Source organism: Heterodontus francisci, chromosome 9, assembly GCF_036365525.1.
Source record: "Heterodontus francisci isolate sHetFra1 chromosome 9, sHetFra1.hap1, whole genome shotgun sequence".
Taxonomy (NCBI): Eukaryota; Metazoa; Chordata; class Chondrichthyes; order Heterodontiformes; family Heterodontidae; genus Heterodontus; species Heterodontus francisci.
Window position 1 is genome coordinate 122835171 of NC_090379.1, and position 69275 is coordinate 122904445.

Here is a 69275-nt window from a genome sequence, read left to right on the forward strand (position 1 = left end):
TTCAGATTCAGTGCCTGTGGAAATGTACCCCAGTGAGAGTAAGTGCCTGTGGAATTTTACCCCATTCGGATTCAGTGCCAGTGGAAGTGTACCCCAGTGAGAGTCAATGCCTGTGGATGTTTACCCCATTCAGAGTCAGTGCACGTGGAAGTGTGCACCAAAGAGAGTCTTTGCCTGTGGAGGTTGACCCCATTCAGTGTCATTGCCAGTGGAAGTGCATCCCAGTGAGGGTCAGTGCCTGTGGAAGTTTACCCCATTCAGATTCAGTGCCTGTGGAAGTGTCCTCCAGTGAGATTCAGTGCCTGTGGAAGAGTACCCCAGTGAGAGTCATTGCCTCTGGAAGTTTACGCCATTCAGAGTCAGTGCCTGTGGAAGTTTACCCCATTCAGATTCAGTGCCTGTGGAAGTGTACCCCAGTGAGAGTCAGTGCCTGTGGACGTTTACCCCAGTGAGAGTCATGGCCTCTCGAAGTTTACGCCATTCAGAATCAGTGCCTGTGGAAGTTTACCCCATTCAGATTCAGTGCCTGTGGAAGTTTACCCCATTCAGAGTCAGTGCCTGTGGAAGTTTACCCCATTCAGATTCAGTGCCTGTGGAAGTGTCCCCCAGAGAGAGTCAGTGCCTGTGGAAGTTTACCCCATTCAGATTCAGTACCTGTAGAAGTTTACCCCATTCAGATGCAGTGCCTGTAGAAGTTTACCCCATTCAGAGTCAGTGCCTTTGGAAGTTTACCCCATTCAGAGTCAGTACCTGTGGAAGGGTACCCCAGTGAGAGTCAGTGCCTTTGGAAGTTTTCCCCACACAGAGTCAGTGCCTGTGTAAGTGTACCCCAGTGAGAGTCAGTGCCTGTGGAAGTGTACCCCAGTGAGAGTCATTGCCTGTAGAAGTTTACCCCATTCAGATTCAGTTACTGTAGAAGTTTACCCCATTCATATTCAGTGCCTGTCGACGATTACCCCATTCAGAGTCAGTGCCTTTGGAAGTGTACCCCATTCAGAGTCAGTGCCTGTGGATGTTTCCCCCATTCAGAGTCAGTGCCTGTGGAAATGTACCCCAGTGAGAGTCAGTGCCTGTAGAAGTGTACCCAAGTGAGAGACAGTGCCTGTAGAAGTGCACCCAAGTGAGAGTCAGTGCCTGTGGAAATTTACCCACGTGAGAGTCAGTGCCTGTGGAACTGTTCCTCAGAGAGAGTCAGTGCCAGTAGAAATTTGCCCCATTCAGAGTCAGTGCCTGTGGAAGTGTACTCCAGTGAGAGTCAGTGCCTGTGGAACTTTACCCCATTCAGATTCAGTGCCTCTGGAAGTGTACCCCAGTGAGAGTCAGTGCCTGTGGAAGTTTATCCCATTCAGATTCAGAAACTGTAGACGTTTTCCCCATTCATATTCCGTGCCTGGAGAAGTTTACCCCATTCAGAGTCAGTGCCTGTGTAAGTGTACCCCATTCAGAGTCAGTGCCTGTGGAAGTGTAACACAGTGAGAGTCAGTGGCTGTGGAAGTTTACCCCATTCAGAGTCAGTGCCTGTGGAAGTGTACCCCAGAGACAGTCAGTGCCTGTGGAAGTTTATCCCATTCAGAGTCAGTGCCTGTGGAAGTTTGCCCCAGTGAGAGTCAGTGCCTGTGGATGTTTACCCCATTCAGCTTCAGTACCTGTAGATGTTAACCCCATTCAGATTCAGTGCCTGGAGAAGTGTACCCCAGTGAGAGTCAGTGCCAGTGGAAATGTACCCCTGTGAGAGTCAGTGCCTGTAGAAGTGTACCACAGTGAGATTCAGTGGCTGGGGAGCGGCTCTCCATTAGGAGTCACTGCCTATGGAAGTGTATCCCATTCAGAGTCAGTGCATGTTGAAAGGTACACCAGTGAGAGTCAGTGCCTGCAGAAGTGTACCCAAGTGAGAGTCAGTGCCAATGGAAATGTACCCCACTCAGAGTCAGTGCATGTGGAAATGTACCCCAGTGAGAGTCAGTGCCTGTGGAAATGTACCCCAGTGAGAGTCAGTGCCTGAATAAGTGTACCCAAGTGAGAGTCAGTGCCTGTGGAAGTTTACCCCATTCAGAGTCAGTGTCTGTGGAAGTGTACCCCAGTGACAGTCAGTGCCTGTGGAAGTTTACCCCATTCAGAGTCAGTGCCTGTGGAAGTGCACCCAAGTGAGGGTCAGTGCCTGTGGATGTTTACCCCGTTCTTAGTCAGTGCATGTGGAAGTGTACCCCAGTGAGAGTCAGTGTCTGCGGAAGTGTACCCCGGTGAGAGTCATTGCCTCTGGAAGTTTACCCCATTCAGTGTCAGTACCTGTGGATGTTTACGCCATTCAGATTCAGTGCCTGTTGAAGTGCACCCCAGTGAGAGTCAGTGCCTGTGGAAGTTTACCCAAGTGAGAGTCAGTGCCTGTAGAAGTGTACCCCAGTTCGAGTCAGTGCCGAGGGAACGGTATCCAAGTGACAGCTGGAGCCTGTGGGACTGAACCCCAGTGAGAGACAGTGCCTGTGGAAGTGAACCCCAGTCAGAGTCAGTGCCTGTCGAAGTGCACCCCACTGAGAGTTATTGCCTGTGGAACTGTAACCAATTCAGAGTCAGTGCCTGTGGAAGTTTACACATTCAGAGTCAGTGTCTGGGGAAGTTTACCCCATTCAGATTCAGTGCCTGTGGAAATGTACCCCAGTGAGAGTAAGTGCCTGTGGAAGTTTACCCCATTCGGATTTAGTGCCAGTGGAAGTGTACCCCAGTGAGAGTCAATGCCTGTGGATGTTTACCCCATTCAGAGTCAGTGCACGTGGAAGTGTGCACCAAAGAGAGTCTTTGCCTGTGGAGGTTGACCCCATTCAGTGTCATTGCCAGTGGAAGTGCATCCCAGTGAGGGTCAGTGCCTGTGGAAGTTTACCCCATTCAGATTCAGTGCCTGTGGAAGTGTCCTCCAGTGAGATTCAGTGCCTGTGGAAGAGTACCCCAGTGAGAGTCATTGCCTCTGGAAGTTTACGCCATTCAGAGTCAGTGCCTGTGGAAGTTTACCCCATTCAGATTCAGTGCCTGTGGAAGTGTACCCCAGTGAGAGTCAGTGCCTGTGGACGTTTACCCCAGTGAGAGTCATGGCCTCTCGAAGTTTACGCCATTCAGAATCAGTGCCTGTGGAAGTTTACCCCATTCAGATTCAGTGCCTGTGGAAGTTTACCCCATTCAGAGTCAGTGCCTGTGGAAGTTTACCCCATTCAGATTCAGTGCCTGTGGAAGTGTACCCCAGTGAGAGTCAGTGCCTGTGGACGTTTACCCCAGTGAGAGTCATGGCCTCTCGAAGTTTACGCCATTCAGAATCAGTGCCTGTGGAAGTTTACCCCATTCAGATTCAGTGCCTGTGGAAGTTTACCCCATTCAGAGTCAGTGCCTGTGGAAGTTTACCCCATTCAGAGTCAGTGCCTGTGGAAGTTTACCCCATTCAGAGTCAGTGCCTGTGGAAGTTTACCCCATTCAGATTCAGTACCTGTAGAAGTTTACCCCATTCAGATGCAGTGCCTGTAGAAGTTTACCCCATTCAGAGTCAGTGCCTTTGGAAGTTTACCCCATTCAGAGTCAGTACCTGTGGAAGGGTACCCCAGTGAAAGTCAGTGCCTTTGGAAGTTTTCCCCACACAGAGTCAGTGCCTGTGTAAGTGTACCCCAGTGAGAGTCAGTGCCTGTGGAAGTGTACCCCAGTGAGAGTCAGTGCCTGCAGAAGTTTACCCCATTCAGATTCAGTTACTGTAGAAGTTTACCCCATTCATATTCAGTGCCTGTAGACGATTACCCCATTCAGAGTCAGTGCCTGTGGACGTGTACCCCATTCAGAGTCAGTGCCTGTGGAAGTTTCCCCCATTCAGAGTCAGTGCCTGTGGAAATGTACCCCAGTGAGAGTCAGTGCCTGTAGAAGTGTACCCAAGTGAGAGTCAGTGCCTGTAGAAGTGTACCCAAGTGAGAGTCAGTGCCTGTGGAAATTTACCCACGTGAGAGTCAGTGCCTGTGGAACTGTTCCTCAGAGAGAGTCAGTGCCAGTAGAAATTAGCCCCATTCAGAGACAGTGCCTGTGGAAGTGTACCCCAGTGAGAGTCAGTGCCTGTGGAAGTTGACCCCATTCAGAGTCAGTGCCTGTGGAAGTGCACCCCAGTGAGAGTCAGTGCCTGTGGAACTTTACCCCATTCAGATTCAGTGCCTCTGGAAGTGTACCCCAGTGAGAGTAAATGCCTGTGGAAGTTTACCCCATTCAGAATCAGTGCCTGTGGAAGTGTACTGCTGTGAGAGTCAGTGCCTGTGGAAGTTTACCCCATTCAGATTCAGTGCCTGTGGAAGTGTACTCCTGTGAGAGTCAATGCCTTTGGAATTTTACCACATTCAGAGTCAGTGCCTTTGGAAATGTAACCCTGTGAGAGTCAGTGCCTGTAGAAGTGTACCCCAGTAAGATTCAGTGGCTGGGAAGCGGCTCACCATTAGGAGACACTGCCTATGGAAGTGTACCCCACTCAGAGTCAGTGCATGTGGAGATGTACCCCAGTGAGAGTCAGTGCCTGTGGAAATGTACGCCAGTGAGAGTCAGTGCCTGTAGAAGTGTACCCAAGTGAGAGTCAGTGCCTGTGGAAATGCACCCCAGTGATAGTCAGTGCCTGTGGAAGTGTACCCCAGTGAGAGTCAGTGCCTGTGGATGTTTACCCCATTCTAAGTCAGTGCATGTGGAAGTGTACCCCAGTGAGAGTCAGTGTCTGCCGAAGTGTACCCGGTGAGAGTCATTGCCTCTGGAAGTTTACCCCATTCAGTGTCAGTACCTGTGGATGTTTACGCCATTCAGATTCAGTGCCTGTTGAAGTGCACCCCATTCAGAGTCAGTGCCTGTGGAAGTTTACCCCATTCAGAGTCATTGCCTGTTGAAGTGCACCCCAGTGAGAGTCAGTGCCTGTGGAAGTTTACCCAAGTGAGAGTCAGTGCCTGTAGAAGTGTACCCCAGTTCGAGTCAGTGCCGAGGGAACGGTATCCAAGTGACAGCTAGAGCCTGTGGGACTGAACCCCAGTGAGAGACAGTGCCTGTGGAAGTGAACCCCAGTCAGAGTCAGTGCCTGTCGAAGTGCAACCCACTGAGTGTTATTGCCTGTGGAACTGTAACCAATTCAGAGTCAGTGCCTGTGGAAGTTTACACATTCAGAGTCAGTGTCTGGGGAAGTTTACCCCATTCAGATTCAGTGCCTGTGGAAATGTACCCCAGTGAGAGTAAGTGCCTGTGGAAGTTTACCCCATTCGGATTCAGTGCCTGTGGAAGTGTACCCCAGTGAGAGTCAATGCCTGTGGATGTTTACCCCATTCAGAGTCAGTGCATGTGGAAGTGTGCACCAAAGAGAGTCTTTGCCTGTGGAGGTTGACCCCATTCAGTGTCATTGCCAGTGGAAGTGCATCCCAGTGAGGGTCAGTGCCTGTGGAAGTTTACCCCATTCAGATTCAGTGCCTGTGGAAGTGTCCCCCAGTGAGATTCAGTGCCTGTGGAAGAGTACCCCAGTGAGAGTCATTGCCTCTGGAAGTTTACGCCATTCAGAGTCAGTGCCTGTGGAAGTTTACCCCATTCAGATTCAGTGCCTGTGGAAGTGTACCCCAGTGAGAGTCAGTGCCTGTGGACGTTTACCCCAGTGAGAGTCATGGCCTCTCGAAGTTTACGCCATTCAGAATCATTGCCTGTGGAAGTTTACCCCATTCAGATTCAGTGCCTGTGGAAGTTTACCCCATTCAGAGTCAGTGCCTGTGGAAGTTTACCCCATTCAGATTCAGTGCCTGTGGAAGTGTCCCCCAGAGAGAGTCAGTGCCTGTGGAAGTTTACCCCATTCAGATTCAGTACCTGTAGAAGTTTACCCCATTCAGATGCAGTGCCTGTAGAAGTTTACCCCATTCAGAGTCAGTGCCTTTGGAAGTTTACCCCATTCAGAGTCAGTACCTGTGGAAGGGTACCCCAGTGAGAGTCAGTGCCTTTGGAAGTTTTCCCCATACAGAGTCAGTGCCTGTTTAAGTGTACCCCAGTGAGAGTCAGTGCCTGTGGAAGTGTACCCCAGTGAGAGTCAGTGCCTGTAGAAGTTTACCCCATTCAGATTCAGTTACTGTAGAAGTTTACCCCATTCATATTCAGTGCCTGTAGACGATTACCCCATTCAGAGTCAGTGCCTGTGGAAGTGTACCCCATTCAGAGTCAGTGCCTGTGGAAGTTTCCCCCATTCAGAGTCAGTGCCTGTGGAAATGTACCCCAGTGAGAGTCAGTGCCTGGAGAAGTGTACCCAAGTGAGAGTCAGTGTCTGTAGAAGTGTACCCAAGTGAGAGTCAGTGCCTGTGGAAATTTACCCACGTGAGAGTCAGTGCCTGTGGAACTGTTCCTCAGAGAGAGTCAGTGCCAGTAGAAATTTGCCCCATTCAGAGTCAGTGCCTGTGGAAGTGTACTCCAGTGAGAGTCAGTGCCTGTGGAAGTTGACCCCATTCAGAGTCAGTGCCTGTGGAAGTGTACCCCAGTGAGAGTCAGTGCCTGTGGAACTTTACCCCCTTCAGATTCAGTGCCTCTGGAAGTGTACCCCAGTGAGAGTAAATGCCTGTGGAAGTTTACCCCATTCAGATTCAGTGCCTGTGGAAGTGTCCCCCAGTGAGATTCAGTGCCTGTGGAAGAGTACCCCAGTGAGAGTCATTGCCTCTGGAAGTTTACGCCATTCAGAGTCAGTGCCTGTGGAAGTTTACCCCATTCAGATTCAGTGCCTGTGGAAGTGTACCCCAGTGAGAGTCAGTGCCTGTGGACGTTTACCCCAGTGAGAGTCATGGCCTCTCGAAGTTTACGCCATTCAGAATCAGTGCCTGTGGAAGTTTAACCCATTCAGATTCAGTGCCTGTGGAAGTTTACCCCATTCAGAGTCAGTGCCTGTGGAAGTTTACCCCATTCAGATTCAGTGCCTGTGGAAGTGTCCCCCAGAGAGAGTCAGTGACTGTGGAAGTTTACCCCATTCAGATTCAGTACCTGTAGAAGTTTACCCCATTCAGATGCAGTGCCTGTAGAAGTTTACCCCATTCAGAGTCAGTGCCTGTGGAAGTTGACCCCATTCAGAGTCAGTGCCTGTGGAAGTGTACCCCAGTGAGAGTCAGTGCCTGTGGAACTTTACCCCCTTCAGATTCAGTGCCTCTGGAAGTGTCCCCCAGTGAGAGTAAATGCCTGTGGAAGTTTACCCCATTCAGAATCAGTGCCTGTGGAAGTGTACTGCTGTGAGAGTCAGTGCCTGTGGAAGTTTACCCCATTCAGATTCAGTGCCTGTGGAAGTGTACCCCAGTGAGAGTCAGTGCCTGTGGAAGTTTACGCCATTCAGATTCAGTGCCTGTGGAAGTGTACTCCTGTGAGAGTCAATGCCTTTGGAATTTTACCACATTCAGAGTCAGTGCCTGTGGAAATGTAACCCTGTGAGAGTCAGTGCCTGTAGAAGTGTACCCCAGTAAGATTCAGTGGCTGGGAAGCGGCTCACCATTAGGAGTCACTGCCTATGGAAGTGTACCCCACTCAGAGTCAGTGCATGTGGAAATGTACCCCAGTGAGAGTCAGTGCCTGTGGAAATGTACGCCAGTGAGAGTCAGTGCCTGTAGAAGTGTACCCAAGTGAGAGTCAGTGCCTGTGGAAATGCACCCCAGTGAGAGTCAGTGCCTGTGAAAATGTACCCCAGTGAGAGTCAGTGCCACTGGAAGTGTACCCCAGTGAGAGTCAGTGCCTGTGGAAGTTTACCCCATTCAGAGTCAGTGCCTCTGGAAGTGTACCCCAATGAGAGTCAGTGCCTGTGGAAGTGCACCCAAGTGAGGGCCAATGCCTGTGGAAGTGTACCCCATTCAGAGTCAGTGGCTGTGGAAGTGTCCCCCTGTGAGAGTCAGTGCCTGTGGGAGTGTACCCCAGTTAGAGTCATTGCCTCTGGAAGATTTCCCCATTCAGAGTCAGTACCTGTGGGTGTTTACCCCATTCATAGTCAGTGCCTGTGGAAGTTTACCCCATTCAGATACAGTGCCTGTGGAAGTGTACCCCAGTGAGAGTCAGTGCCTGTGGAAGTTTACCCCATTCAGAGTCAGTGCCTGTGTAAGTGTACCCGAGTGAGATTCAGTGCCTGTGGAATTTTCCCCCATTCAGATTTAGCACCTGTAGAAGTTTACCCCATTCAGATTCAGAGCCTGTAGAAGTTAATCCCATTCAGAGTCAGTGGCTGTGGACGTTTACCCCATTCCGAGTCAGTGCCTGTGTAAGTGTGCCCCAGTGAGAGTCAGTGCCTGTGGAAGTGTACCCCAGTGAGAGTCAGTGCCTGTGGAAGTTTAACCCATTCCGAGTCAGCGCCTGTGGAAATGTACCCCAGTGAAAGTCAGAGCCTGTAGAAGTTAACCCCATTCAGAGTCAGTGCCTGTGGAAGTTTACCCCATTCAGAGTCAGTGCCTGTGGAAGTGTACCCCAGTGAGAGTCAGTGCCTTTGGAAGTTTTCCCCATTCCGAGTCAGTGCCTGTGTAAGTGTACCCCAGTGAGAGTCAGTGCCTGTGGAAGTGTACCCCAGTGAGAGTCAGTGCCTGTGGAAGTTTAACCCATTCAGAGTGAGTTCCTGTGGAAATGTACCCCAGTGAAAGTCAGTGCCTGTGGAAGTTTATCCCATTCAGATTCAGGACCTGTCGCAGTTTACCACATTCAGATTCAGTGCCTGTGGAAGTGTACCCCAGTGAGAGTCAATGCCTTTGGAAGTTTTCCCCATTCCGAGTCAGTGCCTGTGTAAGTGTGCCCCAGTGAGAGTCAGTGCCTGTGGAAGTGTACCCCAGTGAGAGTCAGTGCCTGTGGAAGTTTAACCCATTCAGAGTGAGTGCCTGTGGAAATGTACCCCAGTGAAAGTCAGTGCCTGTGGAAGTTTATCCCATTCAGATTCAGTACCTGTAGCAGTTTACCACATTCAGATTCGGTGCCTGTGGAAGTGTACCCCAGTGAGAGTCAATGCCTTTGGAAGTTTTCCCCATTCCGAGTCAGTGCCTGTGTAAGTGTGCCCCAGTGAGAGTCAGTGCCTGTGGAAGTGTACCCCAGTGAGAGTCAGTGCCTGTGGAAGTTTAACCCATTCAGAGTGAGTGCCTGTGTAAGTGTGCCCCAGTGAGAGTCAGTGCCTGTGGAAGTGTACCCCAGTGAGAGTCAGTGCCTGTGGAAGTTTAACCCATTCAGAGTGAGTGCCTGTGGAAATGTACCCCAGTGAAAGTCAGTGCCTGTGGAAGTTTAACCCATTCAGAGTCAGTGCATGTGTAAATGTACCCCAGTGAGAGTCAGTGCCTGTGGAAGTTAACCCCAGTGAGAGTCAGTGCCTGTGGAAGTTAACCCCATTCAGATTCAGTACCTCTAGAAGTTTACACCATTCAGATTCAGTGCCTATAGAAGTGTACCTTACTCAGAGTCAGTGCCTGTGGAAATGTACCCCAGTGAGAGTCAGTGCCTGAAGAAGTGTACCCAAGTGAGAATCAGTGCCTGTGGAAGTTTACCCCATTCAGATTCAGTGCCTGTGGAAGTGTACCCCAGTGAGAGTCAGTGCCTGTGGAAGTTTACCCCATTCAGAGTCAGTGCCTCTGGAAGTGTACCCCAGTGATAGTCAGTGTCTGTGGAAGTATACCCCATTCAGAGTCAGTGCCTCTGGAAGTGTACCCCAGTGAGAGTCAGTGCCTGTGGAAGTGCACCCAAGTGAGGGTCAATGCCTGTGGAAGTGTACCTAATTCAGAGTCAGTGGCAGTGGAAGTGTCACCCTGTGAGAGTCAGTGCCTGTGGGAGTGTACCCCAGTTAGTGCCATTGCCTCAGGGAGATTATCCCATTCAGAGTCAGTACCTGTGGATGTTTACCCCATTCAGTGTCAGTGCCTGTGGAAGTTTACCCCATTCAGAGTCAGTGCATGTGGAAGTGCACCCCAGTGAGAGTCAGTGCCTGTGGAAGTTTACCCCATTCAGAGTCAGTGCCTGTGTGAGTGTACCCCAGTGAGATTCAGTGCCTGTGGAAGTTTACCCCATTCACATTCAGTACCTGTCGAAGTTTACCCCATTCAGATTCAGAGCCTGTAGAAGTTCACCCCATTCAGAGTCAGTGCCTGTGGACGTTTACCCCATTCGTAGTCAGTGCCTGTGGAAATGTACCCCAGTGAGAGTCAGTGCCTTTGGAAGTTTTCCCCATTCCGAATCAGTGCCTGTGCAAGTGTACCCCAGTGAGATTCAGTGCCTGTGGAAGTGTACCCCAGTGAGAGTCAGTGCCTGTGGAAGTTTAACCCATTCCAAGTCAGCGCCTGTGGAAATGTACCCCAGTGAAAGTCAGAGCCTGTAGAAGTTAACCCCATTCAGAGTCAGTGCCTGTGGAAGTTTACCCCATTCAGAGTCAGTGCCTGTGGAAGTGTACCCCAGTGAGAGTCAGTGCCTTTGGAAGTTTACCCCATTCCGAGTCAGTGCCTGTGTAAGTGTACCCCAGTGAGAGTCAGTGCCTGTGGAAGTGTACCCCAGTGAGAGTCAGTGCCTGTGGAAGTTTAACCCATTCAGATTCAGTGCCTGTGGAAATGTACCCCAGTGAAAGTCAGTGCCTGTGGAAGTTTACCCCTTTCAGATTCAGTACCTGTCGAAGTTTACCACATTCAGATTCAGTGCCTGTCGAAGTGTACCCCAGTTACAGTCAGTGCCTGTGGATGTTTACCCCATTCAGAGTCAGTGCTTGTGTAAATGTACCCCAGTGAGAGTCAGTGCCTGTGGAAGTGTACCCCAGTGAGAGTCAGTGCCTGTGGAAGTTTACCCCATTCAGAGTCAGTGCCTGTGCAAGTTTACCCCATTCAGATTCAGTGCCTCTAGAAGTTTACACCATTCAGATTCAGTGCCTATAGAAGTGTACCCCACTCAGAGTCAGTGCATGTGGAAATGTACACCAGTGAGAGTCAGTGCCTGTGGAAATGTACCCCAGTGAGTGTCAGTGCCTGCAGAAGTGTACCCAAGTGAGAGTCAGTGCCTGTAGAAGAGGACCCAAGTGAGAGTCATTGCCTGTGGAAATGTACCCCAGTGAGAGTCAGTGCCTGTGGAAATGTACCCCAGTGAGAGTCAGTGCCTGTGGAAATGTACCCCAGTGAGTGTCAGTGCCTGCAGAAGTGTACCCAAGTGAGAGTCAGTGCCTGTAGAAGTGTACCCAAGTGAGAGTCATTGCCTGTGGAAATGTACCCCAGTGAGAGTCAGTGCCTGTGGAAATGTACCCCAGTGAGAGTCAGTGCCTGAAGAAGTGTCCCCAAGTGAGAGTCAGTGCCTGTGGAAGTTTAACCCATTCAGATTCAGTGCCTGTGGAAATGTACCCCAGTGAAAGTCAGTGCCTGTGGAAGTTTACCCCTTTCAGATTCAGTACCTGTCGAAGTTTACCACATTCAGATTCAGTGCCTGTCGAAGTGTACCCCAGTTACAGTCAGTGCCTGTGGATGTTTACCCCATTCAGAGTCAGTGCTTGTGTAAATGTACCCCAGTGAGAGTCAGTGCCTGTGGAAGTGTACCCCAGTGAGAGTCAGTGCCTGTGGAAGTTTACCCCATTCAGAGTCAGTGCCTGTGCAAGTTTACCCCATTCAGATTCAGTGCCTCTAGAAGTTTACACCATTCAGATTCAGTGCCTATAGAAGTGTACCCCACTCAGAGTCAGTGCATGTGGAAATGTACACCAGTGAGAGTCAGTGCCTGTGGAAATGTACCCCAGTGAGTGTCAGTGCCTGCAGAAGTGTACCCAAGTGAGAGTCAGTGCCTGTAGAAGAGGACCCAAGTGAGAGTCATTGCCTGTGGAAATGTACCCCAGTGAGAGTCAGTGCCTGTGGAAATGTACCCCAGTGAGAGTCAGTGCCTGTGGAAATGTACCCCAGTGAGTGTCAGTGCCTGCAGAAGTGTACCCAAGTGAGAGTCAGTGCCTGTAGAAGTGTACCCAAGTGAGAGTCATTGCCTGTGGAAATGTACCCCAGTGAGAGTCAGTGCCTGTGGAAATGTACCCCAGTGAGAGTCAGTGCCTGAAGAAGTGTCCCCAAGTGAGAGTCAGTGCCTGTGGAAGTTTACCCCAATCAGATTCAGTGCCTGTGGAAGCGGAGCCCAGTGAGAGTCAGTGCCTGTGGAATTTTACCCCATTCAGAGTCAGTGCCTGTGGAAGTGTGCCCCAGTGAGAGTCAGTGCCTGTGGAAGTTTACCCCATTCAGAGTCAGTGCCTGTGGAAGTGCACCCAAGTGAGGGTCAGTGCCTGTGGAACAAAAACAAGAAATGCTGGAATCACTCAGCAGGTCTGGCAGCATCTGTGGAAAGAGAAGCAGAGTTTACGTTTCGGGTCAGTGACCCTTCTTCGGAACGGACAAATATTGGAAAAGTCACAGATTATAAACAAGTGAGGTGGGGGTGGGGCAAGAGATAACAAAAGAGCAGGTGCATATTGGACCAGGCCTCATAGCTGACCAAAATTTCACGGAGAAAAGGCAAACAATATGTTAATAGTGTGTTGAAAGACAAAACAATATTGCTTGCCTTTTCTCCGTGACCTTGTGGTCTGCTCTGTGGCCTGGTCCAATCTGCACCTTCTCCTTTGTTATCTCTTGCCCCACCCCCACCTCACTTGTTTATAATCTGTGACTTTTCTAATATTTGTCAGTTCCGAAGATGGGTCACTGACCCGAAACGTTAACTCTGCTTCTCTTTCCACAGATGCTGCCAGACCTGCTGAGTGATTCCAGCATTTCTTGTTTTTGTTTCAGATTTCCAGCAACCGCAGTATTTTGCTTTTATTTCAGTGCCTGTGGAAGTTTACCCCATTCAGAGTCAGTGCCTGTGGAAGTGCACCCCAGTGAGAGTCAGTGCCTGTGGAAGTTTACCCAAGTGAGAGTCAGTGCCTGTGGAAGTGTACCCCATTTCGAGTCAGTGCCTAGGGAACGGTATCCAAGTGACAGCTAGAGCCTGTGGGACTGCACCCCAGTGAGAGACAGTGCCTGTGGAAGTGTACCCCAGTCAGAGTCAGTGCCTGTCGAAATGTACCCCACTGAGAGTTATTGCCTGTGGAACTGTAACCAATTCAGAGTCAGTGCCTGTGGAAGTTTACACATTCAGAGTCAGTGCCTGGGGAAGTTTACCCCATTCAGATTCAGTGCCTGTGGAAGTGTACCCCAGTGAGAGTAAGTGCCTGTGGAAGTTTACCCCATTCGGATTCAGTGCCAGTGGAAGTGTACCCCAGTGAGAGTCAATGCCTGTGGGAGTGTACCCCAGTTAGAGTCAGTGCATGTGGAAGTGTGCACCAAAGAGAGTCTTTGCCTGTGGAAGTTGACCCCATTCAGTGTCATTGCCTGTGGAAGAGCATCCCAGTGAGGGTCAGTGCCTGTGGAAGATTACCCCATTCAGAGTCAGTGCCCGTGGAAGTGTACCCCAGTGAGATTCAGTGCCTGTGGAAGTTTACCCCATTCAGATTCAGTACCTGTAGAAGTTTACCACATTCAGATTCAGTGCCTGTCGAAGTTTACCCCATTCAGAGTCAGTGCCTGTGGAAGTTTACCCCATTCAGGATAAGTGCCTGTGGAAGTGTACCCCAGTGAGAGTCAGTGCCTGTGGTAGTTTACCCCATTCAGATTCAGTACCTGTAGAAGTTTACCCCATTCAGATGCAGTGCCTGTAGAAGTTTACCCCATTCAGAGTCAGTGCCTTTGGAAGTTTACCCCATTAAGAGTCAGTACCTATGGAAGGGTAGCCAGTGAGAGTCAGTGCCTGTGGAAGTTTACACCATACAGAGTCAGTGCTTGTGTCAGTGTACCCCAGTGAGAGTCAGTGCCTGTGGAAGTGTCCCCCAGTGAGAGTCAGTGCCTGTGGAAGTTTACCCCATTCAGATTCAGTATCTGTAGAAGTTTACCCCATTCATATTCAGTGCCTGCAGACGATTACCACAATCAGAGTCAGTGCCTGTGGAAGAGTACCCCAATCAGAGTCAGTGCCTGTGGAAGTTTACCCCATTCAGAGTCAGTGCCTGTGGAAATGTACCCCAGTGAGAGTCAGTGCCTGTGGAAATGTACGCCAGTGAGATTCAGTGCCTGTAGAAGTGTACCCAAGTGAGACTCAGTGCCTTTGGAAATGCACCCCAGTGAGAGTCAGTGCCTGTGAAAATGTACCCCAGTGTGAGTCAGTGCCTCTGGAAGTGTACCCCAGTGAGAGTCTTGGCCTGTGGAAGTTTACCCCATTCAGAGTCAGTGCCTGTGTAAGTGCACCCCAGTGAGATTCAGTGCCTGTGGAAGTTTACCCCATTCAGATTCAGTACCTGTAGAAGTTTGCCACATTCAGATTCAGTGCCTGTAGAAGTTTACCCCATTCAGAGTCAGTGCCTGTGGAAATGTACCCCAGTGAGAGTCAGTGCCTGTGGAAATGTACACCAGTGAGAGTCAGTGCCTGTAGAAGTGTACCCAAGTGAGACTCAGTGCCTTTGCAAATGGACCGCAGTGAGAGTCAGTGCCTGTGAAAATGTACCCCAGTGTGAGTCAGTGCCTCTGGAAGTGTACCCCAGTGAGAGTCTTGGCCTGTGGAAGTTTATCCCATTCAGAGTCAGTTCCTGTGGAATTTTACCCCTGTGAGAGTCAGTGCCTATGGATGTTTACCCCATTCAGCTTCAGTACCTGTCGATGTTAACCCCATTCAGATTCAGTGCCTGTCGAAGTGTTCCCCAGTGAGAGTCAGTGCCAGTGGAAATCTACCCCTGTGTGAGTCAGTGCCTGTAGAAGTGTACCCCAGTGAGATTCAGTGGCTGGGGAGCGGCTCTCCATTAGGAGTCACTGCCTATAGAAGTGTATCCCATTCAGAGTCAGTGCATGTGGAAAGGTACACCAGCGAGAGTCAGTGCCTGCAGAAGTGTACCCAAGTGAGAGTCAGTGCCTGTAGAAGTGTACACTGGTGAGAGTCAGTGCCAATGGAAATGTACCCCAGTGAGAGTCAGTGCCTGTGGAAATGTACCCCAGTGAGAGTCAGTGCCTGAAGAAGTGTACCCAAGTGAGAGTCAGTGCCTGTGGAAGTTTCCCCCATTCAGATTCAGTGCCTGTAGAAGTGTACCCAAGTGAGAGTCAGAGCCAATGGAAATGTACCCCAGTGAGAGTCAGTGCCAGTGGAAATGTACCCCAGTGAGAGTCAGTGCCTGAAGAAGTGTACCCAAGTGAGAGTCAGTGCCTGTGGAAGTTTACCCCATTCAGATTCAGTGCCTGTGGAAGTTTACCCCATTCAGAGTCAGTGCCTGTGGAAGTGCACCCAAGTGAGGGTCAGTGCCTGTGGATGTTTACCCCATTCTAAGTCAGTGCCTGTGGAAGTGTACCCCAGTGAGAGTCAGTGCCTGTTGAAGTGTACCCCATTCAGAGTCAGTGCCTGTGGAAGTTTACCCCAGTGAGAGTCAGTGCCTGTGGAAGTTTACCGAAGTGAGAGTCAGTGCCTGTAGAAGTGTACCCCAGTTTGAGTCAGTGCCTAGGGAACGGTATCCAAGTGACAGCTAGAGCCTGTGGGACTGTACCCCAGTGAGAGTCAGTGCCTGTGGAAGTGTACCCCAGTGAGAGTAAGTGCCTGTGGAAGTTTACCCCATTCGGATTCAGTGCCAGTGGAAGTGTCCCCCAGTGAGAGTCAATGCCTGTGGATGTTTACCCCATTCTGAGTCAGTGCATGTGGAAGTGTGCACCAAAGAGAGTCTTTGCCTGTGGAAGTTGACCCCATTCAGTGTCATTGCTTGTGGAAATGCATCCCAGTGAGGGTCAGTGCCTGCGGAAGTTTACCCCAGTCAGAGTCAGTGCCTGTGGAAGAGTACCCCAGTGAGATTCATTGCCTCTAGAAGTTTGCGCCATTCAGAATCAGTGCCTGTGGAAGTTTACCCCATTCAGATTCAGTGCCTGTGGAAGTTTACCCCATTCAGAGTCAGTGCCTGTGGAGGTTTACCCCATTCAGATTCAGTGCCTGTGGAAGTGTCCCCCAGTGAGAGTCAGTGCCTGTGGAAGTTTACCCCATTCAGATTCAGTACCTGTCGAAGTTTACCACTTTCAGATGCAGTGCCTGTAGAAGTTTACCCCATTCAGAGACAGTGCCTTTGGAAGTTTACCCAATTCAGAGTCAGTAACTGTGGAAGGGTATCCCAGTGAGAGTCAGTGCCTGTGGAAGTTTACCCCATTCAGATTCAGTAACTGTAGAAGTTTACCCCATTCATATTCAGTGCCTGTAGACGTTTACCCCATTCAGAGTCAGTGCCTGTGGAAGAGTACCCCATTCAGAGTCAGTGCCTGTGGAAGTTTACCCCATTCACAGTCAGTGCCTCTGGAAATGTACCCCAGTGAGAGTCAGTGCCTGCAGAAGTGTACCCAAGTGAGAGTCTGTGCCTGTGGAAATTTACCCAAGTGAGAGTCAGTGCCTGTGGAACTGTTCCTCAGAGAGAGTCAGTGCCAGTAGAAATTTGCCCCATTCAGAATCAGTGCCTGTGGAAGTGTACTCCAGTGAGAGTCAGTGCGTGTGGAAGTTTACCCCATTCAGAGACAGTGCCTGTGGAAGTGTACCCCAGTGAGAGTCAGTGCCTGTGGAAGTTTACCCAGTGAGAGTCAGTGCCTGTCGAAGTGTACCCCACTGAGAGTCATTGCCTGTGGAACTGTAACCAATTCAGAGTCAGTGCCTGTGGAACTTTACCCCATTCAGATTCAGTGCCTGTGTAAGTGTACCCCAGTGAGAGTAAATGCCTGTGGAGGTTTACCCCATTCAGAATCAGTGCCTGTGGAAGTGTACTGCTGTGAGAGTCAGTGCCTGTGGAAGTTTACCCCATTCAGATTCAGTGCCTGTGGAAGTGTACCCCAGTGAGATTCAGTGGCTGGGAAGCGGCTCACCATTAGGAGTCACTGCCTATGGAAGTGCACCCCACTCAGAGTCAGTGCATGTGGAAATGTACCCCAGTGGGAGTCAGTGCCTGTGGAAATGTACGCCAGTGAGAGTCAGTGCCTGTAGAAGTGTACCCAAGTGAGAGTCAGTGCCTGTGGAAATGCACCCCAGTGAGAGTCAGTGCCTGTGAAAATGTACCCCAGTGAGAGTCAGTGCCTCTGGAAGTGTACCCCAGTGAGAGTCAGTGCCTGTGGATGTTTACCCCATTCAGAGTCAGTGCCTCTGGAAGTGTACCCCAGTGAGAGTCAGTGCCTGTGGAATTGCACCCAAGTGAGGGCCAATGCCTGTGGAAGTGTACCCCATTCAGAGTCAGTGGCTGTGGAAGTGTCCCCCTGTGAGAGTCAGTGCCTATGGGAGTGTACCGCAGTTAGAGGCATTGCCTCTGGAAGATTTCCCCATTCAGAGTCAGTACCTGTGGATGTTTACCCCATTCATAGTCAGTGCCTGTGGAAGTTTACCCCATTCAGATTCAGTGCCTGTGGAAGTGTACCCCAGTGAGAGTCAGTGCCTGTGGAAGTTTACCGCATTCAGAGTCAGTGCCTGTTTAAGTGTACCTAAGTGAGATTCAGTGCCTGTGGAAGTTTACCCCATTCAGATTCAGTACCTGTAGAATTTACCCCATTCAGATTCAGAGCCTGTAGAAGTTAACCCCATTCCTAGTCAGCGCCTGTGGAAGTTAACCCCATTCAGAGTCAATGCCTGTGGAAGTGTACCCCAGTGAGAGTCACTGCCTTTGGAAGTTTTCCCCATTCCGATTCAGTGCCTGTGTAAGTGTACCCCAGTGAGAGTCAGTGCCTATGGATGTTTAACCCATTCAGAGTCAGTGCCTGTGGAAATGTACCCCAGTGAAAGTCAGTGCCTGTGGAAGTTTACCCCATTCAGATTCAGTACCTGTAGAAGTTTACCACATTCAGATTCAGTGCCTGTCGAAGTGTACCCCAGTTAGAGTCAGTGCCTGTGGAAGTTTACCCCATTCAGAGTCAGTGCCTGTGTAAATGTACCCCAGTGGGATTCAGTGCCTGTGGAAGTGTACCCCATTGAGAGTCAGTGCCTGTGGAAGTTTACCCCATTCAGAGTCAGTGCCTGTGCAAGTTTACCCCTTTCAGATTCAGTACCTCTAGAAGTGTTCCCCATTCAGAGTCAGTGCATGTGGAAATGTGCACCAGTGAGAGTCAGTGCATGTGGAAATGTACAACAGTGAGAGTCAGTGCCTGCAGAAGTGTACCCAAGTGAGCGTCAGTGCCTGGAGAAGTGGACCCAAGTGAGAGTTAGTGCCTGTGGAAATGTACCCCAGTGAGAGTCAGTGCCTGTGGAAATGTACCCCAGTGAGAGTCAGTGCGTGAAGAAGTGTACCCAAGTGAGAATCAGTGCCTGTGGAAGTTTACCCCATTCTGAGTCAGTGCCTGTGGAAGTGCACCCCAGTGAGAGTCAGGGCCTGTGGAAGTTTACCCCTTTCAGAGTCAGTGCCTGTGGAAGTGTCCCCCAGTGTGTGTCAGTGCCTGTGGAAGTTTACCCCATGCAGATTCAGTACCTGTAGAAGTTTACCCCATTCAGATTCAGTGTCTGTAGAAGATTACCCCTTTCAGAGTCACTGCCTGTGGACGTTTATCCCATTCAGTGTCAGTACCTGTGGAAGTGTACCCCAGTGAGAGTCAGTGCCTGTGGAAGTTAACCCCATTCAGAGTCAGTGCCTGTGGAAGTTTACCCCATTCAGAGTCAGTGCCTGTGGAAGTGTACCCCAGTGAGAGTCAGTGCCTGCGGATGTTTTACCCATTCAGGGACAGTGCCTGTGGAAGTGTACCCCAGTGAGAGTCAGTGCCTGTGGAGGTTTACCCCATTCAGAGTCAGTGCCTGTGGAAGTGTACCCCAGTGAGAGTCAGTGCCTGTGGAGGTTTACCCCATTCAGATTCAGTACCTGTAGAAGTTGACCCCATTCAGATTCAGTGCGTGTGGAAGTGTACCCCATTCAGAGCCAGTGCCTGTGGAAGTTTTCCCCATTCAGAGTCATTGCCTGTGGAAGTGTACCCCTGTGAGAGTCAGTGCCTGTGGAAGTTTACCCCATTTAGAGTCTTTGCCTGTGGAAGTTTACCCCAGTGAGAGTCATTGCCTGTGGAAGTTTACCCCATTCAGATTCAGTGCCTGTAGAAGTGTACCCAGTGAGAGTCATTGCCAGTGGAAATGTACCCCTGTGAGAGTCAGTGCCTGTAGAAGTGTACCCCAGTGAGATTCAGTGGCTGGGGAGCGGCTCTCCATTACGAGTCACTGCCTATAAAAGTGTATCCCATTCAGAGTCAGTGCATGTGGAAAGGTACAGCAGTGAGAGTCAGTGCCTGCAGAAGTGTACCCAGGTGAGAGTCAGTGCCTGTAGAAGTGTACCCCAGTGAGAGTCATTGCCTGTGGAAGTGCACTCCAGTGAGAGACAGTGCCTGTGGAAGTTTACCCCATTCAGAGTCAGTGCCTGTAAAAGTTTACCCCTTTCAGATTCAGTACCTGTAGAAGTTTACACCATTCAGATTCAGTACCTGTAGAAGTTTACCCCATTCAGATTCTGTGCCTGTGGAAATGTACCCCATTCAGATTCAGAGACAGTAGAAGTTAACCCCATTCAGAGTCAGTGCCTGAGGAAGTTTACCCCATTCAGAGTCAGAACCTGTGGAAGTGTACCCCAGTGAGAGTCAGTGCCTGTGGATGTTTAACCCATTCAGAGACAGTGCCTGTGGAAGTGTACCCCAGTGAGAGTCAGTGCCTGTGGAAGTTTACCCCATTCAGAGTCAGTGCCTGTGGAAGTGTACCCCAGTGAGATTCAGTACCTGTAGAAGTTTACCCCATTCAGAGTCAGTGCCTGTGGAAGTTTACCCCATTTAGAGTCAGTGCCTGTGGAAGTTTACCCCATTCAGATTCAGTACCTGTAGAAGTTTACCCCATTCAGATTCAGTGCCTTTGGAAGTTTACCCCATTCAGAGTCAGTGCCTGTAGAAGTTTACCCCATTCAGATTCAGTGCCTTTGGAAGTTTACCCCATTCAGAGTCAGTGCCTGTGGAAGTGCACCCCAGTGACAGTCAGTGCCTGTGGAAGTTTACCCCATTCAGATTCAGTACCTGTAGAAGTTTACCCCATTCAGATTCAGTGCCTTTGGAAGTTTACCCCATTCAGAGTCAGTGCCTGTGGAAGTTTACCCCATTCAGAGTCAGTGCCTGTGGAAGTGTACCCCAGTGAGAGTCAGTGCCTATGGAATTTTACCCCATTTAGAGTCAGTGCCTGTGGAGGTTTACACCATTCAGATTCAGTGCCTGTAGAAGTGTACCCAGTGAGAGTCAGTGCCAGTCGAAATGTACCCCTGTGAGAGTCAGTGCCTGTAGAAGTGTACCCCAGTGAGATTCAGTGGCTGGGGAGCGACTCTCCATTAGGAGTCACTGCCTATAGAAGTGCACCCCATTCAGAGTCAGTGCATGTGGAAAGGTACACCAGTGAGAGTCAGTGCCTGCAGAAGTGTACCCGAGTGAGAGTCAGTGCCTGTGGAAGTGTACATAAGTGAGAGTCAGTGCCTGAAGAAGTGATCCCAAGTGAGAGTCGGTGCCTGTGGAAGTTTACCCCATTCAGATCCAGTGCCTGTGGAAGTGAACCCCAGTGAGAGTCAGTGCCTGTGGAAGTTTACCCCATTCAGAGTCAGTGCCTGTGGACTTTTAGACCAGTGAGAGTCATTGCCTCTAGAAGTTTACGCAATTCAGAATCAGTGCCTGCGGAAGTGTCCACCAGTGTGAGTCAGTGCCTGTGGAAGTTTACCCCATGCAGATTCAGTACCTGTAGATGTTTACCCCATTCAGATTCAGTGTCTGTAGAAGATTACCACTTTCAGAGTCACTGCCTGTGGAAGTTTACCCCATTCAGTGTCAGTACCTGTGGAAGTGTACCCCAGTGAGAGTCAGTGCCTGTGGAAGTTTACCCCAGTGAGAGTCAGTGCCTGTGGAAGTTTAACCCATTCAGAGTCAGTGCCTGTGGAAGTTTACCCCAGTGAGAGTCAGTGCCTGTGGAAGTTTAACCCATTCAGAGTCAGTGCCTGTGGAAGTTTACCCCATTCAGAGTCAGTGCCTGTGGAAGTGTACCCCATTCAGAGTCATTGCCTGTGGAACTGTACTCCAGTGAGAGTCAGTGCCTGTGGAAGTTTACCCCATTCAAACTCAGTGCCTGTGGAAGTGTACCCCAGTGAGAGTCAGAGCCTGTGGAAGATAACCCCATTCAGAGTCGGTGCCTGTGGAAGTGTACTCCAGTGAGAGTCAGTGCCTGTGGAAGTTTACCCCATTCAGAGTCCGTGCCTGTGGAAGTGTTCTCCAGAGAGAGTCAGTGCCTGTGGAAGTTTACCCCAGTAAGTGTCAGTGCCTATCTAAGTGAACCCCACTGAGAGTCATTGCCTGTGGAAGTTGACCCCATTCTGAGTCAGTGCCTGTGGAAGTGTACTCCAGTGAGAGTTAGTGCTTGTGGAAGTTTACCCCAGTAAGTGTCACTGCCTATCGAAGTGTACCCCACTGAGAGTCATTGCCTGTGGAAGTTTACCCCATTCAGAGTCAGTGCCTGTGGAAGTGTACCCCAGTGAGATTCAGTACCTGTAGAAGTTTACCCCATTCAGAGTCAGTGCCTGTGGAAGTTTACCCCATTCAGAGTCAGTGCCTGTGGAAGTTTACCCCATTCAGATTCAGTACCCGTAGAAGTTTACCCCATTCAGATTCAGTGCCTTTGGAAGTTTACCCCATTCAGAGTCAGTGCCTGTAGAAGTTTACCCCATTCAGATTCAGTGCCTTTGGAAGTTTACCCCATTCAGAGTCAGTGCCTGTGGAAGTGCACCCCAGTGACAGTCAGTGCCTGTGGAAGTTTACCCCATTCAGATTCAGTACCTGTAGAAGTTTACCCCATTCAGATTCAGTGCCTTTGGAAGTTTACCCCATTCAGAGTCAGTGCCTGTGGAAGTTTACCCCATTCAGAGTCAGTGCCTGTGGAAGTGTACCCCAGTGAGAGTCAGTGCCTATGGAATTTTACCCCATTTAGAGTCAGTGCCTGTGGAGGTTTACACCATTCAGATTCAGTGCCTGTAGAAGTGTACCCAGTGAGAGTCAGTGCCAGTCGAAATGTACCCCTGTGTGAGTCAGTGCCTGTAGAAGTGTACCCCAGTGAGATTCAGTGGCTGGGGAGCGACTCTCCATTAGGAGTCACTGCCTATAGAAGTGCACCCCATTCAGAGTCAGTGCATGTGGAAAGGTACACCAGTGAGAGTCAGTGCCTGCAGAAGTGTACCCGAGTGAGAGTCAGTGCCTGTGGAAGTGTACATAAGTGAGAGTCAGTGCCTGAAGAAGTGATCCCAAGTGAGAGTCGGTGCCTGTGGAAGTTTACCCCATTCAGATCCAGTGCCTGTGGAAGTGAACCCCAGTGAGAGTCAGTGCCTGTGGAAGTTTACCCCATTCAGAGTCAGTGCCTGTGGACTTTTAGACCAGTGAGAATCATTGCCTCTAGAAGTTTACGCAATTCAGAATCAGTACCTGTAGATGTTTACCCCATTCAGATTCAGTGTCTGTAGAAGATTACCACTTTCAGAGTCACTGCCTGTGGAAGTTTACCCCATTCAGTGTCAGTACCTGTGGAAGTGTACCCCAGTGAGAGTCAGTGCCTGTGGAAGTTTACCCCAGTGAGAGTCAGTGCCTGTGGAAGTTTAACCCATTCAGAGTCAGTGCCTGTGGAAGTTTACCCCAGTGAGAGTCAGTGCCTGTGGAAGTTTAACCCATTCAGAGTCAGTGCCTGTGGAAGTTTACCCCATTCAGAGTCAGTGCCTGTGGAAGTGTACCCCATTCAGAGTCATTGCCTGTGGAACTGTACTCCAGTGAGAGTCAGTGCCTGTGGAAGTTTACCCCATTCAAACTCAGTGCCTGTGGAAGTGTACCCCAGTGAGAGTCAGAGCCTGTGGAAGATAACCCCATTCAGAGTCGGTGCCTGTGGAAGTGTACTCCAGTGAGAGTCAGTGCCTGTGGAAGTTTACCCCATTCAGAGTCCGTGCCTGTGGAAGTGTTCTCCAGAGAGAGCCAGTGCCTGTGGAAGTTTACCCCAGTAAGTGTCAGTGCCTATCTAAGTGAACCCCACTGAGAGTCATTGCCTGTGGAAGTTGACCCCATTCTGAGTCAGTGCCTGTGGAAGTGTACTCCAGTGAGAGTCAGTGCTTGTGGAAGTTTACCCCAGTAAGTGTCACTGCCTATCGAAGTGTACCCCACTGAGAGTCATTGCCTGTGGAAGTTTACCCCATTCAGAGTCAGTGCCTTTGGAAGTTTACCCCAGGAAGTGTCAGTGCCTATCGAAGTGTACCCCACTGAGTGTCATTGCCTGTGGATGTTTACCCCATTCAGATTCAGTGCATGTGGAAGTGTACCCCAATCAGAGTCAGTGCGTGTGCAAGTTTACCCCATTCAGAGTCAGTACCTGTGGAAGTGTACCTCAGTGAGAGTCAGTGCCTGTGGAAGTTTAACCATTCAGAGTCAGTGCCTGTGGAAGTGTACCCCAGTGAGAGTCAGTGCCTGTGGAAGATTACCCCATTCAGAGTCTGTGCCTGTGGAAGTGTACCCCGGTGAGAGTCAGTACCTGTGGAAGTTTACCCCATTCAGAGTCAGTGCCTATGTAAGTGTACCCCAGTTAGAGTCAGTGCCAGTGGAAGTGTACCCCAGTGAGAGTCAGTGCCTGTGCAAGTTTACCCCATTCAGAGTCAGTACCTGTGGAAGTGTACCCCATTCAGAATCAGTGCCTGTGGAAGTTTACCCCATTCAGAGTCAGTGCCTGTGGAAGTTTACTCCATTCAGATTCAGTACCTGTAGAAGTTTAAACCATTCAGATTCAGTGCCTGAATAAGTGTACCCCAGTGAGAGTCAGTGCCTGTGGAAATGTACCCCAGTGAGAGTCAGTGCCTGTAGAAGTGTACCCAAGTGAGAGTCAGTGCCTGTGGAAATGTACCCAAGTGAGAGTCAGTGCCTATAGAAGTGTACGCAAGTGAGAGTCAGTGCCTGTAGAAAAGTACCCAAGTGAGAGTCAGTGCCTGTGGAACTGTACCTCAGGGAGAGTCAGTGCCAGTAGAAATTTGCCCTAGTTCGAGTGATTGCCTCGGGAACGGTACACAAGTGATAGTTAGAGCCTGTGGGACTGCACCCCAGTGCGAGTCAGTGTGGGTGGAATTTTAACCCAGAGAGAGTCAGTGCCTATAGAAGTGTACCCCAGTGAGATTCTGTACCTGTAGAAGTGTACCCCAGTGAGAGTCAGTCCCTGTAGAAGCGTACCCCTGTGAGAGTCTGTACCTGTAGAAGTGTACCCCAGTGAGAGTCAGTCCCTGTAGAAGTGTCCCCCAGTGAGAGTCAGGGCCTGTGCAAGTTTAACCCATTCAGAGTCAGTGCCAGTGGAAGTGTACCCCAGTGAGAGTCATTGCCTCTGGAAGATTTCCCCATTCAGAGTCAGTACCTCTGGATGTTTACCCCATTCTCAGTCAGTCCCTGTGGAAGTTTACCCCATTCAGATTCAGTGCCTGTGGAAGTGTACTCCAGTGAGAGTCAGTGCCGTTGGAAGTTTACCCCATTCAGAGTCAGTGCCTGTGTAAGTGTACCCCAGTGAGATTCAGTGCCTGTGGAAGTTTACCCCATTCAGATTCAGTACCTGTAGAAGTTTACCACATTCAGATTCAGTGCCTGTCGAAGTTTACCCAATTCAGAGTCAGTGCCTGTGGAAGTTTACCCCATTCAGAGTCAGTGCCTGTGGAAGTGTATCCCAGTGAGATTCAGTGCCTTTGGAATGTTTCCCCATTCAAAGTCAGTGCCTGTGTAAGTGTACCCCAGTGAGAGTCAGTGCCTGTGGAAGTGTAACCCATTGAGAGCCAGTGCCTGTGGAAGTTTACCCCATTCAGATTCAGTGCCTGTAGAAGTGATCCCAGTGAGTGTCAGTGCCTGTGGAATTTACCCCATGCAGATTCAGTGCCTGTGGAAGTGTACCCCAGTCAGAGTCTGTGCCTGTGGAAGTTTACACAATTCAGAGTCAGTGCCTGTGGAAGTTTACACCATTCAGAGTCAGTGCCTGTGGAAGTGTACCCCAGTGAGAGTCATTGCCTCTGGAACTGTACCCCAGTGAGAGTCAGTGCCTGTGGAAGTTTACCCCATTCAGATTCAGTACCTGTAGAAGTTTACCACATTCAGATTCAGTGCCTGTCGAAGTTTACCCCATTCAGAGTCAGTGCCTGTGGAAGTTTACCCCATTCAGAGTCAGTGCCTGTGGAAGTGTACCCCAGTGAGAGTCTGTTCCTTTGGAAGTTTACCCCAGTGAGAGTCAGTGCCTGTCGAAGTGTACCCAAGTGAGAGTCAGTGCCTGTGGAAGTTTACCCCATTCAGAGTCAGTGCCTGTGGAAGTGTACCCCAGTGACAGTCAGTGCCTGTGGAAGTTTATCCCATTCAGAGTCAGTTCTTCTGGAATTTTACACCAGTGAGAGTCAGTGCCAATGGATGTTTACCCCATTCAGCTTCAGTACCTGTAGATGTTAACCCCATTCAGATTCAGTGCCTGTCGAAGTGTTCCCCAGTGAGAGTCAGTGCCAGTGGAAATCTACCCCTGTGTGAGTCAGTGCCTGTAGAAGTGTACCCCAGTGAGATTCAGTGGCTGGGGAGCGGCTCTCCATTAGGAGTCACTGCCTATAGAAGTGTATCCCATTCAGAGTCAGTGCATGTGGAAAGGTACACCAGCGAGAGTCAGTGCCTGCAGAAGTGTACCCAAGTGAGAGTCAGTGCCTGTAGAAGTGTACACTAGTGAGAGTCAGTGCCAATGGAAATGTACCCCAGTGAGAGTCAGTGCCTGTGGAAATGTAACCCAGTGAGAGTCAGTGCCTGAAGAAGTGTACCCAAGTGAGAGTCAGTCCCTGTGGAAGTTTCCCCCATTCAGATTCAGTGCCTGTAGAAGTGTACCCAAGTGAGAGTCAGTGCCAATGGAAATGTACCCCAGTGAGACTCAGTGCCTGTGGAAATGTACCCCAGTGAGAGTCAGTGCCTCTGGAACTGTACCCCAGTGAGAGTCAGTGCCTGTGGAAGTTTACCCCATTCAGATTCAGTACCTGTAGAAGTTTACCACATTCAGATTCAGTGCCTGTCGAAGTTTACCCCATTCAGAGTCAGTGTCTGTGGAAGTTTACCCCATTCAGAGTCAGTGCCTGTGGAAGTGTACCCCAGTGAGAGTCAGTGCCTGTCGAAGTGTACCCAAGTGAGAGTCAGTGCCTGTGGAAGTTTACCCCATTCAGAGTCAGTGCCTGTGGAAGTGTACCCCAGTGACAGTCAGTGCCTGTGGAAGTTTATCCCATTCAGAGTCAGTTCCTGTGGAATTTTACCCCAGTGAGAGTCAGTGCCTATGGATGTTTACCCCATTCAGCTTCAGTACCTGTAAATGTTAACCCCATTCAGATTCAGTGCCTGTCGAAGTGTTCCCCAGTGAGAGTCAGTGCCAGTGGAAATCTACCCCTGTGTGAGTCAGTGCCTGTAGAAGTGTACCCCAGTGAGATTCAGTGGCTGGGGAGCGGCTCTCCATTAGGAGTCACTGCCTATAGAAGTGTATCCCATTCAGAGTCAGTGCATGTGGAAAGGTACACCAGCGAGAGTCAGTGCCTGCAGAAGTGTACCCAAGTGAGAGTCAGTGCCTGTAGAAGTGTACACTAGTGAGAGTCAGTGCCAATGGAAATGTACCCCAGTGAGAGTCAGTGCCTGTGGAAATGTACCCCAGTGAGAGTCAGTGCCTGAAGAAGTGTACCCAAGTGAGAGTCAGTGCCTGTGGAAGTTTCCCCCATTCAGATTCAGTGCCTGTAGAAGTGTACCCAAGTGAGAGTCAGTGCCAATGGAAATGTACCCCAGTGAGAGTCAGTGCCTGTGGAAATGTACTCCAGTGAGAGTCAGTGCCTGAAGAAGTGTACCCAAGTGAGAGTCAGTGCCTGTGGAAGTTTACCCCATTCAGATTCAGTGCCTGTGGAAGTTTACCCCATTCAGAGTCAGTGCCTGTGGAAGTGTACCCCAGTGAGAGTCAGTGGCTGTGGAAGTGTACCCCGGTGAGAGTCATTGCCTCTGGAAGTTTACCCCATTCAGTGTCAGTAGCTGTGCATGTTTACGCCATTCAGATTCAGTGCTTGTTGAAGTGTACCCCATTCAGAGTCAGTGCCTGTGGAAGTTTACCCCATTCAGAGTCAGTGCCTGTTGAAGTGCACCCCAGTGAGAGTCAGTGCCTGTGGAAGTTTACCCAAGTGAGAGTCAGTGCCTGTAGAAGTGTACCCCAGTTTGAGTCAGTGCCTAGGGAACGCTTTCCAAGTGACAGCTAGAGCCTGTGGGACTGTACCCCAGTGAGAGTCAGTGCCTGTGGAAGTGTACTGCCGTGAGAGTAAGTGCCTGTGGAAGTTTACCCCATTCGGATTCAGTGCCAGTGGAAGTGTCCCCCAGTGAGAGTCAATGCCTGTGGATGTTTACCCCATTCTGAGTCAGTGCATGTGGAAGTGTGCACCAAAGAGAGTCTTTGCCTGTGGAAGTTGACCCCATTCAGTGTCATTGCTTGTGGAAGTGCATCCCAGTGAGGGTCAGTGCCTGCGGAAGTTTACCCCATTCAGAGTCAGTGCCTGTGGAAGAGTACCCCAGTGAGATTCATTGCCTCTGGATGTTGACGCCATTCAGAGTCAGTGCCTGTGGAAGTTTACCCCATTCAGATTCAGTGCCTTTGGAAGTGTACCCCAGTGAGAGTCAGTGCCTGTGGTCGTTTACCCCAGTGAGAGTCATTGCCTCTAGAAGTTTACGCCATTCAGAATCAGTGCCTGTGGAAGTTTACCCCATTCAGATTCAGTGCCTGTGGAAGTTTACCCCATTCAGAGTCAGTGCCTGTGGAGGTTTACCCCATTCAGATTCAGTACCTGTAGAAGTTTACCACTTTCAGATGCAGTGCCTGTCGATGTTTACCCCATTCAGAGTCAGTGCCTTTGGAAGTTTACCCAATTCAGAGTCAGTGACTGTGGAAGGGTATCCCAGTGAGAGTCAGTGCCTGTGGAAGTTTACCCCATTCAGATTCAGTAACTGTAGAAGTTTACCCCATTCATATTCAGTGCCTGTAGACGTTTACCCCATTCAGAGTCAGTGCCTGTGGAAGAGTACCCCATTCAGAGTCAGTGCCTGTGGAAGTTTACCCCATTCACAGGCAGTGCCTCTGGAAATGTACCCCAGTGAGAGTCAGTGCCTGCAGAAGTGTACCCAAGTGAGAGTCTGTGCCTGTGGAAATTTACCCAAGTGAGAGTCAGTGCCTGTGGAACTGTTCCTCAGAGAGCGTCAGTGCCAGTAGAAATTTGCCCCATTCAGAATCAGTGCCTGTGGAAGTGTACTCCAGTGAGAGTCAGTGCGTGTGGAAGTTTACCCCATTCAGAGACAGTGCCTGTGGAAGTGTACCCCAGTGAGAGTCAGTGCCTGTGGAAGTTTACCCAGTCAGAGTCAGTGCCTGTCGAAGTGTACCCCACTGAGAGTCATTGCCTGTGGAACTGTAACCAATTCAGAGTCAGTGCCTCTGGAACTTTACCCCATTCAGATTCAGTGCCTGTGTAAGTGTACCCCAGTGAGAGTAAATGCCTGTGGAGGTTTACCCCATTCAGAATCAGTGCCTGTGGAAGTGTACTGCCGTGAGAGTCAGTGCCTGTGGAAGTTTACCCCATTCAGATTCAGTGCCTGTGGAAGTGTACCCCAGTGAGATTCAGTGGCTGGGAAGCGGCTCACCATTTGGAGTCACTGCCTATGGAAGTGTACCCCACTCAGAGTCAGTGCATGTGGAAATGTACCCCAGTGAGAGTCAGTGCCTGTGGAAATGTACGCCAGTGAGAGTCAGTGCCTGTAGAAGTGTACCCAAGTGAGAGTCAGTGCCTGTGGAAATGCACCCCAGTGAGAGTCAGTGCCTGTGAAAATGTACCCCAGTGAGAGTCAGTGCCTCTGGAAGTGTACCCCAGTGAGAGTCAGTGCCTGTGGATGTTTACCCCATTCAGAGTCAGTGCCTCTGGAAGTGTACCCCAGTGAGAGTCAGTGCCTGTGGAAGTGCACCCAAGTGAGGGCCAATGCCTGTGGAAGTGTACCCCATTCAGAGTCAGTGGCTGTGGAAGTGTCCCCCTGTGAGAGTCAGTGCCTGTGGGAGTGTACCCCAGTTAGAGGCATTGCCTCTGGAAGATTTCCCCATTCAGAGTCAGTACCTGTGGATGTTTACCCCATTCATAGTCAGTGCCTGTGGAAGTTTCCCCCATTCAGATTCAGTGCCTGTGGAAGTGTACCCCAGTGAGAGTCAGTGCCTGTGGAAGTTTACCCCATTCAGATTCAGTAACTGTAGAAGTTTACCCCATTCATATTCAGTGCCTGTAGACGTTTACCCCATTCAGAGTCAGTGCCTGTGGAAGAGTACCCCATTCAGAGTCAGTGCCTGTGGAAGTTTACCCCATTCACAGGCAGTGCCTCTGGAAATGTACCCCAGTGAGAGTCAGTGCCTGCAGAAGTGTACCCAAGTGAGAGTCTGTGCCTGTGGAAATTTACCCAAGTGAGAGTCAGTGCCTGTGGAACTGTTCCTCAGAGAGCGTCAGTGCCAGTAGAAATTTGCCCCATTCAGAATCAGTGCCTGTGGAAGTGTACTCCAGTGAGAGTCAGTGCGTGTGGAAGTTTACCCCATTCAGAGACAGTGCCTGTGGAAGTGTACCCCAGTGAGAGTCAGTGCCTGTGGAAGTTTACCCAGTCAGAGTCAGTGCCTGTCGAAGTGTACCCCACTGAGAGTCATTGCCTGTGGAACTGTAACCAATTCAGAGTCAGTGCCTCTGGAACTTTACCCCATTCAGATTCAGTGCCTGTGTAAGTGTACCCCAGTGAGAGTAAATGCCTGTGGAGGTTTACCCCATTCAGAATCAGTGCCTGTGGAAGTGTACTGCCGTGAGAGTCAGTGCCTGTGGAAGTTTACCCCATTCAGATTCAGTGCCTGTGGAAGTGTACCCCAGTGAGATTCAGTGGCTGGGAAGCGGCTCACCATTTGGAGTCACTGCCTATGGAAGTGTACCCCACTCAGAGTCAGTGCATGTGGAAATGTACCCCAGTGAGAGTCAGTGCCTGTGGAAATGTACGCCAGTGAGAGTCAGTGCCTGTAGAAGTGTACCCAAGTGAGAGTCAGTGCCTGTGGAAATGCACCCCAGTGAGAGTCAGTGCCTGTGAAAATGTACCCCAGTGAGAGTCAGTGCCTCTGGAAGTGTACCCCAGTGAGAGTCAGTGCCTGTGGATGTTTACCCCATTCAGAGTCAGTGCGTCTGGAAGTGTACCCCAGTGAGAGTCAGTGCCTGTGGAAGTGCACCCAAGTGAGGGCCAATGCCTGTGGAAGTGTACCCCATTCAGAGTCAGTGGCTGTGGAAGTGTCCCCCTGTGAGAGTCAGTGCCTGTGGGAGTGTACCCCAGTTAGAGGCATTGCCTCTGGAAGATTTCCCCATTCAGAGTCAGTACCTGTGGATGTTTACCCCATTCATAGTCAGTGCCTGTGGAAGTTTCCCCCATTCAGATTCAGTGCCTGTGGAAGTGTACCCCAGTGAGAGTCAGTGCCTGTGGAAGTTTACCCCATTCAGAGTCAGTACCTGTAGAATTTACCCCATTCAGATTCAGAGCCTGTAGAAGTTAACCCCATTCCTAGTCAGTGCCTGTGGAAGTTAACCCCATTCAGAGTCAGTGCCTGTGGAAGTGTACCCCAGTGAGAGTCAGTGCCTATGGATGTTTAACCCATTCAGAGTCAGTGCCTGTGGAAATGTACCCCAATGAAAGTCAGTGCCTGTGGAAGTTTACCCCATTCAGATTCAGTACCTGTAGAAGTTTACCACATTCAGATTCAGTGCCTGTCGAAGTTTACCCCATTCAGAGTCAGTGCCTGTGGAAGTGTACCCCAGTTAGAGTCAGTGCCTGTGGAAGTTTACCCCATTCAGAGTCAGTGCATGTGTAAATGTACCCCAGTGAGATTCAGTGCCTGTGGAAGTGTACCCCATTGAGAGTCAGTGCCTGTGGAAGTTTACCACATTCAGAGTCAGTGCCTGTGCAAGTTTACCCCATTCAGATTCAGTACCTCTAGAAGTTTTCACCATTCAGATTCAGTGCCTATAGAAGTGTACCCCACTCAGAGTCACTGCATGTGGAAATGTGCACCAGTGAGAGTCAGTGCCTTTGGAAATGTACAACAGTGAGAGTCAGTGCCTTTAGAAACGTACCCCAGTGAGAGTCAGTGCCTGAAGAAGTGTGCCCAAGTGAGAATCAGTGCCTGTGGAAGTTTACCCCATTCAGAGTCAGTGCCTGTGGAAGTGCACCCCAGTGAGAGTCAGGGCCTGTGGAAGTTTACCCCTTTCAGAGTCAGTGCCTGTGGAAGTTTACCCCATGCAGATTCAGTACCTGTAGAATTTTACCCCATTCAGATTCAGTGTCTGTAGAAGATTACCCCTTTCAGAGTCACTGCCTGTGGACGTTTACCCCATTCAGTGTCAGTACCTGTGGAATTGTACCCCAGTGAGAGTCAGTGCCTTTGGAAGTTTACCACACTCAGAGTCAGTGCCTGTGTAAGTGTACCCCAGTGAGAGTCAGTGCCTGTGGAAGTGTACCACAGTGAGAGTCAGGGCCTGCGGATGTTTTACCCATTCAGAGACAGTGCCTGTGGAAGTGTACCCCAGTGAGAGTCAGTGCCTGTGGAAGTGGACCACAGTGAGAGTCAGTGCCTGCGGATGTTTTACCCATTCAGAGACAGTGCCTGTGGAAGTGTACCCCAGTGAGAGTCAGTGCCTGTGGAGGTTTACCCCATTCAGATTCAGTGCGTGTGGAAGTGTACCCCATTCAGAGTCAGTGCCTGTGGAAGTTTTCCCCATTCAGAGTCAGTGCCTGTGGAAGTGTACCCCTGTGAGAGTCAGTGCCTGTGGAAGTTTACCCCATTTAGAGTCTTTGCCTGTGGAAGTTTACCCCAGTGAGAGTCACTGCCTGTGGAAGTTTACCCCATTCAGATTCAGTGCCTGTAGAAGATTACCCCTTTCAGAGTCACTGCCTGTGGACGTTTACCCCATTCAGTGTCAGTACCTGTGGAATTGTACCCCAGTGAGAGTCAGTGCCTTTGGAAGTTTACCACACTCAGAGTCAGTGCCTGTGTAAGTGTACCCCAGTGAGAGTCAGTGCCTGTGGAAGTGTACCACAGTGAGAGTCAGTGCCTGCGGATGTTTTACCCATTCAGAGACAGTGCCTGTGGAAGTGTACCCCAGTGAGAGTCAGTGCCTGTGGAAGTGTACCACAGTGAGAGTCAGTGCCTGCAGATGTTTTACCCATTCAGAGACAGTGCCTGTGGAAGTGTACCCCAGTGAGAGTCAGTGCCTGTGGAGGTTTACCCCATTCAGATTCAGTGCGTGTGGAAGTGTACCCCATTCATAGTCAGTGCCTGTGGAAGTTTTCCCCATTCAGAGTCAGTGCCTGTGGAAGTGTACCCCTGTGAGAGTCAGTGCCTGTGGAAGTTTACCCCATTTAGAGTCTTTGCCTGTGGAAGTTTACCCCAGTGAGAGTCATTGCCTGTGGAAGTTTACCCCATTCAGATTCAGTGCCTGTAGAAGTGTACCCAGTGAGAGTCATTGCCAGTGGAAATGTACCCCTGTGAGAGTCAGTGCCTGTAGAAGTGTACCCCAGTGAGATTCAGTGGCTGGGGAGCGGCTCTCCATTACGAGTCACTGCCTATAAAAGTGTATCCCATTCAGAGTCAGTGCATGTGGAAAGGTACAGCACTGAGAGTCAGTGCCTGCAGAAGTGTACCCAGGTGAGAGTCAGTGCCTGTAGAAGTGTACCCCAGTGAGAGTCATTGCCTGTGGAAGTGCACTCCTGTGAGAGACAGTGCCTGTGGAAGTTTACCCCATTCAGAGTCAGTGCCTGTAAAAGTTTACCCCTTTCAGCTTCAGTACCTGTAGAAGTTTACACCATTCAGATTCAGTACCTCTAGAAGTTTACCCCATTCAGATTCTGTGCCTGTGGAAATGTACCCCATTCAGATTCAGAGACAGTAGAAGTTAACCCCATTCAGAGTCAGAACCTGTGGAAGTGTACACCAGTGAGAGTCAGTGCCTTTGGAAGTTTACCCCAGTGAGAGTCAGTGCCTGTGGATGTTTAACCCATTCAGAGACAGTGCCTGTGGAAGTGTACCCCAGTGAGAGTCAGTGCCTGTGGAAGTTTACCCCATTCAGAGTCAGTGCCTGTGGAAGTGTACCCCAGTGACAGTCAGTGCCGGTGGAAGTTTACCCCATTCAGATTCAGTACCTGTCGAAGTTTACCCCATTCAGATTCAGTGCCTGTGGAAGTTTACCCCATTCAGAGTCAGTGCCTGTGGAAGTTTACCCCATTCAGAGTCAGTGCCTGTGGAAGTGTACCCCAGTGAGAGTCAGTGCCTGTGGAATTTTACCCCATTTAGAGTCAGTGCCTGTGGAGGTTTACACCATTCAGATTCAGTGCCTGTAGAAGTGTACCCAGTGAGAGTCAGTGCCAGTCGAAATGTACCCCTGTGAGAGTCAGTGCCTGTAGAAGTGTACCCCAGTGAGATTCAGTGGCTGGGGAGCGACTCTCCATTAGGAGTCACTGCCTATAGAAGTGCACCCCATTCAGAGTCAGTGCATGTGGAAAGGTACACCAGTGAGAGTCAGTGCCTGCAGAAGTGTACCCAAGTGAGAGTCAGTGCCTGTAGAAGTGTACATAAGTGAGAGTTAGTGCCTGAAGAAGTGATCCAAAGTGAGAGTCGGTGCCTGTGGAAGTTTACCCCATTCAGATTCAGTGCCTGTGGAAGTGAACCCCAGTGAGAGTCAGTGCCTGTGGATGTTTATCCCATTCAGAGTCAGTGCCTGTGGACTTTTAGACCAGTGAGAGTCATTGCCTCTAGAAGTTTATGCAATTCAGAATCAGTGCCTGTGGAAGTGTCCACCAGTGTGAGTCAGTGCCTATGGAAGTTTACCCCATGCAGATTCAGTACCTGCAGATGTTTACCCCATTCAGATTCAGTGTCTGTAGAAGATTACCATTTTCAGAGTCACTGCCTGTGGAAGTTTACCCCATTCAGTGTCAGTACCTGTGGCAGTGTACCCCAGTGAGAGTCAGTGCCTGTGGAAGTTTACCCCAGTGAGAGTCAGTGCCTGTGGAAGTTTAACCCATTCAGAGTCAGTGCCTGTGGAAGTTTACCCCAGTGAGAGTCAGTGCCTGTGGAAGTTTAACCCATTCAGAGTCAGTGCCTGTGGAAGTTTACCCCATTCAGAGTCAGTGCCTGTGGATGTGTACCCCATTCAGAGTCATTGCCTGTGGAACTGTACTCCAGTGAGAGTCAGTGCCTGTGGAAGTTTACCCCATTCAAACTCAGTGCCTGTGGAAGTGTACCCCAGTGAGAGTCAGAGCCTGTGGAAGATAACCCCATTCAGAGTCGGTGCCTGTGGAAGTGTACTCCAGTGAGAGTCAGTGCCTGTGGAAGTTTACCCCATTCAGAGTCCGTGCCTGTGGAAGTGTTCTCCAGAGAGAGTCAGTGCCTGTGGAAGTTTACCCCAGTAAGTGTCAGTGCCTATCGAAGTGAACCCCACTGAGAGTCATTGCCTGTGGAAGTTGACCCCATTCTGAGTCAGTGCCTGTGGAAGTGTACTCTAGTGAGAGTCAGTGCCTGTGGAAGTTTACCCCAGTAAGTGTCACTGCCTATCGAAGTGTACCCAACTGAGAGTCATTGCCTGTGGAAGTTTACCCCATTCAGAGTCAGTGCCTTTGGAAGTTTACCCCAGGAAGTGTCAGTGCCTATCGAAGTGTACCCACTGAGAGTCATTGCCTGTGGATGTTTACCCCATTCAGATTCAATGCATGTGGAAGTGTACCCCAATCAGAGTCAGTGCGTGTGCAAGTTTACCCCATTCAGAGTCAGTACCTGTGGAAGTGTACCTCAGTGAGAGTCAGTGCCTGTGGAAGTTTACCCCATTCAGAGTCAGTGCCTGTGGAAGTGTACCCCAGTGAGAGTCAGTGCCTGTGGAAGATTACCCCATTCAGAGTCTGTGCCTGTGGAAGTGTACCCCGGTGAGAGTCAGTACCTGTGGAAGTTTACCCCATTCAGAGTCAGTGTCTGTGGAAGTGCATCCCAGTGAGAGTCATTGCCTGTGGAAGTGTACCCCAGTCAGAGTCAGTGCCTGTGGAAGTTTACCCCTTTCAGAGTCAGTGCCTGTGGAAGTTTACTCCATTCAGAGTCAGTGCCTGTGGAAGTTTACACCATTCAGAGTCAGTGCCTGCGGAAGTGTACCCCAGTGAGAGTCAGTGCCTGTGGAAGTGTCCCCCAGTGAGAGTCAGTGCCTGTGAAAGTGTACTCCAGTGAGGGACAGTGCCTGTGGAGGTTTACCCCATTCAGAGTCAGTGCCTGTGGAAGAGTAACCCAGTGAGAGTCAGTGCCTTTGGAAGAGTAACCCAGTGAGAGTCAGTGGCTGTGGAAGTTTACCCCAGTGAGAGTCAGAGCTTGTGGAAGTTTTCCCCATTCAGATTCAGTACCTGAAGAAGTTTACCCCGTTCAGATTCCGTGCCTGCAGAAGTGTACCCCAGTGAGATTCAGTGCCAGTGGACGTTTGCCCCATTCGGAGTCAGTGCCTGTGGAAGTGCCCCCCAGTGAGAGTCAGGGCCTGTGGAAGATTACCCCTTTCAGAATCAGTGCCTGTGGAAGTGTCCACCAGTGTGCGTCAGTGCCTGTGGAAGTTTACCCCATGCAGATTCTGTACCTGTAGATGTTTACCCCATTCAGATTCAGTGTCTGCAGAAGATTACCACTTTCAGAGTCACTGCCTGTGGATGTTTACCCCATTCAGTGTCAGTACCTGTGGAAGTGTACCCCAGTGAGAGTCAGTGCCTGTGGAAGTTTACCCCAGTGAGAGTCAGTGCCTGTGGAAGTTTAACCCATTCAGAGTCAGTGCCTGTGGAAGTTTACCCCAGTGAGAGTCAGTGCCTGTGGAAGTTTAACCCATTCAGAGTCGGTGCCTGTGGAAGTTTACCCCATTCAGAGTCAGTGCCTGTGGAAGTGTACCCCATTCAGAGTCAGTGCCTGTGGTACTGTACTCCAGTGAGAGTCAGTGCCTGTGGAAATTTACCCCATTCAAACTCAGTGCCTGTGGAAGTGTACCCCAGTGAGAGTCAGAGCCTGTGGAAGATAACCCCATTCAGAGTCGGTGCCTGTGGAAGTGTACTCCAGTGAGAGTCAGTGCCTGTGGAAGTTTACCCCATTCTGAGTCCGTGCCTGTGGAAGTGTTCTCCAGAGAGAGTCAGTGCCTGTGGAAGTTTACCCCAGTAAGTGTCAGTGCCTATCGAAGTGAACCCCACTGAGAGTCATTGCCTGTGGAAGTTGACCCCATTCTGAGTCAGTGCCTGTGGATGTGTACTCCAGTGAGAGTCAGTGCCTGTGGAAGTTTACCCCAGTAAGTGTCACTGCCTATCGAAGTGTACCCCACTGAGTGTCATTGCCTGTGGAAGTTTACCCCATTCAGTGTCAGTGCCTTTGGATGTTTACCCCAGGAAGTGTCAGTGCCTATCGATGTGTACCCCACTGAGAGTCATTGCCTATGGATGTTTACCCCATTCAGAGTCAGTGCGTGTGCAAGTTTACCCCATTCAGAGTCAGTGCCTGTGGAAGTGTACCCCAGTGAGAGTCAGTGCCTGTGGAAGATTACCCCATTCAGAGTCTGTGCCTGTGGAAGTGTACCCCGGTGAGAGTCAGTACCTGTGGAAGTTTACCCCATTCAGAGTCAGAGCCTATGTAAGTGTACCCCAGTTAGAGTCAGTGCCAGTGGAAGTGTACCCCAGTGAGAGTCAGTGCCTGTGCAAGTTTAACCCATTCAGAGTCAGTGTCTGTAGAAGTGTACCCCAGTGAGAGTCATTGCCTGTGGAAGTGTACCCCAGTCAGAGTCAGTGCCTGTGGAAGTTTACCCCTTTCAGAGTCAGTGCCTGTGGAAGTTTACTCAATTCAGATTCAGTACCTGTAGAAGTTTACACCATTCAGATTCAGTGCCTGAATAAGTGTACCCCAGTGAGCGTCAGTGCCTGTGGAAATGTACCCCAGTGAGAGTCAGTGCCTGTGGAAATGTACCCCAGTGTGAGTCAGTGCCTGTGAAGTGTACCCAAGTGAGAGTCAGTGCCTGTGGAAATGTACCCAAGTGAGAGTCAGTGCCTGTGGAAATGTACCCCAGTGAGAGTCAGTGCCTGTGGAAATGTACCCCAGTGTGAGTCAGTGCCTGTGAAGTGTACCCAAGTGAGAGTCAGTGCCTGTGGAAATGTACCCAAGTGAGAGTCAGTGCCTATGGAAGTGTACGCAAGTGAGAGTCAGTGCCTGTAGAAGTGTACCCAAGTGAGAGTCAGTGCCTGTGGAACTGTACCTCAGAGAGAGTCAGTGCCAGTAGAAATTTGCCCTAGTTCGAATCATTGCCTAGGGAACGGTACACAAGTGATAGTTAGAGCCTGTGGGACTGCTCCCCAGTGCGAGTCAGTGTGGGTGGAATTTTAACCCAGAGAGAGTCAGTGCCTATAGAAGTGTACCCCAGTGAGAGTCTGTACCTGTAGAAGTGGACCCCAGTGAGAGTCAGTCCCTGTAGAAGCGTACCCCTGTGAGAGTCTGTACCTGTAGAAGTGTACCCCAATGAGAGTCAGTCCCTGGAGAAGTGTACCCCAGTGAGAGTCAGGGACTGTGCAAGTTTAACCCATTCAGAGTCAGTGCCAGTGGAAGTGTACCCCAGTGAGAGTCATTGCCTGTGGAAGTGTACCCCAGTCAGAGTCAGTGCCTCTGGAAGTTTACCCCATTCAGAGTCAGTGCCTGTGGAAGTTTACCCCATTCAGAGTCAGTGCCTGTAGAAGTTAACATCATTCAGAGTCAGTGCCTGTGGAAGTGTACCCCAGTGAGAGTCAGTGCCTGTGGAAGTGACCCCCAGTGAGAGTCAGTGCCTGTGGAAGTGTACTCCAGTGAGAGACAATGCCTGTGGAAGTTTACCCCATTCAGAGTCAGTGCCTTTGGAAGTGTACCCCAGTGAGAGTCATTGCCAGTGGAAATGTACCCCTCTGAGTGTCAGTGCCTGTAGAAGTGTACCCCATTGAGATTCAGTGGCTGGGGAGTGGCTCTCCATTAGGAGTCACTGCCTATAGAAGTGTATCCCATTCAGAATCAGTGCATGTGGAAAGGGACACCAGTGAGAGTCATTGCCTGCAGAAGTGTACCCAAGTGAGAGTCAGTGCCTGTAGAGGTGTACCCAAGTGAGAGTCAGTGCCAATGGAAATGTACCACAGTGAGAGTCAGTGCCTGTGGAAATGTACCCCAGTGAGAGTCAGTGCCTGAAGAAGTGTACACAAGTGAGAGTCAGTGCCTGTGGAGGTTTACCCCATTCAGATTCAGTGCCTGTGGAAGTGTAGCCCAGTGACAGTCAGTGCCTGTGGAAGTGTTCCCCATTCAGATTCAGTGCCTGTGTAAGTGTCCCCCGGTGAAAATCAGTGCCTGTGGAAGTTTACCCCAGTGAGATTCAGTGCCTGTGGAAGTGTACCCCAGTGAGAGTCAGTGCCTGTGGAAGTTTACCCCATTCAGAGTCAGTGTCTGTGGAAGTGTACCCCAGTGACAGTCAGTGCCTGTGGAAGTTTACCCCATTCAGAGTCAGTGCCTGTGGAAGCGCACCCAAGTGAGGGTCAGTGCCTGTGGATGTTTACCCCATTCTAAGTCAGTGCCTGTGGAAGTGTACCCCAGTGACAGTCAGTGCCTGTGGAAGTTTACCCCATTCAGTGTCAGGACCTGTGGATGTTTACGCTATTCAGATTCAGTGCCTGTTGAAGTGTACCCCATTCAGAGTCAGTGCCTGTGGAAGTTTACCCCATTCATAGTCAGTGCCTGTTGAATTGCAACCCAGTGAGTGTCAGTGCCTGTGGAAGTTTACCCAAGTGAGAGTCAGTGCCTGTAGAAGTGTACCCAAGTTCGAGTCAGTGCCGAGGGAACAGTATCCAAGTGACAGCTAGAGCCTGTGGGACTTCACCCCAGTGAGAGACAGTGCCTGTGGAAGTGTACCCCAGTCAGAGTCAGTGCCTGTCGAATTGTACCCCACTGAGAGTCATTGCCTCTAGAACTTTACACCATTCAGAGTCAGTGCCTGCGGAAGTGTACCCCAGTGAGAGTCATTGCCTGTGGAAGTGTACTGCAGTCAGAGTCAGTGCCTGTGGAAGTTTACCCCATTCAGAGTCAGTGCCTGTGGAAGTTTACCCCATTCAGAGTCAGTGCCTGTGGAAGTTTACACCATTCAGAGTCAGTGCCTGCGGAAGTGTACCCCAGTGAGAGTCAGTGCCTGTGGCAGTGTCCCCCAGTGAGAGTCAGTGCCTGTGAAAGTGTACTCCAGTGAGAGACAGTGCCTGTGGAATTTTCCCCCATTCAGAGTCAGTGCCTGTGGAAGATTAACCCAGTGAGAGTCAGTGCCTGTGGAAGAGTAACCCAGTGAGAGTCAGTGCCTGTGGAAGTTTACCCCAGTGAGAGTCAGAGCTTGTGGAAGTTTTCCCCATTCAGATTCAGTACCTGTAGAAGTTTACCCCGTTCAGATTCCGTGCCTGTAGAAGTGTACCCCAGTGAGATTCAGTGCCAGTGGACGTTTGCCCCATTCGGAGTCAGTGCCTGTGGAAGTGCCCCCCAGTGAGAGTCAGGGCCTGTGGAAGATTACCCCTTTCAGAATCAGTGCCTGTGGAAGTGTCCACCAGTGTGAGTCAGTGCCTGTGGAAGTTTACCCCATGCAGATTCTGTACCTGTAGATGTTTACCCCATTCAGATTCAGTGTCTGCAGAAGATTACCACTTTCAGAGTCACTGCCTGTGGATGTTTACCCCATTCAGTGTCAGTACCTGTGGAAGTGTACCCCAGTGAGAGTCAGTGCCTGTGGAAGTTTACCCCAGTGAGAGTCAGTGCCTGTGGAAGTTTAACCCATTCAGAGTCAGTGCCTGTGGAAGTTTACCCCAGTGAGAGTCAGTGCCTGTGGAAGTTTAACCCATTCAGAGTCGGTGCCTGTGGAAGTTTACCCCATTCAGAGTCAGTGCCTGTGGAAGTGTACCCCATTCAGAGTCAGTGCCTGTGGTACTGTACTCCAGTGAGAGTCAGTGCCTGTGGAAATTTACCCCATTCAAACTCAGTGCCTGTGGAAGTGTACCCCAGTGAGAGTCAGAGCCTGTGGAAGATAACCCCATTCAGAGTCGGTGCCTGTGGAAGTGTACTCCAGTGAGAGTCAGTGCCTGTGGAAGTTTACCCCATTCAGAGTCCGTGCCTGTGGAAGTGTTCTCCAGAGAGAGTCAGTGCCTGTGGAAGTTTACCCCAGTAAGTGTCAGTGCCTATCGAAGTGAACCCCACTGAGAGTCATTGCCTGTGGAAGTTGACCCCATTCTGAGTCAGTGCCTGTGGAAGTGTACTCCAGTGAGAGTCAGTGCCTGTGGAAGTTTACCCCAGTAAGTGTCACTGCCTATCGAAGTGTACCCCACTGAGTGTCATTGCCTGTGGAAGTTTACCCCATTCAGCGTCAGTGCCTTTGGAAGTTTACCCCAGGAAGTGTCAGTGCCTATCGAAGTGTACCCCACTGAGAGTCATTGCCTATGGATGTTTACCCCATTCAGATTCAGTGCATGTGGAAGTGTACCCCAATCAGAGTCAGTGCGTGTGCAAGTTTACCCCATTCAGAGTCAGTGCCTGTGGAAGTGTACCCCAGTGAGAGTCAGTGCCTGTGGAAGATTACCCCATTCAGAGTCTGTGCCTGTGGAAGTGTACCCCGGTGAGAGTCAGTGCCTGTGGAAGTTTACCCCATTCAGAGTCAGAGCCTATGTAAGTGTACCCCAGTTAGAGTCAGTGCCAGTGGAAGTGTACCCCAGTGAGAGTCAGTGCCTGTGCAAGTTTAACCCATTCAGAGTCAGTGTCTGTAGAAGTGTACCCCAGTGAGAGTCATTGCCTGTGGAAGTGTACCCCAGTCCGAGTCAGTGCCTGTGGAAGTTTACCCCATTCAGAGTCAGTGCCTGTGGAAGTTTACTCCATTCAGATTCAGTACCTGTAGAAGTTTACACCATTCAGATTCAGTGCCTGAATAAGTGGACCCCAGTGAGAGTCAGTGCCTGTGGAAATGTACCCCAGTGAGAGTCAGTGCCTGTGGAAATGTACCCCAGTGTGAGTCAGTGCCTGTGAAGTGTACCCAAGTGAGAGTCAGTGCCTGTGGAAATGTACCCAAGTGAGAGTCAGTGCCTGTGGAAATGTACCCCAGTGTGAGTCAGTGCCTGTGAAGTGTACCCAAGTGAGAGTCAGTGCCTGTGGAAATGTACCCAAGTGAGAGTCAGTGCCTGTAGAGGTGTACCCAAGTGAGAGTCAGTGCCAATGGAAATGTACCCCAGTGAGAGTCAGTGCATGTGGAAATGTACCCCAGTGAGAGTCAGTGCCTGTGGAAGTTTACCCCATTCAGATTCAGTGCCTGTGGAAGTGTAGCCCAGTGACAGTCAGTGCCTGTGGAAGTGTTCCCCATTCAGATTCAGTGCCTGTGGAAGTTTACCCCATTCAGAGTCAGTGTCTGTGGACGTGTACCCCAGTGACAGTCAGTGCCTGTGGAAGTTTACCCCATTCAGAGTCAGTGCCTGTGGAAGCGCACCCAAGTGAGGGTCAGTGCCTGTGGATGTTTACCCCATTCTAAGTCAGTGCCTGTGGAAGTGTACCTCGGTGAGAGTCATTGCCTCTGGAAGTTTACCCCATTCAGTGTCAGTACCTGTGGATGTTTACGCCATTCAGATTCAGTGCCTGTTGAAGTGTACCCCATTCAGAGTCAGTGCCTGTGGAAGTTTACCCCATTCATAGTCAGTGCCTGTTGAATTGCAACCCAGTGAGTGTCAGTGCCTGTGGAAGTTTACCCAAGTGAGAGTCAGTGCCTGTAGAAGTGTACCCCAGTTCGAGTCAGTGCCGAGGGAACGGTATCCAAGTGACAGCTAGAGCCTGTGGGACTTCACCCCAGTGAGAGACAGTGCCTGTGGAAGTGTACCCCAGTCAGAGTCAGTGCCTGTCGAATTGTACCCCATTCAGACTCAGTACCTGTAGAAGTTTACGACATTCACATTCAGTGCCTGTAGAAGTGTATCCCAGTGAGAGTCAGTGCCTGTGGAAGTTTACCCCATTCAGAGTCAGTGCCTATGTAAGTGTACCCCAGTTAGAGTCATTGCCAGTGGAAGTGTACCCAAGTGAGAGTCAGTGCCTGTGCAAGTTTACCCCATTCAGATTCAGTGCCTGTAGAAGCGTACCCCTATGAGAGTCTGGAACTGTAGAAGTGTACCCCAGTGAGAGTCAGTCCCTATGGAAGTGTACCCCAGTGAGAGTCAGGGCCTGTGCAAGTTTAACCCATTCAGAGTCAGTGCCTGTGGAAGTGTACCCCAGTGAGAGTCATTGCCTGTGGAAGTGTACTGCAGTCAGAGTCAGTGCCTGTGGAAGTTTACCCCATTCAGAGTCAGTGCCTGTGGAAGTTTACCCCATTCAGAGTCAGTGCCTGTGGAATAGTAACCCAGTGAGAGTCAGTGCCTGTGGAAGAGTAACCCAGTGAGAGTCAGTGCCTGTGGAAGTTTACCCCAGTGAGAGTCAGAGCTTGTGGAAGTTTTCCCCATTCAGATTCAGTACCTGTAGAAGTTTACCCCATTCAGATTCCGCGCCTGTAGAAGTGTACCCCAGTGAGATTCAGTGCCAGTGGACGTTTGCCCCATTCGGAGTCAGTGCCTGTGGAAGTGCCCCCCAGTGAGAGTCAGGGCCTGTGGAAGTTTACCCCTTTCAGAATCAGTGCCTGTGGAAGTGTCCACCAGTGTGAGTCAGTGCCTGTGGAAGTTTACCCCATGCAGATTCAGTACCTGTAGATGTTTACCCCATTCAGATTCAGTGTCTGCAGAAGATTACCACTTTCAGAGTCACTGCCAGTGGAAGTTTACCCCATTCAGTGTCAGTACCTGTGGAAGTGTACCCCAGTGAGAGTCAGTGCCTGTGGAAGTTTACCCCAGTGAGAGTCAGTGCCTGTGGAAGTTTAACCCATTCAGAGTCAGTGCCTGTGGAAGTTTACCCCAGTGAGAGTCAGTGCCTGTGGAAGTTTAACCCATTCAGAGTCAGTGCCTGTGGAAGTTTACCCCATTCAGAGTCAGTGCCTGTGGAAGTGTACCCCATTCAGAGTCAGTGCCTGTGGTACTGTACTCCAGTGAGAGTCAGTGCCTGTGGAAATTTACCCCATTCAAACTCAGTGCCTGTGGAAGTGTACCCCAGTGAGAGTCAGAGCCTGTGGAAGATAACCCCATTCAGAGTCGGTGCCTGTGGAAGTGTACTCCAGTGAGAGTCAGTGCCTGTGGAAGTTTACCCCATTCAGAGTCCGTGCCTGTGGAAGTGTCCTCCAGAGAGTGTCAGTGCCTGTGGAAGTTTACCCCAGTAAGTGTCAGTGCCTATCGAAGTGAACCCCACTGAGAGTCATTGCCTGTGGAAGTTGACCCCATTCTGAGTCAGTGCCTGTGGAAGTGTACTCCAGTGAGAGTCAGTGCCTTTGGAAGTTTACCCCAGTAAGTGTCACTGCCTATCGAAGTGTACCCCACTGAGAGTCATTGCCTGTGGAAGTTTACCCCATTCAGTGTCATTGCCTTTGGAAGTTTACCCCAGGAAGTGTCAGTGCCTATCGAAGTGTACCCCACTGAGAGTCATTGCCTGTGGATGTTTACCCCATTCAGATTCAGTGCATGTGGAAGTGTACCCCAATCAGAGTCAGTGCGTGTGCAAGTTTACCCCATTCAGAGTCAGTGCCTGTGGAAGTGTACCCCGGTGAGAGTCAGTACCTGTGGAAGTTTACCCCATTCAGAGTCAGAGCCTACGTAAGTGTACCCCAGTTAGAGTCAGTGCCAGTGGAAGTGTACCCCAGTGAGAGTCAGTGCCTGTGCAAGTTTAACCCATTCAGAGTCAGTGTCTGTGGAAGTGTACCCCAGTGAGAGTCATTGCCTGTGGAAGTGTACCCCAGTCAGAGTCAGTGCTCTGTGGAAGTTTACCCCATTCAGTGTCAGTGCCTGTGTAAGTTTACTCCATTCAGATTCAGTACCTGTCGAAGTTTACACCATTCAGATTCAGTGCCTGAATAAGTGTACCCCAGTGAGAGTCAGTGCCTGTGGAAATGTACCCCAGTGAGAGTCAGTGCCTGTGGAAATGTACCCCAGTGTGAGTCAGTGCCTGTGAAGTGTACCCAAGTGAGAGTCAGTGCCTGTGGAAATGTACCCAAGTGAGAGTCAGTGCCTATAGAAGTGTACGCAAGTGAGAGTCAGTGCCTGTAGAAGTGTACCTAAGTGAGAGTCAGTGCCTGTGGAACTGTACCTCAGAGAGAGTCAGTGCCAGTAGAAATTTGCCCTAGTTCGAGTCATTGCCTAGGGAACGGTACACAAGTGATAGTTAGAGCCTGTGGGACTGCACCCCAGTGCGAGTCAGTGTGGGTGGAATTTTAACCAAGAGCGAGTCAGTGCCTATAGAAGTGTACCCCAGTGAGAGTCTGTACCTGTTGAAGTGGACTCCAGTGAGAGTCAGTCCCTGTAGAAGCGTACCCCTGTGAGAGTCTGTACCTGTAGAAGTGTACCCCAATGAGAGTCAGTCCCTGGAGAAGTGTACCCCAGTGTGAGTCAGGGACTGTGCAAGTTTAACCCATTCAGAGTCAGTGCCAGTGGAAGTGTACCCCAGTGAGAGTCAGTGCCTGTGGAAGTTTACCCCATGCAGATTCAGTACCTGTAGATGTTTACCCCATTCAGATTGAGTGTCTGCAGAAGATTACCACTTTCAGAGTCACTGCCTGTGGAAGTTTACCCCATTCAGTGTCAGTACCTGTGGAAGTGTACCCCAGTGAGAGTCAGTGCCTGTGGAAGTTTACCCCAGTGAGAGTCAGTGCCTGTGGAAGTTTAACCCATTCAGAGTCAGTGCCTGTGGAAGTTTACCCCAGTGAGAGTCAGTGCCTGTGGAAGTTTAACCCATTCAGAGTCAGTGCCTGTGGAAGTTTACCCCATTCAGAGTCAGTGCCTGTGGAAGTGTACCCCATTCAGAGTCAGTGCCTGTGGTACTGTACTCCAGTGAGAGTCAGTGCCTGTGGAAATTTACCCCATTCAAACTCAGTGCCTGTGGAAGTGTACCCCAGTGAGAGTCAGAGCCTGTGGAAGATAACCCCATTCAGAGTCGGTGCCTGTGGAAGTGTACTCCAGTGAGAGTCAGTGCCTGTGGAAGTTTACCCCATTCAGAGTCCGTGCCTGTGGAAGTGTTCTCCAGAGAGAGTCAGTGCCTGTGGAAGTTTACCCCAGTAAGTGTCAGTGCCTATCGAAGTGAACCCCACTGAGAGTCATTGCCTGTGGAAGTTGACCCCATTCTGAGTCAGTGCCTGTGGAAGTGTACTCCAGTGAGAGTCAGTGCCTTTGGAAGTTTACCCCAGTAAGTGTCACTGCCTATCGAAGTGTACCCCACTGAGTGTCATTGCCTGTGGAAGTTTACCCCATTCAGCGTCAGTGCCTTTGGAAGTTTACCCCAGGAAGTGTCAGTGCCTATCGAAGTGTACCCCACTGAGAGTCATTGCCTGTGGATGTTTACCCCATTCAGATTCAGTGCATGTGGAAGTGTACCCCAATCAGAGTCAGTGCGTGTGCAAGTTTACCCCATTCAGAGTCAGTGCCTGTGGAAGTGTACCCCGGTGAGAGTCAGTACCTGTGGAAGTTTACCCCATTCAGAGTCAGAGCCTATGTAAGTGTACCCCAGTTCGAGTCAGTGCCAGTGGAAGTGTACCCCAGTGAGAGTCAGTGCCTGTGCAAGTTTAACCCATTCAGAGTCAGTGTCTGTGGAAGTGTACCCCAGTGAGAGTCATTGCCTGTGGAAGTGTACCCCAGTCAGAGTCAGTGCCTGTGGAAGTTTACCCCATTCAGTGTCAGTGCCTGTGTAAGTTTACTCCATTCAGATTCAGTACCTGTCGAAGTTTACACCATTCAGATTCAGTGCCTGAATAAGTGTACCCCAGTGAGAGTCAGTGCCTGTGGAAATGTACCCCAGTGAGAGTCAGTGCCTGTGGAAATGTACCCCAGTGTGAGTCAGTGCCTGTGAAGTGTACCCAAGTGAGAGTCAGTGCCTGTGGAAATGTACCCAAGTGAGAGTCAGTGCCTATAGAAGTGTACGCAAGTGAGAGTCAGTGCCTGTAGAAGTGTACCCAAGTGAGAGTCAGTGCCTGTGGAACTGTACCTCAGAGAGAGTCAGTGCCAGTAGAAATTTGCCCTAGTTCGAGTCATTGCCTAGGGAACGGTACACAAGTGATAGTTAGAGCCTGTGGGACTGCACCCCAGTGCGAGTGTGGGTGGAATTTTAACCCAGAGCGAGTCAGTGCCTATAGAAGTGTACCCCAGTGAGAGTCTGTACCTGTTGAAGTGGACCCCAGTGAGAGTCAGTCCCTGTAGAAGCGTACCCCTGTGAGAGTCTGTACCTGTAGAAGTGTACCCCAATGAGAGTCAGTCCCTGGAGAAGTGTACCCCAGTGTGAGTCAGGGACTGTGCAAGTTTAACCCATTCAGAGTCAGTGCCAGTGGAAGTGTACCCCAGTGAGAGTCATTGCCTGTGGAAGTGTACCCCAGTCTGAGTCAGTGCCTCTGGAAGTTTACCCCATTCAGAGTCAGTGCCTGTGGAAGCTTACCCCATTCAGAGTCAGTGCCTGTAGAAGTTAACACCATTCAGAGTCAGTGCCTGTGGAAGTGTACCCCAGTGAGAGTCAGTGCCTGTGGAAGTGACCCCCAGTGAGAGTCAGTGCCTGTGGAAGTGTACTCCAGTGAGAGACAATGCCTGTGGATGTTTACCCCATTCAGAGTCAGTGCCTGTGGAAGTGTACCCCAGTGAGAGTTATTGCCAGTGGAAATGTACCCCTGTGAGTGTCAGTGCCTGTAGAAGTGTACCCCATTGAGATTCAGTGGCTGGGGAGTGGCTCTCCATTAGGAGTCACTGCCTATAGAAGTGTATCCCATTCAGAATCAGTGCATGTGGAAAGGTACACCAGTGAGAGTCAGTGCCTGCAGAAGTGTACCCAAGTGAGAGTCAGTGCCTGTAGAGGTGTACCCAAGTGAGAGTCAGTGCCAATGGAAATGGACCCCAGTGAGAGTCAGTGCCTGTGGAAATGTACCCCAGTGAGAGTCAGTGCCTGAAGAAGTGTACCCAAGTGAGAGTCAGTGCCTGTGGAAGTTTACCCCATTCAGATTCAGTGCCTGTGGAAGTGTAGCCCAGTGACAGTCAGTGCCTGTGGAAGTGTTCCCCATTCAGATTCAGTGCCTGTGGAAGTTTACCCCATTCAGAGTCAGTGCCTGTGGAAGCGCACCCAAGTGAGGGTCAGTGCCTGTGGATGTTTACCCCATTCTAAGTCTGTGCCTGTGGAAGTGTACCTCGGTGAGAGTCATTGCCTCTGGAAGTTTACCCCATTCAGTGTCAGTACCTGTGGATGTTTACGCCATTCAGATTCAGTGCCTGTTGAAGTGCACCCCATTCAGAGTCAGTGCCTGTGGAAGTTTACCCCATTCATAGTCAGTGCCTGTTGAATTGCAACCCAGTGAGTGTCAGTGCCTGTGGAAGTTTACCCAAGTGAGAGTCAGTGCCTGTAGAAGTGTACCCCAGTTCGAGTCAGTGCCGAGGGAACGGTATCCAAGTGACAGCTAGAGCCTGTGGGACTTCACCCCAGTGAGAGACAGTGCCTGTGGAAGTGTACCCCAGTCAGAGTCAGTGCCTGTCGAATTGTACCCCACTGAGAGTTATTGCCTGAGGAACTGTAACCAATTCAGAGTCAGTGCCTGTGGAAGTTTACACATTCAGAGTCAGTGCCTGGGGAAGTTTACCCCATTCAGAGTCAGTGCCTGTGGAAGTGTACCCCAGTGGGAGTCAGTGCCTGTGGAAATTTACCCCATTCGGATTCAGTGCCAGTGGAAATGTCCCCCAGTGAGAGTCAATGCCTGTGGATGTTTACCCCATTCAGAGTCAGTGCATGTGGAAGTGTGCACCAAAGAGAGTCTTTGACTGTGGAAGTTGACCACATTCAGTGTCATTGACTGTGGAAGTGCATCCCAGCGAGCGTTCGTGCCTGTGGAAGTTTACCCCATTCAGAGTCAGTGCCTGTGGAAGTGTCCCCCAGTGAGATTCAGTGCCTGTGGAAGAGTACCCCAGTGAGAGTCATTGCCTCTGGAAGTTTACGCCATTCAGAGTCATTGCCTGTGGAAGTTTACCCCATTCAGATTCAGTGCCTGTGGAAGTGTACCCCAGTGAGAGTTAGTGCCTGTGGATGTTTACCCCAGTGAGAGTCATTGCCTCTAGAACTTTACACCATTCAGAATCAGTGCCTGTGGAAGTTTACCCCATTCAGAGTCAGTACCTGTGGAAGTGTACCTCAGTGAGAGTCAGTGCCTGTGGAAGTTTACCCCATTCAGAGTCTGTGCCTGTGGAAGTGTACCCCGGTGAGAGTCAGTGCCTGTGGAAGTTTACCCCATTCAGAGTCAGTGCCTATGTAAGTGTACCCCAGTTAGAGTCATTGCCAGTGGAAGTGTACCCCAGTGAGAGTCATTGCCTGTGCAAGTTTACCCCATTCAGATTCAGTGCCTGTAGAAGCGTACCCCTGTGAGAGTCTGTAACTGTAGAAGTGTACCCCAGTGAGAGTCAGTCCCTATGGAAGTGTACCCCAGTGAGAGTCAGGGACTGTGCAAGTTTAACCCATTCAGAGTCAGTCCCAGTGGAAGTGTACCCCAGTGAGAGTCATTGCCTGTGGAAGTGGACCCCAGTCTGAGTCAGTGCCTCTGGAAGTTTACCCCATTCAGAGTCAGTGCCTGTGGAAGTTTACCCCATTCAGAGTCAGTGCCTGTAGAAGTTAACACCATTCAGAGTCAGTGCCTGTGGAAGTGTACCCCAGTGAGAGTCAGTGCCTGTGGCAGTGACCCCCAGTGAGAGTCAGTGCCTGTGGAAGTGTACTCCAGTGAGAGACAATGCCTGTGGATGTTTACCCCATTCAGAGTCAGTGCCTGTGGAAGTGTACCCCAGTGAGAGTCATTGCCAGTGGAAATGTAACCCTGTGAGTGTCAGTGCCTGTAGAAGTGTACCCCATTGAGATTCAGTGGCTGGGGAGTGGCTCTCCATTAGGAGTCACTGCCGATAGAAGTGCATCCCATTCAGAATCAGTGCATGTGGAAAGGTACACCAGTGAGAGTCAGTGCCTGCAGAAGTGTACCCAAGTGAGAGTCAGTGCCTGTAGAGGTGTACCCAAGTGAGAGTCAGTGCCAATGGAAATGTACCCCAGTGAGAGTCAGTGCCTGTGGAAATGTACCCCAGTGAGAGTCAGTGCCTGAAGAAGTGTACCCAAGTGAGAGTCAGTGCCTGTGGAAGTTTGCCCCATTCAGATTCAGTGCCTGTGGAAGTGTAGCCCAGTGACAGTCAGTGCCTGTGGAAGTGTTCCCCATTCAGATTCAGTGCCTGTGGAAGTTTACCCCATTCAGAGTCAGTGTCTGTGGAAGTGTACCCCAGTGACAGTCAGTGCCTGTGGAAGTTTACCCCATTCAGAGTCAGTGCCTGTGGAAGCGCACCCAAGTGAGGGTCAGTGCCTGTGGATGTATACCCCATTCTAAGTCAGTGCCTGTGGAAGTGTACCTCGGTGAGAGTCATTGCCTCTGGAAATTTACCCCATTCAGTGTCAGTACCTGTGGATGTTTACGCCATTCAGATTCAGTGCCTGTTGAAGTTTACCCCATTCAGAGTCAGTGCCTGTGGAAGTTTACCCCATTCATAGTCAGTGCCTATTGAATTGCAACCCAGTGAGTGTCAGTGCCTGTGGAAGTTTACCCAAGTGAGAGTCAGTGCCTGTAGAAGTGTACCCCAGTTCGAGTCAGTGCCGAGGGAACGGTATCCAAGTGACAGCTAGAGCCTGTGGGACTTCACCCCAGTGAGAGACAGTGCCTGTGGAAGTGTGCCCCAGTCAGAGTCAGAGCCTGTCGAAGTGTACCCCACTGAGAGTTATTGCCTGTGGAACTGTAACCAATTCAGAGTCAGTTCCTGTGGAAGTTTTCACATTCAGAGTCAGTGCCTGGGGAAGTTTACCCCATTCAGAGTCAGTGCCTGTGGAAGTGAACCCCAGTGGGAGTCAGTGCCTGTGGAAGTTTACCCCATTCAGAGTCAGTGCCTGTGGAAGTGTCCCCCAGTGAGATTCAGTGCCTGTGGAAGAGTACCCCAGTGAGAGTCATTGCCTCTGGAAGTTTACGCCATTCAGAGTCATTGCCTGTGGAAGTTTACCCCATTCAGATTCAGTGCCTGTGGAAGTGTACCCCAGTGAGAGTCAGTGCCTGTGGATGTTTACCCCAGTGAGAGTCATTGCCTCTAGAACTTTACACCATTCAGAATCAGTGCCTGTGGAAGTTTACCCCATTCAGTGTCAGTACCTGTGGAAGTGTACCTCAGTGAGAGTCAGTGCCTGTGGAAGTTTACCCCATTCAGAGTCAGTGCCTGTGGAAGTGTACCCCAGTGAGAGTCAGTGCCTGTGGAAGTTTACCCCATTCAGACTCAGTACCTGTAGAAGTTTACGACATTCACATTCAGTGCCTGTAGAAGTGTATCCCAGTGAGAGTCAGTGCCTGTGGAAGATTACCCCATTCAGAGTCTGTGCCTGTGGAAGTGTACCCCGGTGAGAGTCAGTGCCTGTGGAAGTTTACCCCATTCAGAGTCAGTGCCTATGTAAGTGTACCCCAGTTAGAGTCATTGCCAGTGGAAGTGTACCCCAGTGAGAGTCATTGCCTGTGCAAGTTTACCCCATTCAGATTCAGTGCCTGTAGAAGCGTACCCCTGTGAGAGTCTGTAACTGTAGAAGTGTACCCCAGTGAGAGTCAGTCCCTATGGAAGTGTACCCCAGTGAGAGTCAGGGCCTGTGCAAGTTTAACCCATTCAGAGTCAGTGCCTGTGGAAGTGTACCCCAGTGAGAGTCATTGCCTGTGGAAGTGTACTGCAGTCAGAGTCAGTGCCTGTGGAAGTTTACCCCATTCAGAGTCAGTGCCTGTGGAAGTTTACCCCATTCAGAGTCAGTGCCTGTGGAAGTTTACACCATTCAGAGTCAGTGCCTGCGGACGTGTACCCCAGTGAGAGTCAGTGCCTGTGGCAGTGTCCCCCAGTGAGAGTCAGTGCCTGTGAAAGTGTACTCCAGTGAGAGACAGTGCCTGTGGAAGTTTACCCCATTCAGAGTCAGTGCCTGTGGAAGAGTAACCCAGTGAGAGTCAGTGCCTGTGGAAGAGTAACCCAGTGAGAGTCAGTGCCTGTGGAAGTTTACCCCAGTGAGAGTCAGAGCTTGTGGAAGTTTTCCCCATTCAGATTCAGTACCTGTAGAAGTTTACCCCATTCAGATTCCGCGCCTGTAGAAGTGTACCCCAGTGAGATTCAGTGCCAGTGGACGTTTGCCCCATTCGGAGTCAGTGCCTGTGGAAGTGCCCCCCAGTGAGAGTCAGGGCCTGTGGAAGTTTACCCCTTTCAGAATCAGTGCCTGTGGAAGTGTCCACCAGTGTGAGTCAGTGCCTGTGGAAGTTTACCCCATGCAGATTCAGTACCTGTAGATGTTTACCCCATTCAGATTCAGTGTCTGCAGAAGATTACCACTTTCAGAGTCACTGCCTGTGGAAGTTTACCCCATTCAGTGTCAGTACCTGTGGAAGTGTACCCCAGTGAGAGTCAGTGCCTGTGGAAGTTTACCCCAGTGAGAGTCAGTGCCTGTGGAAGTTTAACCCATTCAGAGTCAGTGCCTGTGGAAGTTTACCCCAGTGAGAGTCAGTCCCTGTGGAAGTTTAACCCATTCAGAGTCAGTGCCTGTGGAGGTTTACCCCATTCAGAGTCAGTGCCTGTGGAAGTGTACCCCATTCAGAGTCAGTGCCTGTGGAAGTGTACTCCAGTGAGAGTCAGTGCCTGTGGAAATTTACCCCTTTCAAACTCAGTGCCTGTGGAAGTGTACTCCAGTGAGAGTCAGTGCCTGTGGAAGTTTACCCCATTCAGAGTCCGTGCCTGTGGAAGTGTTCTCCAGAGAGAGTCAGTGCCTGTGGAAGTTTACCCCAGTAAGTGTCAGTGCCTATCGAAGTGAACCCCACTGAGAGTCATTGCCTGTGGAAGTTGACCCCATTCTGAGTCAGTGCCTGTGGAAGTATACTCCAGTGAGAGTCAGTGCCTGTGGAAGTTTACCCCAGTAAGTGTCACTGCCTATCGAAGTGTACCCCACTGAGTGTCATTGCCTGTGGAAGTTTACCCCATTCAGTGTCAGTGCCTTTGGAAGTTTACCCCAGGAAGTGTCAGTGCCTATCGAAGTGTACCCCACTGAGAGTCATTGCCTGTGAATGTTTACCCCATTCAGATTCAGTGCATGTGGAAGTGTACCCCAATCAGAGTCAGTGCGTGTGCAAGTTTACCCCATTCAGAGTCAGTGCCTGTGGAAGTGTACCCCGGTGAGAGTCAGTACCTGTGGAAGTTTACCCCATTCAGAGTCAGAGCCTATGTAAGTGTAGCCCAGTTAGAGTCAGTGCCAGTGGAAGTGTACCCCAGTGAGAGTCAGTGCCTGTGCAAGTTTAACCCATTCAGAGTCAGTGTCTGTGGAAGTGTACCCCAGTGAGAGTCATTGCCTGTGGAAGTGTACCCCAGTCAGAGTCAGTGCCTGTGGAAGTTTACCCCATTCAGTGTCAGTGCCTGTGTAAGTTTACTCCATTCAGATTCAGTACCTGTCGAAGTTTACACCATTCAGATTCAGTGCCTGAATAAGTGTACCCCAGTGAGAGTCAGTGCCTGTGGAAATGTACCCCAGTGAGAGTCAGTGCCTGTGGAAATGTACCCAAGTGAGAGTCAGTGCCTATAGAAGTGTACGCAAGTGAGAGTCAGTGCCTGTAGAAGTGTACCCAAGTGAGAGTCAGTGCCTGTGGAACTGTACCTCAGAGAGAGTCAGTGCCAGTAGAAATTTGCCCTAGTTCGAGTCATTGCCTAGGGAACGGTACACAAGTGATAGTTAGAGCCTGTGGGACTGCACCCCAGTGCGAGTCAGTGTGGGTGGAATTTTAACCCAGAGCGAGTCAGTGCCTATAGAAGTGTACCCCAGTGAGAGTCTGTACCTGTTGAAGTGGACCCCAGTGAGAGTCAGTCCCTGTAGAAGCGTACCCCTGTGAGAGTCTGTACCTGTAGAAGTGTACCCCAATGAGAGTCAGTCCCTGGAGAAGTGTACCCCAGTGTGAGTCAGGGACTGTGCAAGTTTAACCCATTCAGAGTCAGTGCCAGTGGAAGTGTACCCCAGTGAGAGTCATTGCCTGTGGAAGTGTACCCCAGTCTGAGTCAGTGCCTCTGGAAGTTTACCCCATTCAGAGTCAGTGCCTGTGGAAGTTTACCCCATTCAGAGTCAGTGCCTGTAGAAGTTAACACCATTCAGAGTCAGTGCCTGTGGAAGTGTACCCCAGTGAGAGTCAGTGCCTGTGGAAGTGACCCCCAGTGAGAGTCAGTGCCTGTGGAAGTGTACTCCAGTGAGAGACAATGCCTGTGGATGTTTACCCCATTCAGAGTCAGTGCCTGTGGAAGTGTACCCCAGTGAGAGTTATTGCCAGTGGAAATGTACCCCTGTGAGTGTCAGTGCCTGTAGAAGTGTACCCCATTGAGATTCAGTGGCTGGGGAGTGGCTCTCCATTAGGAGTCACTGCCTATAGAAGTGTATCCCATTCAGAATCAGTGCATGTGGAAAGGTACACCAGTGAGAGTCAGTGCCTGCAGAAGTGTACCCAAGTGAGAGTCAGTGCCTGTAGAGGTGTACCCAAGTGAGAGTCAGTGCCAATGGAAATGGACCCCAGTGAGAGTCAGTGCCTGTGGAAATGTACCCCAGTGAGAGTCAGTGCCTGAAGAAGTGTACCCAAGTGAGAGTCAGTGCCTGTGGAAGTTTACCCCATTCAGATTCAGTGCCTGTGGAAGTGTAGCCCAGTGACAGTCAGTGCCTGTGGAAGTGTTCCCCATTCAGATTCAGTGCCTGTGGAAGTTTACCCCATTCAGAGTCAGTGTCTGTGGAAGTGTACCCCAGTGACAGTCAGTGCCTGTGGAAGTTTACCCCATTCAGAGTCAGTGCCTGTGGAAGCGCACCCAAGTGAGGGTCAGTGCCTGTGGATGTTTACCCCATTCTAAGTCAGTGCCTGTGGAAGTGTACCTCGGTGAGAGTCATTGCCTCTGGAAGTTTACCCCATTCAGTGTCAGTACCTGTGGATGTTTACGCCATTCAGATTCAGTGCCTGTTGAAGTGTACCCCATTCAGAGTCAGTGCCTGTGGAAGTTTACCCCATTCATAGTCAGTGCCTGTTGAATTGCAACCCAGTGAGTGTCAGTGCCTGTGGAAGTTTACCCAAGTGAGAGTCAGTGCCTGTAGAAGTGTACCCCAGTTCGAGTCAGTGCCGAGGGAACGGTATCCAAGTGACAGCTAGAGCCTGTGGGACTTCACCCCAGTGAGAGACAGTGCCTGTGGAAGTGTACCCCAGTCAGAGTCAGTGCCTGTCGAATTGTACCCCACTGAGAGTTATTGCCTGTGGAACTGTAACCAATTCAGAGTCAGTGCCTGTGGAAGTTTACACATTCAGAGTCAGTGCCTGGGGAAGTTTACCCCATTCAGAGTCAGTGCCTGTGGAAGTGTACCCCAGTGGGAGTCAGTGCCTGTGGAAATTTACCCCATTCGTATTCAGTGCCAGTGGAAGTGTCCCCCAGTGAGAGTCAATGCCTGTGGATGTTTACCCCATTCAGAGTCAGTGCATGTGGAAGTGTGCACCAAAGAGAGTCTTTGACTGTGGAAGATGACCACATTCAGTGTCATTGCCTGTGGAAGTGCATCCCAGTGAGCGTTCGTGCCTGTGGAAGTTTACCCCATTCAGAGTCAGTGCCTGTGGAAGTGTCCCCCAGTGAGATTCAGTGCCTGTGGAAGAGTACCCCAGTGAGAGTCATTGCCTCTGGAAGTTTACGCCATTCAGAGTCATTGCCTGTGGAAGTTTACCCCATTCAGATTCAGTGCCTGTGGAAGTGTACCCCAGTGAGAGTCAGTGCCTGTGGATGTTTACCCCAGTGAGAGTCATTGCCTCTAGAACTTTACACCATTCAGAATCAGTGCCTGTGGATGTTTACCCCATTCAGATTCAGTGCATGTGGAAGTGTACCCCAATCAGAGTCAGTGCGTGTGCAAGTTTACCCTATTCAGAGTCAGTGCCTGTGGAAGTGTACCCCGGTGAGAGTCAGTACCTGTGGAAGTTTACCCCATTCAGAGTCAGAGCCTATGTAAGTGTACCCCAGTTAGAGTCAGTGCCAGTGGAAGTGTACCCCAGTGAGAGTCAGTGCCTGTGCAAGTTTAACCCATTCAGAGTCAGTGTCTGTGGAAGTGTACCCCAGTGAGAGTCATTGCCTGTGGAAGTGTACCCCAGTCAGAGTCAGTGCCTGTGGAAGTTTACCCCATTCAGTGTCAGTGCCTGTGTAAGTTTACTCCATTCAGATTCAGTACCTGTCGAAGTTTACACCATTCAGATTCAGTGCCTGAATAAGTGTACCCCAGTGAGAGTCAGTGCCTGTGGAAATGTACCCCAGTGAGAGTCAGTGCCTGTGGAAATGTACCCCAGTGTGAGTCAGTGCCTGTGAAGTGTACCCAAGTGAGAGTCAGTGCCTGTGGAAATGTACCCAAGTGAGAGTCAGTGCCTATAGAAGTGTACGCAAGTGAGAGTCAGTGCCTGTAGAAGTGTACCCAAGTGAGAGTCAGTGCCTGTGGAACTGTACCTCAGAGAGAGTCAGTGCCAGTAGAAATTTGCCCTAGTTCGAGTCATTGCCTAGGGAACGGTACACAAGTGATAGTTAGAGCCTGTGGGACTGCACCCCAGTGCGAGTCAGTGTGGGTGGAATTTTAACCCAGAGCGAGTCAGTGCCTATAGAAGTGTACCCCAGTGAGAGTCTGTACCTGTTGAAGTGGACCCCAGTGAGAGTCAGTCCCTGTAGAAGCGTACCCCTGTGAGAGTCTGTACCTGTAGAAGTGTACCCCAATGAGAGTCAGTCCCTGGAGAAGTGTACCCCAGTGTGAGTCAGGGACTGTGCAAGTTTAACCCATTCAGAGTCAGTGCCAGTGTAAGTGTACCCCAGTTAGAGTCAGTGCCAGTGGAAGTGTACCCCAGTGAGAGTCAGTGCCTGTGCAAGTTTAACCCATTCAGAGTCAGTGTCTGTGGAAGTGTACCCCAGTGAGAGTCATTGCCTGTGGAAGTGTACCCCAGTCAGAGTCAGTGCCTGTGGAAGTTTACCCCATTCAGTGTCAGTGCCTGTGTAAGTTTACTCCATTCAGATTCAGTACCTGTCGAAGTTTACACCATTCAGATTCAGTGCCTGAATAAGTGTACCCCAGTGAGAGTCAGTGCCTGTGGAAATGTACCCCAGTGAGAGTCAGTGCCTGTGGAAATGTACCCCAGTGTGAGTCAGTGCCTGTGAAGTGTACCCAAGTGAGAGTCAGTGCCTGTGGAAATGTACCCAAGTGAGAGTCAGTGCCTATAGAAGTGTACGCAAGTGAGAGTCAGTGCCTGTAGAAGTGTACTCAAGTGAGAGTCAGTGCCTGTGGAACTGTACCTCAGAGAGAGTCAGTGCCAGTAGAAATTTGCCCTAGTTCGAGTCATTGCCTAGGGAACGGTACACAAGTGATAGTTAGAGCCTGTGGGACTGCACCCCAGTGCGAGTCAGTGTGGGTGGAATTTTAACCCAGAGAGAGTCAGTGCCTATAGAAGTGTACCCCAGTGAGATTCTGTACCTGTTGAAGTGGACCCCAGTGAGAGTCAGTCCCTGTAGAAGCGTACCCCTGTGAGAGTCTGTGCCTGTAGAAGTGTACCCCAATGAGAGTCAGTCCCTGGAGAAGTGTACCCCAGTGAGAGTCAGGGTCTGTGCAAGGTTAACCCATTCAGAGTCAGTGCCAGTGGAAGTGTACCCCAGTGAGAGTCATTGCCTGTGGAAGTGTACCCCAGTCTGAGTCAGTGCCTCTGGAAGTTTACCCCATTCAGAGTCAGTGCCTGTGGAAGTTTACCCCATTCAGAGTCAGTGCCTGTAGAAGTTAACACCATTAAGAGTCAGTGCCTGTGGAAGTGTACCCCAGTGAGAGTCAGTGCCTGTGGAAGTGTACTCCAGTGAGAGACAATGCCTGTGGATGTTTACCCCATTCAGAGTCAGTGCCTGTGGAAGTGTACCCCAGTGAGAGTCATTGCCAGTGGAAATGTACCCCTGTGAGAGTCAGTGCCTGTAGAAGTGTACCCCAGTGAGATTCAGTGGCTGGGGAGTGGCTCTCCATTAGGAGTCACTGCCTATAGAAGTGTATCCCATTCAGAATCAGTGCATGTGGAAAGGTACACCAGTGAGAGTCAGTGCCTGCAGAAGTGTACCCAAGTGAGAGTCAGTGCCTGTAGAGGTGTACCCAAGTGAGAGTCAGTGCCAATGGAAATGGACCCCAGTGAGAGTCAGTGCCTGTGGAAATGTACCCCAGTGAGAGTCAGTGCCTGAAGAAGTGTACCCAAGTGAGAGTCAGTGCCTGTGGAAGTTTACCCCATTCAGATTCAGTGCCTGTGGAAGTGTAGCCCAGTGACAGTCAGTGCCTGTGGATGTGTTCCCCATTCAGATTCAGTGCCTGTGGAAGTTTACCCCATTCAGAGTCAGTGTCTGTGGAAGTGTACCCCAGTGACAGTCAGTGCCTGTGGAAGTTTACCCCATTCAGAGTCAGTGCCTGTGGAAGCGCACCCAAGTGAGGGTCAGTGCCTGTGGATGTTTACCCCATTCTAAGTCAGTGCCTGTGGAAGTGTACCTCGGTGAGAGTCATTGCCTCTGGAAGTTTACCCCATTCAGTGTCAGTACCTGTGGATGTTTACGCCATTCAGATTCAGTGCCTGTTGAAGTGTACCCCATTCAGAGTCAGTGCCTGTGGAAGTTTACCCCATTCATAGTCAGTGCCTGTTGAATTGCAACCCAGTGAGTGTCAGTGCCTGTGGAAGTTTACCCAAGTGAGAGTCAGTGCCTGTAGAAGTGTACCCCAGTTCGAGTCAGTGCCGAGGGAACGGTATCCAAGTGACAGCTAGAGCCTGTGGGACTTCACCCCAGTGAGAGACAGTGCCTGTGGAAGTGTACCCCAGTCAGAGTCAGTGCCTGTCGAATTGTACCCCACTGAGAGTTATTGCCTGTGGAACTGTAACCAATTCAGAGTCAGTGCCTGTGGAAGTTTACACATTCAGAGTCAGTGCCTGGGGAAGTTTACCCCATTCAGAGTCAGTGCCTGTGGAAGTGTACCCCAGTGGGAGTCAGTGCCTGTGGAAATTTACCCCATTCGGATTCAGTGCCAGTGGAAGTGTCCCCCAGTGGGAGTCAATGCCTGTGGATGTTTACCCCATTCAGAGTCAGTGCATGTGGAAGTGTGCACCAAAGAGAGTCTTTGACTGTGGAAGTTGACCACATTCAGTGTCATTGCCTGTGGAAGTGCATCCCAGTGAGCGTTCGTGCCTGTGGAAGTTTACCCCATTCAGAGTCAGTGCCTGTGGAAGTGTCCCCCAGTGAGATTCAGTGCCTGTGGAAGAGTACCCCAGTGAGAGTCATTGCCTCTGGAAGTTTACGCCATTCAGAGTCATTGCCTGTGGAAGTTTACCCCATTCAGATTCAGTGCCTGTGGAAGTGTACCCCAGTGAGAGTCAGTGCCTGTGGATGTTTACCCCAGTGAGAGTCATTGCCTCTAGAACTTTACACCATTCAGAATCAGTGCCTGTGGAAGTTTACCCCATTCAGAGTCAGTACCTGTGGAAGTGTACCTCAGTGAGAGTCAGTGCCTGTGGAAGTTTACCCCATTCAGAGTCAGTGCCTGTGGAAGTGTACCCCAGTGAGAGTCAGTGCCTGTGGAAGTTTACCCCATTCAGACTCAGTACCTGTAGAAGTTTACGACATTCACATTCAGTGCCTGTAGAAGTGTATCCCAGTGAGAGTCAGTGCCTGTGGAAGATTACCCCATTCAGAGTCTGTGCCTGTGGAAGTGTACCCCGGTGAGAGTCAGTGCCTGTGGAAGTTTACCCCATTCAGAGTCAGTGCCTATGTAAGTGTACCCCAGTTAGAGTCATTGCCAGTGGAAGTGTACCCCAGTGAGAGTCATTGCCTGTGCAAGTTTACCCCATTCAGATTCAGTGCCTGTAGAAGCGTACCCCTGTGAGAGTCTGTAACTGTAGAAGTGTACCCCAGTGAGAGTCAGTCCCTATGGAAGTGTACCCCAGTGAGAGTCAGGGACTGTGCAAGTTTAACCCATTCAGAGTCAGTGCCAGTGGAAGTGTACCCCAGTGAGAGTCATTGCCTGTGGAAGTGGACCCCAGTCTGAGTCAGTGCCTCTGGAAGTTTACCCCATTCAGAGTCAGTGCCTGTGGAAGTTTACCCCATTCAGAGTCAGTGCCTGTAGAAGTTAACACCATTCAGAGTCAGTGCCTGTGGAAGTGTACCCCAGCGAGAGTCAGTGCCTGTGGCAGTGACCCCCAGTGAGAGTCAGTGCCTGTGGAAGTGTACTCCAGTGAGAGACAATGCCTGTGGATGTTTACCCCATTCAGAGTCAGTGCCTGTGGAAGTGTACCCCAGTGAGAGTCATTGCCAGTGGAAATGTACCCCTGTGAGTGTCAGTGCCTGTAGAAGTGTACCCCATTGAGATTCAGTGGCTGGGGAGTGGCTCTCCATTAGGAGTCAATGCCTATAGAAGTGTATCCCATTCAGAATCAGTGCATGTGGAAAGGTACACCAGTGAGAGTCATTGCCTGCAGAAGTGTACCCAAGTGAGAGTCAGTGCCTGTAGAGGTGTACCCAAGTGAGAGTCAGTGCCAATGGAAATGTACCCCAGTGAGAGTCAGTGCCTGTGGAAATGTACCCCAGTGAGCGTCAGTGCCTGAAGAAGTGTACCCAAGTGAGAGTCAGTGCCTGTGGAAGTTTACCCCATTCAGATTCAGTGCCTGTGGAAGTGTAGCCCAGTGACAGTCAGTGCCTGTGGAAGTGTTCCCCATTCAGATTCAGTGCCTGTGGAAGTTTACCCCATTCAGAGTCAGTGTCTGTGGAAGTGTACCCCAGTGACAGTCAGTGCCTGTGGAAGTTTACCCCATTCAGAGACAGTGCCTGTGGAAGCGCACCCAAGTGAGGGTCAGTGCCTGTGGATGTTTACCCCATTCTAAGTCAGTGCCTGTGGAAGTGTACCTCGGTGAGAGTCATTGCCTCTGGAAGTTTACCCCATTCAGTGTCAGTACCTGTGGATGTTTACGCCATTCAGATTCAGTGCCTGTTGAAGTGTACCCCATTCAGAGTCAGTGCCTGTGGAAGTTTACCCCATTCATAGTCAGTGCCTGTTGAATTGCAACCCAGTGAGTGTCAGTGCCTGTGGAAGTTTACCCAAGTGAGAGTCAGTGCCTGTAGAAGTGTACCCCAGTTCGAGTCAGTGCCGAGGGAACGGTATCCAAGTGACAGCTAGAGCCTGTGGGACTTCACCCCAGTGAGAGACAGTGCCTGTGGAAGTGTACCCCAGTCAGAGTCAGTGCCTGTCGAATTGTACCCCACTGAGAGTTATTGCCTGTGGAACTGTAACCAATTCAGAGTCAGTGCCTGTGGAAGTTTACACATTCAGAGTCAGTGCCTGGGGAAGTTTACCCCATTCAGAGTCAGTGCCTGTGGAAGTGTACCCCAGTGGGAGTCAGTGCCTGTGGAAGTTTACCCCATTCAGAGTCAGTGCCTGTGGAAGTGTCCCCCAGTGAGATTCAGTGCCTGTGGAAGAGTACCCCAGTGAGAGTCATTGCCTCTGGAAGTTTACGCCATTCAGAGTCATTGCCTGTGGAAGTTTACCCCATTCAGATTCAGTGCCTGTGGAAGTGTAGCCCAGTGAGAGTCAGTGCCTGTGGATGTTTACCCCAGTGAGAGTCATTGCCTCTAGAACTTTACACCATTCAGAATCAGTGCCTGTGGAAGTTTACCCCATTCAGAGTCAGTACCTGTGGAAGTGTACCTCAGTGAGAGTCAGTGCCTGTGGAAGTTTACCCCATTCAGAGTCAGTGCCTGTGGAAGTGCACCCCGGTGAGAGTCAGTGCCTGTGGAAGTTTACCCCATTCAGACTCAGTACCTGTAGAAGTTTACGACATTCACATTCAGTGCCTGTAGAAGTGTATCCCAGTGAGAGTCAGTGCCTGTGGAAGATTACCCCATTCAGAGTCTGTGCCTGTGGAAGTGTACCCCGGTGAGAGTCAGTGCCTGTGGAAGTTTACCCCATTCAGAGTCAGTGCCTATGTAAGTGTACCCCAGTTAGAGTCATTGCCAGTGGAAGTGTACCCCAGTGAGAGTCATTGCCTGTGCAGGTTTACCCCATTCAGATTCAGTGCCTGTAGAAGCGTACCCCTGTGAGAGTCTGTAACTGTAGAAGTGTACCCCAGTGAGAGTCAGTCCCTATGGAAGTGTACCCCAGTGAGAGTCAGGGCCTGTGCAAGTTTAACCCATTCAGAGTCAGTGCCTGTGGAAGTGTACCCCATTGAGAGTCATTGCCTGTGGAAGTGTACTGCAGTCAGAGTCAGTGCCTGTGGAAGTTTACCCCATTCAGAGTCAGTGCCTGTGGAAGTTTACCCCATTCAGAGTCAGTGCCTGTGGAAGTTTACACCATTCAGAGTCAGTGCCTGCGGAAGTGTACCCCAGTGAGAGTCAGTGCCTGTGGCAGTGTCCCCCAGTGAGAGTCAGTGCCTATGAAAGTGTACTCCAGTGAGAGACAGTGCCTGTGGAAGTTTACCCCATTCAGAGTCAGTGCCTGTGGAAGAGTAACCCAGTGAGAGTCAGTGCCTGTGGAAGAGTAACCCAGTGAGAGTCAGTGCCTGTGGAAGTTTACCCCAGTGAGAGTCAGAGCTTGTGGAAGTTTTCCCCATTCAGATTCAGTACCTGTAGAAGTTTACCCCATTCAGATTCCGCGCCTGTAGAAGTGTACCCCAGTGAGATTCAGTGCCAGTGGACGTTTGCCCCATTCGGAGTCAGTGCCTGTGGAAGTGCCGCCCAGTGAGAGTCAGGGCCTGTGGAAGTTTACCCCTTTCAGAATCAGTGCCTGTGGAAGTGTCCACCAGTGTGAGTCAGTGCCTGTGGAAGTTTACCCCATGCAGATTCAGTACCTGTAGATGTTTACCCCATTCAGATTCAGTGTCTGCAGAAGATTACCACTTTCAGAGTCACTGCCTGTGGAAGTTTACCCCATTCAGTGTCAGTACCTGTGGAAGTGTACCCCAGTGAGAGTCAGTGCCTGTGGAAGTTTACCCCAGTGAGAGTCAGTGCCTGTGGAAGTTTAACCCATTCAGAGTCAGTGCCTGTGGAAGTTTACCCCAGTGAGAGTCAGTGCCTGTGGAAGTTTAACCCATTCAGAGTCAGTGCCTGTGGAGGTTTACCCCATTCAGAGTCAGTGCCTGTGGAAGTGTACCCCATTCAGAGTCAGTGCCTGTGGTACTGTACTCCAGTGAGAGTCAGTGCCTGTGGAAATTTACCCCATTCAAACTCAGTGCCTGTGGAAGTGTACCCCAGTGAGAGTCAGAGCCTGTGGAAGATAACCCCATTCAGAGTCGGTGCCTGTGGAAGTGTACTCCAGTGAGAGTCAGTGCCTGTGGAAGTTTACCCCATTCAGAGTCCGTGCCTGTGGAAGTGTTCTCCAGAGAGAGTCAGTGCCTGTGGAAGTTTACCCCAGTAAGTGTCAGTGCCTATCGAAGTGAACCCCACTGAGAGTCATTGCCTGTGGAAGTTGACCCCATTCTGAGTCAGTGCCTGTGGAAGTATACTCCAGTGAGAGTCAGTGCCTGTGGAAGTTTACCCCAGTAAGTGTCACTGCCTATCGAAGTGTACCCCACTGAGTGTCATTGACTGTGGAAGTTTACCCCATTCAGTGTCAGTGCCTTTGGAAGTTTACCCCAGGAAGTGTCAGTGCCTATCGAAGTGTACCCCACTGAGAGTCATTGCCTGTGGATGTTTACCCCATTCAGATTCAGTGCATGTGGAAGTGTACCCCAATCAGAGTCAGTGCGTGTGCAAGTTTACCCCATTCAGAGTCAGTGCCTGTGGAAGTGTACCCCGGTGAGAGTCAGTACCTGTGGAAGTTTACCCCATTCAGAGTCAGAGCCTATGTAAGTGTACCCCAGTTAGAGTCAGTGCCAGTGGAAGTGTACCCCAGTGAGAGTCAGTGCCTGTGCAAGTTTAACCCATTCAGAGTCAGTGTCTGTGGAAGTGTACCCCAGTGAGAGTCATTGCCTGTGGAAGTGTACCCCAGTCAGAGTCAGTGCCTGTGGAAGTTTACCCCATTCAGTGTCAGTGCCTGTGTAAGTTTACTCCATTCAGATTCAGTACCTGTCGAAGTTTACACCATTCAGATTCAGTGCCTGAATAAGTGTACCCCAGTGAGAGTCAGTGCCTGTGGAAATGTACCCCAGTGAGAGTCAGTGCCTGTGGAAATGTACCCCAGTGTGAGTCAGTGCCTGTGAAGTGTACCCAAGTGAGAGTCAGTGCCTGTGGAAATGTACCCAAGTGAGAGTCAGTGCCTATAGAAGTGTACGCAAGTGAGAGTCAGTTCCTGTAGAAGTGTACCCAAGTGAGAGTCAGTGCCTGTGGAACTGTACCTCAGAGAGAGTCAGTGCCAGTAGAAATTTGCCCTAGTTCGAGTCATTGCCTAGGGAACGCACCAAAAGTGATAGTTAGAGCCTGTGGGACTGCACCCCAGTGCGAGTCAGTGTGGGTGGAATTTTAACCCAGAGCGAGTCAGTGCCTATAGAAGTGTACCCCAGTGAGATTCTGTACCTGTTGAAGTGGACCCCAGTGAGAGTCAGTCCCTGTAGAAGCGTACCCCTGTGAGAGTCTGTGCCTGAAGAAGTGTACCCCAATGAGAGTCAGTCCCTGGAGAAGTGTACCCCAGTGAGAGTCAGGGACTGTGCAAGGTTAACCCATTCAGAGTCAGTGCCAGTGGAAGTGTACCCCAGTGAGAGTCATTGCCTGTGGAAGTGTACCCCAGTCTGAGTCAGTGCCTCTGGAAGTTTACCCCATTCAGAGTCAGTGCCTGTGGAAGTTTACCCCATTCAGAGTCAGTGCCTGTAGAAGTTAACACCATTCAGAGTCAGTGCCTGTGGAAGTGTACCCCAGTGAGAGTCAGTGCCTGTGGAAGTGACCCCCAGTGAGAGTCAGTGCCTGTGGAAGTGTACTCCAGTGAGAGACAATGCCTGTGGATGTTTACCCCATTCAGAGTCAGTGCCTGTGGAAGTGTACCCCAGTGAGAGTCATTGCCAGTGGAAATGTACCCCTGTGAGAGTCAGTGCCTGTAGAAGTTTACCCCAGTGAGATTCAGTGGCTGGGGAGCGGCACTCCATTAGGAGTCACTGCCTATAGAAGTGTATCCCATTCAGAGTCAGTGCATGTGGAAAGGTACACCAGTGAGAGTCAGTGCCTGCAGAAGTGTACCCAAGTGAGAGCCAGTGCCTGTAGAGGTGTACCCAAGTGACAGTCAGTGCCAATCGAAATGTACCCCAGCGAGAGTCAGTGCCTGTGGAAATGTACCCCAGTGAGAGTCAGTGCCTGAAGAAGTGTACCCAAGTGAGAGTCAGTGCCTGTGGAAGTTTACCCCGTTCAGATTCAGTGCCTGTGGAAGTGTAGCCCAGTGACAGTCAGTGCCTGTGGAAGTGTTCCCCATTCAGATTCAGTGCCTGTGTAAGTGTCCCCCGGTGAAAATCAGTGCCTGTGGAAGTTTACCCCAGTGAGATTCAGTGCCTGTGGAAGTGTACCCCAGTGAGAGTCAGTGCCTGTGGAAGTTTACCCCGTTCAGAGTCAGTGTCTGTGGAAGTGTACCCCAGTGACAGTCAGTGCCTGTGGAAGTTTACCCCATTCAGAGTCAGTGCCTGTGGAAGTGCACCCAAGTGAGGGTCAGTGCCTGTGGATGTTTACCCCATTCTAAGTCAGTGCCTGTGGAAGTGTACCTCGGTGAGAGTCATTGCCTCTGGAAGTTTACCCCATTCAGTGTCAGTACCTGTGGATGTTTACGCCATTCAGATTCAGTGCCTGTTGAAGTGTACCCCATTCAGAGTCAGTGCCTGTGGAAGTTTACCCCATTCATAGTCAGTGCCTGTTGAATTGCAACCCAGTGAGTGTCAGTGCCTGTGGAAGTTTACCCAAGTGAGAGTCAGTGCCTGGAGAAGTGTACCCCAGTTCGAGTCAGTGCCGAGGGAACGGTATCCAAGTGACAGCTAGAGCCTGTGGGACTTCACCCCAGTGAGAGACAGTGCCTGTGGAAGTGTACCCAGTCAGAGTCAGTGTCTGTCGAAGTGTACCCCAGTGAGAGTTATTGCCTGTGGAACTGTAACCAATTCAGAGTCAGTGCCTGTGGAAGTTTACACATTCAGAGTCAGTGCCTGGGGAAGTTTACCCCATTCAGATTCAGTGCCTGTGGAAGTGTACGCCAGTGAGAGTCAGTGCCTGTGGAAATTTACCCCATTCGGATTCAGTGCCAGTGGAAGTGTACCCCAGTGAGAGTCAATGCCTGTGGATGTTTACCCCATTCAGAGTCAGTGCATGTGGAAGTGTGCACCAAAGAGAGTCTTTGACTGTGGAAGTTGACCCCATTCAGTGTCATTGCCTGTGGAAGTGCATCCCAGTGAGGGTCAGTGCCTGTGGAAGTTTACCCCATTCAGAGTCAGTGCCTGTGGAAGTGTCCCCCAGTGAGATTCAGTGCCTGTGGAAGAGTACCCCAGTGAGAGTCATTGCCTCTGGACGTTTACGCCATTCAGAGTCATTGCCTGTGGAAGTTTACCCCATTCAGATTCAGTGCCTATCGAAGTGTACCCCAGTGAGAGTCAGTGCCTGTGGATGTTTACCCCAGTGAGAGTCATTGCCTCTAGAACTTTACACCATTCAGAATCAGTGCCTGTGGAAGTTTACCCCATTCAGATTCAGTGCCTGTGGAAGTTTACCCCATTCAGAGTCAGTGCCTGTGGAAGTTTACCCCATTCAGATTCAGTGCCTGTTGAAGTGTCCCCCAGTGAGAGTCAGTGCCTGTGGAAGTTTACCCCATTCAGATTCATTACCTGTTGAAGTTTACCCCATTCAGATGCAGTGCCTGTAGAAGTTTACCCCATTCAGAGTCAGTACCTGTGGATGGGTACCCCAGTGAGAGTCAGTGCCTTTGGAAGTTTACGCCATACATGGGATAGTGCCTGTGTAAGTGTACCCCAGTGAGAGTCAGTGCCTGTGGAAGTGTAACTCAGTGAGTGTCAGTGCCTGTGGAAGTTTACCCCATTCAGAGTCAGTGCCTGTGGAAATGTACCCCAGTGAGAGTCAGTGCCTGTAGAAGTGTTCCCAAGTGAGAGTCAGTGCCTGTAGAAGTGTACCCAAGTGAGAGTCAGTGCCTGTGGAAATTTACCCAATTGAGAGTCAGTGCCTGTGGAACTGTTCCTCAGAGAGAGTCAGTGCCAGTAGAAATTTGCCCCATTCAGAGTCAGTGCCTGTGGAAGTGTACTCCAGTGAGAGTCAGTGCCTGTGGAAGTTTACCCCATTCAGAGTCAGTGCCTGTGGAAGTGTACCCCAGTGAGAGTCATTGCCTGTGGAAGTTTACCCTGTCAGAGTCAGAGCCTGTCGAAGTGTACCCCACTGAGAGTCATTGCCTGTGGAACTGTAACCAATTCAGAGTCAGTGCCTGTGGAACTTTACCCCATTCAGATTCCATGCCCGTGGAAGTGTACCCCAGTGAGAGTAAATGCCTGTGGAAGTTTACCCCATTCAGAATCAGTGCCTGTGGAAGTGTACCCCAGTGAGAGGCAGTGCCTGTGGAAGTGTAATGCTGAGAGTCAGTGCCTGTGGAAGTTTACCCCATTCTGATTCAGTGCCTGTGGAAGTGTACCCCAGTGAGAGGCAGTGCCTGTGGAAGTTTACGCCATTCAGATTCAGTGCCTGTGGAAGTGTACTCCTGTGAGAGTCAATGCCTGTGGAAGTTTACCACATTCAGAGTCAGTGCCTGTGGAAATGTACCCCTATGAGAGTCAGTGCCTGCAGAAGTGTACCCCAGTGAGAGTCAGTGGCTGGGAAGCGGCTCACCATTAGGAGTCACTGCCTATGGAAGTGTCCCCCACTCAGAGTCAGTGCATGTGGAAATGTACCCCAGTGAGAGTCAGTGCCTGTGGAAATGTACGCCAGTGAGAGTCAGTGCCTGTAGAAGTGTACCCAAGTGAGAGTCAGTGCCTGTGGAAATGCACCCCAGTGAGAGTCAGTGCCTGTGAAAATGTACCCCAGTGTGAGTCAGTGCCTGTGGAAGTTTATCCCATTCAGAGTCAGTGCCACTGGAAGTGTACCCCATTGAGAGTCAGTGCCTGTGGAAGTGCTCCCAAGTGAGGGTCAATGCCTGTGGAAGTGTTCCCCATTCAGAGTCAGTGGCTGTGGAAGTGTCCCCCTGTGAGAGTCAGTGCCTGTGGGAGTGTACCCCAGTTAGATTCATTGCCTCTGTAAAATTTCCCCATTCAGTGTCAGTACCTGTGGATGTTTACCCCATTCATAGTCAGTGCCTGTGGAAGTTTACCCCATTCAGATTCAGTGCCTGTGGAAGTGTACCCCAGTGAGAGTCAGTGCCTGTGGAAGTTTACCCCATTCAGATTCAGTACCTGTAGAAGTTAACCCCATTCAGAGTCAGTGCCTGTGGAAGTTTGCCCAATTCAGAGTCAGTGCCTGTGGAAGTGTACCCCATTGAGAGTCAGTGCCTGTGGAAGTTTGCCCAATTCAGAGTCAGTGCCTGTGGAAGTGTACCCCAGTGAAAGTCAGTGCCTGTGGAAGTTTACCCTATTCAGATTCAGTACCTATAGAAGTTTACCACATTCAGATTCAGTGCCTGTCGAAGTGTACCCCAGTTAGAGTCAGTGCCTGTGGAAGTTTACCCGATTCAGAGTCAGAGCATGTGTAAATGTACCCCAGTGAGATTCAGTGCCTGTAGAAGTGTACCCCAGTGAGAGTCAGTGTCTGTGGAAGTTTACCCCATTCAGTGTCAGTGCCTGTGCAAGTTTACCCCATTCAGATTCAGTACCTCTAGAAGTTTACACCATTCAGATTCAGTGCCTATAGAAGTGTACCCCACTCAGAGTCAGTGCATGTGGAAATGTACACCAGTGAGAGTCAGTGCCTGTGGAAATGTAATTCAGTGAGAGTCTGTGCCTGCAGAAGTGTACCCAAGTGAGAGACAGTGCCTGTAGAAGTGTACCCAAGTGAGAGTCAGTGCCTGTGGAAATGTACCCCAGTGAGAGTCGGGGCCTGTGGAAATGTACCCCATTGAGAGTCAGTGCCTGAAGAAGCGCACCCAAGTGAGGATCAGTGCCTGTGGAACAAAAACAAGAAATGCTGGAATCACTCAGCAGGTCTGGCAGCATCTGTGGAAAGAAAAGCAGAGTTTACGTTTCGAGTCAGTGACCCTTCTTCGGAACTGACAAATATTACAAAAGTCACAGATTATAAACAAGTGAGGTGGGGGTGGGGCAAGAGATAACAAAGGAGAAGGTGCAGATTGCACCAGGCCACATAGCTGACCAAAAGTTCACGGAGAAAAGGCAAACAATATGTTAATGGTGTGTTGAAAGACAAAGCAATATTGTTTGCCTTTTCTCCGTGACCTTTTGGTCAGCTATGTGGCCTGGTCCAATCTGCACCTTCTCCTTTGTTATCTCTTGCCCCACCCCCACCTCACTTGTTTATAATCTGTGACCTTTCTAATATTTGTCAGTTCTGAAGAAGGGTCACTGACCCAAAACGTTAACTCTGCTTCTCTTTCCACAGATGCTGCCAGACCTGCTGAGTGATTCCAGCATTTCTTGTTTTTGTTTCAGATTTCCAGCATCTGCAGTATTTTGCTTTCATTTCAGTGCCTGTGGAAGCTTACCCCATCCAGTGTCAGTACCTGTGGAAGTGTCCCCAAGTGAGAGTCAGTGCCTGTGGAAGTGTACCCCAGTGAGAGTCAGTGACTGTGGAAGTTTGCCCCATTCAGAGTCAGTGCCTGTGGAAGTGCACCCCAGTGATAGTCAGGGCCTGTGGAAGTTTACCCCTTTCAGAGTCAGTGCCTGTGGAAGTGTCGCCCAGTTTGAGTCAGTGCCTGTGGAAGTTTACCCCATGCAGATTCAGTACCTGCAGAAGTTTACCCCATTCAGATTCAGTGTCTGTAGAAGATTACCCCTTTCAGAGTCACTGCCTGTGGAACTTTACCCCATTCAGTGTCAGTGCCTGTGGACGTTTACCCCAGTG